The 70315-nt window shown below is 47.2% G+C and overlaps 2 protein-coding genes across 8 annotated transcripts in view; one reads left to right on the top strand and one right to left on the bottom strand.

Annotated features, from left to right (window-relative positions):
* The window catches only part of PRKAR1A (protein kinase cAMP-dependent type I regulatory subunit alpha), a 22387-nt gene extending 14638 nt beyond the window's left edge, over positions 1 to 7749 (top strand). For all 4 annotated transcript variants that reach the window (XM_035026181.1, XM_035026179.1, XM_035026178.1 and 1 more), the window contains exons 7-11: positions 522 to 680; positions 1958 to 2018; positions 3153 to 3274; positions 4778 to 4859; positions 5210 to 7749. In XM_035026181.1, the coding sequence (XP_034882072.1) occupies positions 522 to 680; positions 1958 to 2018; positions 3153 to 3274; positions 4778 to 4859; positions 5210 to 5382 (597 nt within the window). In that variant the 3' untranslated portion in view covers positions 5383 to 7749. The remainder of the gene's footprint in view (positions 1 to 521; positions 681 to 1957; positions 2019 to 3152; positions 3275 to 4777; positions 4860 to 5209) is intronic.
* Positions 7750 to 11593: 3844 nt separating this feature from the next.
* On the bottom strand, positions 11594 to 59948 carry FAM20A (FAM20A golgi associated secretory pathway pseudokinase). 4 transcript variants are annotated; one of them, XM_035026176.1, is made up of 11 exons: positions 58987 to 59948; positions 21272 to 21456; positions 20517 to 20567; positions 19430 to 19508; positions 17089 to 17181; positions 16178 to 16293; positions 15440 to 15620; positions 14841 to 14974; positions 14362 to 14443; positions 13841 to 13900; positions 11594 to 12405 (listed from the first exon to the last, which is right to left on the bottom strand). In XM_035026176.1, the coding sequence occupies exons 1-11, from the start codon at positions 59376 to 59378 to the stop codon at positions 12369 to 12371; spliced, it is 1410 nt and encodes a 469-aa protein (XP_034882067.1). In that variant the 5' UTR covers positions 59379 to 59948; the 3' UTR covers positions 11594 to 12368. The 4 variants fall into 4 exon arrangements, with proteins under 4 accessions (XP_034882067.1, XP_034882065.1, XP_034882066.1 ...); XM_035026174.1 differs by having other exon boundaries at positions 11594 to 12436; positions 58987 to 59941; XM_035026175.1 differs by having other exon boundaries at positions 11594 to 12436; positions 14841 to 14950; positions 58987 to 59937.
* Between the last annotated feature and the right edge of the window lie 10367 nt (positions 59949 to 70315).

Below are 70315 nucleotides of genomic sequence, written 5' to 3'. Positions count from 1 at the left end.
TTGGTTTAAATCTTGCTGGAGTCACGGTTGAGGCATGTGTGTGTGTGTGCTGTGTGTTAAGACAGATGGAAGGGAGAGGCTCAGTCCTACGTGGTCATTAGCTCTGAGACTTGGTGTAGCTTTCTTGATTCTGTGAGTCTTGTTTACAAGTGAAATGCGGATAATAACAGCATTGCTGTCCCAGGATTATTAGACAGTTCAGTGTCTTCTGCAGGGGAGATGCTTAGCATAGTACATGACACGACACTCTGTGAATGTACATGGTTGTTAATGCTGTTTACCTTTTTGCCCTGATCATCCCTATGGGAACATTTTTCTTATAATTAAATCGGGTAAATCACAGACACTGGGTTTTTTTAACTCATGTCAGACAGCAACTGTTTTGCTCTGCTTTGTAAAAACATACTCTATTTTTTGAAACAAAATTCAGGATTCTGCCCCCTTAGAAAGGTTGGTGGGTTTTTAATAGTTGTATGTTTGTGTATGTGGAAAAAACTGATTCTTTGTCATTTGTGTTTTAGGTCTACGTCAACAGTGAATGGGCAACCAGTGTTGGGGAAGGAGGGAGCTTTGGGGAACTTGCTTTGATCTATGGGACACCTAGAGCAGCCACTGTCAAGGCAAAGACGAACGTGAAATTGTGGGGTATTGACCGAGACAGCTATAGAAGAATCCTCATGGTGAGACAGCATGGCTTTTGGAGTGCAATTTAGAATTTCAGTCTGTGTAACTGATGTTTGAGTAGTATCACCAGATCTTGTAGAACAAACATCCGGCCAGAGAAAGCATGGGAGACAAATGTGGTGTGTATATAACGGTTAGCTCATGTTTGGAAGTCTGTCCACTTGCTGATCTTCACTTACTTTATCTTTACACTTGAGGTAGCTTGATAGATGCTACACGTAAGTGCACTAAGTGACTTAAAGCCATTCAGGAGTAATCCACGTCCCTAAACTGCAAGTGGGTTAAATAGTGCAAATGTCCACTTTCACTGAAGGAATAAACAAAATAATAAAACCATTGGAACGTTCTGCTGATATAGTGAGACTTTTTGAGAACTTTGTGACAGATTTATAGAGTAGCTTTAGATGTTTAAGTGCCAGCTAATGGCATTAGTCATCTTGAATGATTTCCATAAATTTGTACAGTGCCTGTCTGGCTATTTGACAATATACAGTTGGATGTACTTTGAATATTTTCTGTATTTGGGGGATGTGTATGTATAGATAAGTATATATGTGCGTGCAAGGGTATTATAGAGGACTGTGTTTCCCTCTCGCCTTCCCTCAGATATATTTAACCTTACAGATAAGACAGCTTGGTTAGGTTTGGGGCTAATGGTACTGTTTTTGGTGGGAGGTCTAGAAGTGGTAGCAGCTTTATTTCCTTCCTTCTGTGGAGAATTGGGGTTGTGGGGAAGAACCCTGGGCTGGAAGTGTATTCAGCTATAGTCACACATGTAACTTGGCTGTTTTTTTTTTTTTTTTTTTTTGAGAACTGAGTATTTATATAGCATTTCAGTAATTGGTGGTATTAGGCACCTTCTTTGCCCTATGCCTGGTGTTATACTTTGTTTTTTTTTTGAGGAGGGGTGGGAAGGGGAAGGGAGAAGCAGAGGGAGAATCCCAAGCAGGCTGCATGCCCAGCACACAGAGCCTGACCTGGGGCTCGTTCTCACAACCCCAACATCATGACCTGAACCAAAATCAGGAGTCGGACTCTTAAGTGAGACACCCAGGTCCCCCAGCTTGGTGTTACTTTTAAGAATGAGTTACACAGCTTTTTATTGAGCTGAACAGAGGGTTTACCATCGCCGACCTGAAGAAAAATGATCATGTATCAAGAAGCAACAGCAAGCGTTGACTTTTTGTTTACTTAACACTTAGTATTTTTTATTCCACAGCATTATGGGATAATTACACATTTTTGAGATGACTTTTATTTTTTTCATTTATAGGGAAGCACTCTGAGAAAGCGGAAGATGTATGAGGAGTTTCTTAGTAAAGTCTCTATTTTAGGTGAGTTTTAGAAGATTGCACAGAGAATCATTAAATTGAAGTGTTGGTGATAGTTAAGGAAAACCTGTTGCATTTCATAAAAACTGCTCTGATTATTAACTCGCTTTTTTTTTTTGCTAATAGTAATTAAAAACATGTGGGATACAAAGTTGAAGTTTGACTAAGTTAGAAGTAATTTTACAGTGTATTTAATTTGCTAGTATGTGACAGACCTCTTAACTAGAAATGGTTGACCTGAGAAAAGCTTCCTGGAACTATGTGTTCCTCATTCCTCTGGGGGAAACAGAAAGGCTGAAAGTGTCCTCCTTTGACAGTGGACATTGGTAGTCATCCCCCTGTGATGTCTGTCTCTGTTGCTCTGTTGGTGAGTTTATTGGTTCAGGACAGTGAGTGTTGCCAAGAATGCCTTTTCTCTGTAGAAAGATTAGGTGTCATTTTCTGGCTTTCTCTGAAAAAGTGCTAGAAGTTTGGTAAAGTTTAGAGTAAAGCAGAGATAGTCGTGTGTATTTTGTTTTGTGGCCTTACAATATTGTTACAACCTGTTCTTCCCTGGGAGGAAGGGTGTGGTGATTCTTAAGTAATAGTCTTCTGCCATTGTTAGAGCGAATGGACTTTTTCCCTCATTTTTCCTTTCTCTGGAAGGATTACATTTACTTAGTGACTTGGGTTTTAGTTTGGCCTTTGGGAACTAATATTATTGTCTGGTTCTCCTTGTTGGTTTTGTAAATAAATTCAACTTAGGATTTAAATAGATAAGTTATTTCTATGAACCTTTGGAATAGTACGGTTGGTAACACTATGACTTTTGGGTCTTGTAAGTTTGATTTGCATTAATGGTGTTCATTAGGAAGACTTAATGATTACATTTTTTTACTCCTTTACCATTGAGTGCAGTTGATAATTAACGTGGCCACTGGACTACTGAAGGGTTATCTGTAAATAATAGGAAGGGTTATCTGTAAATAATAGGAAGATCTTGCTGAGACTTGAGGTAATTGAAGAGAGGTGCTATGTTTAATCTGTAACACTAGAATATTGAATGGGCATGGCTATTTGATTCTCTTTATAGTTTGTTTTGACATTTTTAGCACTGATAGTTAATGTAGAGAAATTCTTTTGATTCTTGCCTTTCAGAATCTCTGGACAAGTGGGAACGTCTCACGGTAGCTGATGCATTGGAACCCGTTCAGTTTGAAGATGGGCAGAAGATTGTGGTGCAGGGAGAGCCAGGAGATGAGTTCTTCATTATTTTAGAGGTAAAGGCAACTGTGTTTGATGCTATTAAAAAAAAAATTGTATAGCATAAGAGAGAAAAAAGGGCCTAATTCTGATTCATAGTTTGATTTTTTTTAAGAATACCTGACCGTTTTATTTGAAAATTATCTTTCACTTTGAAATGGTGCCATTTGGTTTTCTGCCAGGTCACCACATTTTATTTATTTTTTAATTTTTTAAAAGATTTTATTGATTTTTTTGAGAGAGTGAGAGAGAGAATGAGCAGGGGGGAGGGGCGGAGGGAGAGGGAGAAGCAGACTCCCCGCTGAGCAGGGAGCCCGATGTGGGGCTCCATCCCAGGACCCTGGGATCATGACCCGAGCCGAAGGCAGATGCTTTATGACTGAGCCACCCAGGTGCCCAGGCCAGCACATTTTAAATGAGTTTGAGTCAGAATTCTGGAAGGGCTATTCATGAAGTAATAGCCAGATTCTGGCCTACTCAGTCCTTATGCAAGCCGAATGAAACTCAATCATTTAGCATAACTTAATGGTTCTGTACCATCCTTGTTAAAATCATATCTGGACTATTTGGCAAACAAGGATTAAAAGCAAGTACTAAATTCTAACCATTACTATGTTTCTTTGTTTTTATATTTGCCAAATTTTAGTTTCTGAAACTAAAAGTTTTCCATAATCTTTTTTTTCTTTTTTTTTTTAAACATATAATGTATTATTTGTTTCAGAGGTACAGGTCTGTGATTCAACACTCTTACGCAATTCACAGTGCTCACCATAGCACATACCCTCCCCAATGTCTATCATCCAGCCACCCCATCCCTCCCACCCCACCCCCCACTCCAGCAACCCTCAGTTTGTTTCCTGAGATTAAGAATTCTTCATATCAGTGAGGTCATATGATAGATGTCTTTCTCTGATTGACTTATTTTGCTCAGCATAACACTGTTACTATGGTTTATATCTTCACAATTCATGGAAGTGTAGAACATACTCTTGCCTGCCAAGCAGAGCCAAAGAGCAGATTTTCTATGAAAGTGGCTCAGTAGATGCTAATTGGATAGTTCAGGAGTCGAGGGACTCTTTCTCTGAAGGGCCAGTTGGTAAGTCATCGAGGCTTTTGTGAACCATAGGGTTCCTGTTGCAAAGACTCAGCTCTTGCCATAGTGCAAAAGCGACATAGTGTATAAGTGAATGGGTGTGTTGTTCCTGTAACGTTCTATTTATAAAAACCGCCAGTGAGCTTGGGTCTGGCCCTCTGGCTGCAGTTTGCTCACCTGAGTATGAGCCCTCTAGGTTCCTCGGTGCGATGAGGAGACCCTCCCAGCGGGGGCTGCTGGGTAGATGGGGCTTGATGCTCATGCTGTGACTCTTCTCAGTCATCTTTTATATGGACGGGAGGATTGAAATCACTGCTAAATCCTTTTTTTTTTTTTTTTTAACAAAGTAGTCCAAATTGTGTTGGATGTTTAAAATGTCACCTGGATTTGAAAGTATTTGTTTTGCCGTTTGGTGATTCTGTTACAGGGTTCAGCTGCTGTGCTACAGCGTCGGTCAGAAAATGAAGAGTTTGTTGAAGTGGGAAGACTGGGGCCTTCTGATTATTTTGGTATGTGGATTTCCTTGAAATAAATACGTAGCTTAAGTCGCCTTTCAGTGAGATAGCATAGTTGTTCTTAATTTTTGTCTTTCTCCCGAAGTTTATTTTTTAATTGTAGTCTTTTTGGCTCTCAGAGAGTGAGATTTTGGAGTGCCTGCCTTTACCCTGTTAATAATCAAGTTACTGGTTGTCTTCTGTCAGTTGTTTTTTTTTTTTTTAATGCACATGTGTGGCCTGTCCTAAGTTACTGAGTTATTAAGACAAATAAGTCTTGTTTTCTCGTTGCTGTCAGAAGTGCGCCCCCGTGCGTGCGTTTCCCATCGATGCTCACCCCGCCTCGTGTGTCCTCCCCTCCCTAGGTGAAATCGCACTCCTGATGAACCGCCCTCGCGCCGCCACGGTGGTGGCTCGTGGCCCTCTGAAGTGCGTGAAGCTGGACCGGCCCAGATTCGAACGCGTTCTCGGCCCGTGCTCAGATATCCTCAAACGGAACATCCAGCAGTACAACAGTTTTGTGTCGCTGTCCGTCTGAGATCTGCCTCCTGTGCCTCCCTTTTCTCCTCCCCCCCGTCCGGGCTTCCCCCCTGCAGACTGCTTTCTCTTCCTGTTCGCAGCGCCACGTGGCCGCTGGTACCGCAGCTTCTCGTCTGTTTATATTAAAAGTTGCTTTCATTGCACCGTTTTTAATTTGGAGCATTGACCGAATGCTCATACACAGTTAAATAAATAGAAAGAGTTCTGTGGAGACTTTGCTGTTACTGCTTCTCTGTGTGCAGTGTTAGTGTTCAACCTAGGCAGTGCGTGCCCTGCTTCCTGGTGAGGGCGCAGCCCTGCGCCACGTGAATTTCCGTAGAGCAACGGTGTAACAGTGCAAGATTTGTTTTTCTAAGTGACATAATTTTCCAGTTACCATAAGCATATTTTAGACTGTGGCCGTATATGCTGTGTTTCTTTATAGAATAAATGATTTCTCATTAAGCTCTGAGGATTAGGAAAAACAGATCTAGAAAAATCTTAGTATAGTAGAAAGACATCTGCCTGTGTTTAAACTAGTTTAAGGGTGGAAAAATGCCCATTTTTGCTAGTTCTTGGATGGATAATGATCTGTTGAGTTGTTTTTTTTTTTTTTCTTCCCTCTTAACCAGAATTTTTGTCAAGCTCATCCGCCTGGTTTTGTTTGTATCTTGTTTAGTAGTGTTTCCTCCAATTCTGAAACGTGTGGGTGTGGCTACCTGTACCCACCTTTGGAGTTTGAAACCAAATCATAGACTGCGAATACTGAGTTATGATTTAACTACATCTGCCTCAGCTCAGAAGTTCTGATTAGACCTTTATTTATCCAGCTAGTGCCAAATATTGATCACCAGATGCTGAATTGGGAATTAGAATTTGAGGTCTACACTCTTGGTAGTTCACTTAGAGCTTTTGGCTAAATGTACGACGTCCTTCACTTGGCTCCAGGATTCTCTCCTGTGCTGCAACGCTGCCTGCAGGAGGTTGGGTTTGCTGGGAGTAGACAGGATAGATGGAACAGACGTCCCCAGTAGAAGAGTGGAGGCGATGTTGGTGAAGGAGAGATACCAGGGGGACAAAGCTCAGTGTTGGGGACTCTGTCCCACTGACTTCCTTGGGACATGAGATTTGGGAAGAAGTGTTTACTTTGGTTTCACCTTTTTCCCTTCTTTTTACGTCAGCTAGAATTGGGGGTGGGGTGGGGGCGGGGTCGGGCTTGTCTGTGCTGTTTCAGTGGCCTAAAAGGCTGTCCTGCTGAAAAGGTCTGCTTTTCTGTTGAGCATTTATTTTCTCTGGCAAACTTTTTTGTTTTTTTTTAAAGTAAACTTGTGTTTTGAGTCTTAATTGTTTTTCAGTATTTTCCAGCCTTATCCTTCTATGTTACATTATTCCATGTGCACCAATGATACCCAACAGTTTATTTGTATTATGGTTGATTTTTTTTTTTTTTAAACGAAATTTCACAGTTCTGTAACGTTAGGCACTTTTATTTTCATTGTGATTTATATATAATGTAGGGTTCTATTTGGGAGTGACTGCAAGCATTTTTCCATCTGTGTGCAACTGGCTCTGATTATTAATCCCCTCTCCTACCCTTTCCCAGGTAATTTAAATTGGTCACGGTAGATTTGTTAGATTTGTGTCATAGATTTGAACAGTTTTTAGGTTGTTACTAAGTTTGGAGTTTAGATCTGGGAAAGAGGTTTTATTTACATTTTAGTGTGAGATAGCCACCTTATTACAAATTTTTTTTTATTTTTCAAAATAATCTATATTAAATGAGGGTTTTCTGATCTGTATTTTGTGTTTAGCTACCTTTTTCTATTTAAAAAATTAAAAATAAAAGTTATGTTCTTATTAGCTTAAAGCTGATTTGATCTTTGTTTAAATGCCAAAACTGTACTTAAATGAATTATTTAGAATGCCACAAATTTGCACAGTTTTCATATATGTATATAATCACGTTCATGTATATTTAGATACATATAACGCTTTCTAAATGAGTTTTGCTCTTAAGTCATTTGGCTTGCTGTTTACTCCCTTTTGTAGTTTTTAATCTAAGGAATTTTAAGTCTCAATTTAAAAATTATCACATTTAAAGCTTTTTCTTTGTGCAATCTGAGTATATGTGAGAAATCATAATTGGCATAATTTGTCTTAGTTGATATTCAGGGCTTTGGAAGTCATTATTTCTGGGCGTGGTAAGTGAATTTAAGAGATCTACTGCTCTAGAAAGTATAGATGGCCAAAGGACCATTTTGTATCGTTTCCTGGTTACTAGTCTAATTATACTGTGTGTGCTAATATACTCTATTCTTTTTGTTATAGATTGTCTTAACAGTAGGTCAAGTAATAAAAAAAAGATTAAATAATTTAAATCCTTAAATGAATCAGTTTTTCTTCCCCTTCTCCTTTCCTTGTCTTCTTCCCCCTCTCCCCCAGAAGCTTTTAATCTGGTGGGCAAGAATGAAAATCGAGAGTGAATTATGGGATTAGTGTTTTGAAAGAATAATGTTTGTTTTCAGTGTTTTCCAATCCATTCCAAAGAATGAATCTCAAATCCTTACTTGAAGCATGATTGAGTTGAAGCAGATCTGTTTACTGAGTAGTGGAAGGAAAAGATTCAATCAAAAGCCAAAAGAGTTCCTTTTTATTCAAGACGGACTGGATCTCTGGTCTTAGAACTTTCCCAGACTTCATGGGAAATGTCATTTCTGGATCAGCATACTCTGGTTTAAATTTAATACATGCCTTTGGGTATTTAGGTGTGCTTACTTCTGTGTATTTTACATTCATAAAGTCTTATTTCTGATATTCCTCAGATTTCGGAGATGATTAAGTTGTACTCATTAGTTTATTGGTATTAATTCCTTCATATCCAGTGAAGTTGGAGATGTGTTGTATTCTGGAACATTCTTTAATTTGTGCTGCTTTGTAACCGATGCACTTTGTCCGGATTCAGTAGCCCCTTCCCTCAGCCCGCTGAAGGGGAACGTTCAGAGTCACCACAGAATGTAACATAGGAGAACTTCCTTGGACTGACTGTACTGGTTCTAGTTTCGTTCTCCTTCTAGAACTCCGGCTCATGTGGAATTGTCTTTTGTTTTTTAATGACTTAAATATTGACATTTTATTATTTATTTATTTTTAAATATTGACATTTTAAAATTGAAGTAGCATGATGTTCATTTTCTTAATACTGCTTTATCTGCACAATCACAAATTAATAACTGAACCTTTTTGTATTTTTGTTCGGCCCCGGCAGCGTGTTTCTAGATGGGCTAGAACAACATCGAGAGGCAGTGGCCAGATCACCAGTTAATGTGTCCCCCAAAGTAGCCATCATACTGCTGTCAGGAAAGGCTGCAGATAGGAGATTCTAAAAGGGCGAGTCTTAAACCTCTCCCTTTAGCCCTGTGGCGCTTTCACTTAGAAATCAGTATTGTTGTATACATTTAATGTTAAAATTTGTTAACATTAACTTCAGAGCTGTGACTTCATCCTGAGTCGACCTAGAACTCAAACCAATGAGCCGTAATTTTTTCGTTGTGTGCAAAGTTCTGCCAATTTAACTTAAGTAGCTTTGTGATTCTCAAAGTCACCACTAGATGGAGAGCTTTTGTTTTATCATCTTGGTGAATGTCCAAGGCGTTAACAGTCGGTCCTCGTTATTCGTGGTGTTGTATTTGCGAATTTTGTGAATTTGCCTACCTGCTAAAATTTATGAGTAACCCCCAAGTCAGTACTCGGAGCACTTTCCCTGTCCTTCCCGGACGTGAGCAGAGTGGCAAAGGCTTCGATTGTCCCGACGTGCGCGTGCCCCGCGGGGCTTGAACGAAGCGCCGCTCTGCCTTGTGGTCCCGGCTGTCCGGCTGCCCTCCCGTGTCCGTGTCCGCCTCGCGGTCTCTCCGGTGCTGCTCCGGCATTTTTGTGCTTTCTCTGGGTGATTTCAGTACTTAAAATGGCCCCCAAGTGTAGTGCTAAAGTGCTGGTGAGTGTTCCTAAGGTCGGGGAGGCTGTGATGTGTGTCTTGTAGAGAAAATAAGTGTATTAAGTAGCTTCTTTAAGGCGCATGAGTTATGTTGGCCACATGAGTTCAGTGTTCTTAACAGTGCCTACTCTGGTGTCTACACCATAACACGTAAGACAAGATTACGTATTGATTTATTTACAAAAATGTTGCAACTAGAGGCTCCCGGGAACCTCAACCCTGTATTTCCTCCGGGCGCAAATGGTTCCGTCTCCACTGATTTGGTGTCCGTGGTGACTTTATAAAACTACCACGAGTGAGAGAGAGAACCAGCTGCACCTTTTACAGTCTTCAGACTCAGATTGTCCTCCTGGCTTTTGGGCAGGCAAAACCGAATTCTTCAAACCCCTTTCCCTACCAGTTTTTGTACTGACAGTTCCCTTTCCTTTTTTTCATTTTTCATTCCATTGTCAGTAGTAACGTGAAACATTTTTATAAAGAGAATTTTTATGTGATGGGAAGATGAACGGTGGTCCAAAATGGACATGTTGGAAGAACCTGACGGTTAAAGGAGTCTTTTGTTCTCTGGTATTTTTGACAAATGATAGAGTTTTAGTCTTTGCATTAGTGAAAAAATAATGGGGTGTTTTAAGTAAAAAATTAGGTAACTTGGTACTTTACGTATTGTGGTCAGACTCCGTTCTATTACTCTTGGTAAAATACACCACAGCGTTTAGTCCATTTGAAAACCAGCGCATTGTCCTAGAAGTGGCCGGTTTGAGACGGAGCTGTGGCTTACCTTCCTCAGGCTCAGGGCTTTGACACCCAGACCATTCTGTGCTGTTCCTTGAACATCTTTGCCTGAGTATTTTTCTGCCACTCTTCTGTGTGCAATTACCAAAGACAGTAGTGTCTCGAAGTAGGAGACTGTTCATGAGGTGGGAAGCCCTGAGCAGCGGTAGAGCCTGCGGGTGATGAAGTCTCTGGGGGAATTCGGTTCTACTAAAGGGTCGAGTTTTTCTAAACCAACTTAACTTCACAGACTGATTGAAGTACTGTTGGGTTTTTGTATGACAGTGGAGAGAACACTTGGGAGTAGGTTTAAATCATTAAGTTGTGTGATTTTGTGAGACCATTTTTTTCTGTGTACCTTGGAGGTTAGGGATTCTCTGTGTGTGTTTGGGAGGCTGAGAAACCTGTCTGCTGACTGTCACCTGGGAAGAGCTTTGTGAGTGGCCCTGATGTTATTGTCCCGGAGACTGAGGCTAAGGGGTACGTAATGCGCCAGGGATGTGGGGTACCAGGTGGGTCAGAAAGACCTGTGTCACTTGTCAGGGCTTGGACGACCTCTCTGCTGTCTGACCTGGCAGCCGACAACTTCTTTCGAACCCCCCCTCCCACTTCTAGAATGTGAGCCTCTGGCCCCTATCGGGGAAGTGGATGTGCTGAGATCGGTCATTTGTACTTGTTGACTGGCTCATCACTCCATAGTATGAATACATTCCTATGATTTGTGTTTTCAGACACGAATTACAGAATAAGAAACAAAGCCTCCCATGAAAGGTGTCTCTGATGTTGGCAGTCAGTAGAGAGAAGGCTGAGGGGATGGGATCCCTGATGCATCCATTTTTAAGGGAGGCTTCATCAACTTGAGGGGACCCCTGGGTGGCTCAGTGGGTTAAGCGGCTGCCTTCGGCTCAGGTCGTGACCCCAGGGTCCTGGGATGGAGCCCCACATCTGGCTCCCTGCTCAGCGGGGAGCCTGCTTCTCTCTTTCCCTCTGCCCCTCCCCGCCCCTGCTCGTGTGCTCTCTCTCTCTCTCGCTCTCAAATAAATCTTAAAAGTCAACTTGATTTAAGTCCTTTTTTGATAAAGCAGTAAGGGGAGGGGCATCTAGAGTGTCAGGCCTCTTCAGAGAGCCTCCTGCTTTTGGGGGCGGGTGGGCGACAGTCCTGGGCCCTTATGGGAAAGAGGATTGTGGTGGATGGGCAGTGGGAGGCCCTGGCTTTTCTCCTGCCCAAGTCCAGGTTCACGCACCTGCTAGGCCCATTCCCCTGCTGTTCCACCTTCAAGACTACACTGGTTTTCCCTGCAGTACAATTCCTTCTCTTGTTGCTGGGGGCTAAATCTGACATACTTGATGTTATTTTGGTCGGTATTTAAATACTCTTCAGATTGAAAACATCCCTTTTCAGATATTTTGAGCAAATTCCTCTGTTATTTTTACCCTTTGTCATAACGTTTCCAAGAAATTACTTTTGGAATGGTCAATAAGGGATTGCTGTATTCAGTTGAGCCACAGTGACTGGGACAGAAATAGAAAGTGTGAAGTCTACTTTGAACCAGTTTGGGGGCTACCATGTTTAGACTTTTTTCTTCTTTTTTTTTGGTCTGCTCCCGAGATGCCAGATGTTTTATCTGGATCAGAAGTGATCCTTGTAGATATAATAAGGATCTGGAGGTCAGCTAGGTGTCCATTGGTGTCCTTTAATTTTATTTGTTCTACTCTTTCCTGGGACAAGGCTCCCAAACCTTCCAAGCCCGACGCCTAATCCAGATTTCCCAGTGGGCTCAGGAGATGGTCTGTGGCCTTGCTGAAGCAGTGCTTTCTGGGAAGGGCGGGGCCAAGGAGGTCCACTGGAGAAGCCGTGCACCAAGGAAGAAAGTTCAGTGGATCCCTCCTCTCTTGCTCTTGTGGAATCATCCCACTGCCCTACCTCTTTCAGAGCTCATGACCCAGCCCCTCCAGCCTTGACGGGGATGCGAGGAAGCAGTGGTCCGCTCCCAAGTCCACCTCTGGCTCCAGGGGTAGTTCCTGAAATCTGGCTTCATCCAGCCCTTAGCTTGTCAAGTTAGCCTGGCTAGAGTCTGGGGCGGACTGTTCTGCTGGGTCGGTGGCTATGACACTCTGCTCTCCGTGGGCCTCCACGCACCCCTCCACTGTCTGTAGGATGATTTGGAGTCTCCGGTCCAGGGCCAGGAGGTGGGGCTCGGTGAGGATGGGGCTGAGCTGGTCTTCTAGCAAAGACTCCCGCATCACGTCACTGAGTCTGTAGTCGGCCTGGGCCAGCAGCTGCAGGTGCAAAAGCGTTTTCTTTTTTATTCTGGAAGGACAGAATATAGGAGGCAAATAGGTAAATGCGAGGAGAAAAGTTTGCCTGAACCTCTTTCCCCACAAACAGCTGTCGTAGGTGATGTTCTGGGAGCCTTCTCCCCCAGTGTCTTCTCAAGCACGTGTTAATGAAAACCAGGGAAAAGGAGAACTAAGTGACCGTTAACGACATCCGAAGGAGATTTAAAGCCACCAAGAGAAGTTTTTGGTAGGTGAAATGATGAAGAGTTTTGCCATCTCAAAAGCCACAGGTACCCTCAGCCTCTAAGTTGTTTCTTGCCAACTTTGTATTTCTCTGGGTCAGACTCTTAGAGGGATGGAAATGGGGTGGATTTTGATTGCTTTTTATGTGAGAATCTGACTTGCACTCAGATGTATAAGCAGCTTAATTGTCTGACTTGTCATCAACAGCCCCTGCCTCCCCTACTCGGGGAGAGGGAGGGCTGGAGGGGAGGCATGTTTAAATGAACCTAAGAAGCGGATAAAGAACATGCTTTGCTCAGTTTTCCAGCTGGAAATGAATGAGGTGGTTTTGCTAGGCGTGCATCCTGCGTTTCTAGTTAGCTCTGGAAACTGCAGCTGAGCAGGCGGACCATTTCACCAGCCTGACTTCGACACCAGAGAGGTATGGAAGTGGGTTAGACATTCTCTAGAGCTTGGTGGCCACGCAAAGTCCAAGTACTTCCTTTCAATCTGACATGAGTTTATAGGACTTTTTAAGGATTTTATTTCTATTTTTTTTAAAGATTTGTTTATTTTTGAGCGAGGAGGGGCAGAGGGAGAGAGAGTCTTAAGCAGACTGTGCACGGAGCCCGACCTGGGACTTGATCCCACGACCCCGAGATCACGACGTGAGCCAAAACCAAGAGTCGGACGTTCGGCTGGCTGTGCCACCCAGGTACCCTAGGGATTTTATTTTTAAGGAATCTCTACACCCAACGTGGGGCTCGGACCCACGACCCTGAGATCAAGAGTCGCGTGTTCTGCTGACTGAGCCAGCCAGGCGCCCCCAGTTTATGGGACTTTAATCAGGATTTTACTTAGATGGTGAGCAAGTCATATTTATGAGCTTCTCTGAGTGCTGAGCGAAGCAGAGATCTGATTAGCCGTGTCCAAGACTGTCAGACTCTGCAAGGATGAGCTCTTCTCTGAGTGGGTTAAAGATCAAAGTTAGTGAGTGATCGGTTTAAAAGATGAGGTCCTCACTCATCCTGTGCGGACAGATGCAAAAGGGAGGCATTGCTGGGGAAAATTCTGTCAGTGGACAAGAAATGAGGTCATTCCTGTCTCCCTACGCACCGGGGTCCTAGACCAGTGAACACTAGGACCTTCTGAGCTTGGTTGCAAGTGGGATGAAGGGTCACAATTGCCACCTGCCCTGGAGCTGGGAGCTCACCTGCAACACTGGGACAGCGGCGACAGGATGGAGAGTTCGTCCTGGGAGTGTCGTCCAAACCTGGAAGGGGGGACGGGCTTTCAGGGAGACCCCCCCCCCCACACCTCGCTCCTAATGGTTTCCACTCTCCTCTACCTCAGCCTTGTTCTGACAGCCCGGGGTAAAATGCCCGGGATCAGCCCCCAAAAGCCTCTGTGCAAAGGGGTTACGACCAAGCATCATTCATTCGTTCGTTCGTTCGTTCATTTGTTCATTCATTCATTCATTCCCTAACTATAGAGGGCCAGACACTGAGGATGAGCCATGCACTCTGCCTCCAGGACTGAACCGCTTAGTAAAAACCTGTCAGAGGAGAATCCAGCGTTACTTAGCAAAGATTGGGAGAAAAAGGAAATGGAACAAGGAGGGCAGGGCGACCGGGAACGTGACCGTGGAAGGGCCTCATTCTCAGGGGGCCTCTGGTTGGCCCTGAGCGGCCGCACCCGGGGCCACGGCGGGAACAGCGATGTTGGGACACTTACCCTCTGGCATTGTCAAGGTGAATGAGGAACCCATCGTCCCCAAATTTGGTGAACATCTCATAATGATGCCGGTCCATATTTCCTGCAAAGGAGGGCAGGTGCTTCTGACCTCTGCGTCCTCCCCGGACCTGGGGGGCCTGATCGCAGCTGAGTCAGGAGTCTGAACCCAGGGCCCCACACTGTTTCCCATGGTTATTAGTGATGGTGCAGGGGGAGAGGGGTGCTAAGTGAGCACACAAACCCTCATGTGGGTGGGTTGCACACCGTGTGCCCGCCTTCTGAGTGAGTCCTCTAAAGAGGGGAGCATGTGTCAACCTCTGTTCTCTGGGACCTCCGCCACTTCCGAGGCTCTGGGCCGTGTGAGGTTCCTCAGGCCTCACGGGCCAGGCTCCAGCTCATTGCCCAAGGTCATGGCGAATCCCAGCCCCACAGCAGAGGCCGCTGCCACCAAGCGCCCGAGCGCGGGGACGGGGACCCACCTATCAGGAAGTCGAAGATGGCCATGTCGATGATGTTGAGGAGACGGCTGCTACTGTTGTATGGGTAGATCTGCTTCACGGTGTCGCAGTAAAGCGGATTGACCTCCCACCTGAGGGGAGAAGAAATCCTGGGGCTGGAAAAGCCAAGATGGCAAGGTGTTGGGGGCCCTCTCCCACCTCCCCGCATCCCCCTCCCCAAGATCCCTGCCTCCCGATCCCAGCTCTGGGGCCTTGGCTTCCCGGGGTTTACTCGGGTGGGGCAAGTGTTGCTCTTGCGGGCTCCTCATGTGCTTCTCTGGATGACAGCGAGTGCACCGCGGTGTTTTCATAATCTGCCTACTCGTCTGACTGCCCCCAGGCCGGGAGAGCCTGTCCCGTACCCCTAGCACATAGGACGCTCTTTGTAACTGAATACATGAACCAAAGCGGGGAGAACGGGCACAGCTGGCCCCAGGATCGATCTGAGATCAGGAAATAATTGGGGTTTGGGGGTCCAAGAGCCAGGCTGGTGGCAAGGCCTCGGTGCGGGGAGGCAGCCACTCCCAGGAACCAGACGGCAGGGCCGTGGGCATGGCATCGTGGCCAGGGGGCCAACTCACTCCTCTTTTCCTGCCAGCGAGTAGGAGCGGATCCAGGGGTTCGGCACCGACAGCCTGGGGGCCAGGTTGAGAGAAGGCAGGAACGCGGAGAGGGAGCCTTCCAGCAGGTGCGGGTTGCCACACACGGCGTATTCGGTCTTGCACATGTATGGGCACTTGGCAAAGAAACACACGTTGCTGGCTGGAGGGCACGGGAGGAGAGAGAGAAGGAATAAGGAGGCAGTGCCCTGTTCCTGATCCCCCTTCCTCCCTCCCCCCCCCCCCCCCCCGGAAAATCCCCCAGGAGGGAAGGGAAAGCCTCAACTCACAGCCTGGGCAGAGGCAGCAAGAAGACGAAAATATTGCTTTCCCAGATGTCGGGCCTTGTGAGTGCTCTTACACTGAGCATCCTGGGCACTGATTTTTCAAATGTCTCAGAGCAGAGAAAGTGGGCCCCAACCTCGCTGCCTCCCACCCAGATGATGAGAATGCTCTTTGCTCGCATGGGTAACATCTGAGTCCAGGGAGGCTGGCATTGTCGTTCACGCCCACCCAGGCTACTTGGCATTTCGCCTACGACCCTTTCCCATCTCCAGTTCATCTGGTGTGATGCTTGGGTGGGCCGGGATGGGAGAGTCCGACGGCAGCATATACCCCTCCCAATGGGGGCCGGCAGGCGCTCAGACCACTGGGAGCGCATCGGCGGCCACAGGGGCCGACCCTCCTACACCCAAAACATAGCTCGGGCCAGTACTCTACCTGGAGAGACGAAGAAAACACTCTGCAGGATTTCATTCTTGGTGACCTCTAGGATTTCCTTGGTGACATTGACTAGCCTCCCCACTGTGGGTGGCACCCGTCGGAAGTCCAGAATCCTGGAGGAGAGAAAGCCCTGTTCACGTCTGGGGGATTGTCGGGGGGTCAGATGGTCGCCCCCTAGAAACGGGCGGGCGTTCCTGACCACGTGCAGCCCAGGGCACTCTGCAGTACCGAGCTGACCACAACCAGGGCAAACCTGTGTCTAAGGGGGTGGGAGAAGGCTTGGCAGAAGACTCCTGAGTCCCGCAAGCCTCCTGGGCAAGCCTTCCCACAGTCCACGCTGTGTTCTAGGTCGGAGCTTTTCATAGGTTACTGGGCATGTGAGTGACCTGGGCTCTCGTTCACATGCAGGCTCTCTTTCAGCGGGTCCAGGGTGAGCCCGAGCTTCCGGATTTCTGAAGAGCTCCCGGGGTGGGGCCCCGGCTGCCAGTCCGTAGAACACACCTTGAGTAGCCACGACGGGCCAATGGGAGAGGAGGAAGTTTAGGCATGTGCTTTCACCTTTGGGTGAAATGGGATACATGGGAGTGGATGCATTCTCCCCGTTTCCAATCAGGAAACTAGAGTGAAGGGCAAGGTCAGGTCCAAGGTGGCAGCCTGAGCAACCTGGCAGGGTGCTTAGTTTTCTTTCTAGGTCATTCTTTTCACTACATTAGAGGCCTTGTGTTTTTCAAATGTGGGGTTGAACAGGAGATGTGTTGAGTTCAAAGGCATCACTGAGGTTCGTGAGGAAGACAGGATGCCGGAAGGAAGAAATGCCAGGGAGGTCCCACCTGAGGGTCTGCCCAGCACCCCTTGGCCCATCGGCCCTTGCGGTCAATGCCATGTCCCTGGGGCCCAACCCTACCTACCTGTCCAGGTGGAAAGCTGCGATCTCGGCATTGTGTCTCTGAAAGTCGATGAAGTAGAAGAAGTCCGCGGGTGTCTCTTCATCTCGCTGCTGTCTGGAAGGAAGGGGGGAGTCCCGCCCTGGACTCAGACTTCGTCAGGAGCCTGAGCAGAGAGCTGAGAAACATGACCGGAGGGAGGGGAAAACAGGCTTCATGCTTTTAATGTACGTGTGCCCAATGGAACGACACGCCAGGGACAGCCCGCAACTCCCACGGCTCCCGCGGCCGGGAGAAGACTCTCGGGCTTCTTGCAAGACCTTGTCCTGCAGGCAGTCCCCGGACCACATCCCTTGTTTGAGCCACTTTGGTGGCAGCGGCTGATCCTTTTAAAAGGTAGTTGAGTCGGGAAGATACACAGACATTCTTGGGCAGGTATAAACAGAAGAGAGGGACCTGCTGGTCAACCAGAGGTGCCACAGACCCAGGTGTCAAGAGTTACAGGTGGGGGAGGAGGCGGGGGCTTTTATAAAAGGAAAAGTGTCCTAGGGATGCCGTTTAATACAACTGATATTTGAAGACCAGAAAAGTCCAGGTCTTAGGGTGACCGGGGTGAATAAATGAGCCTGTCCCCTCAGAGAAACCTCAGCTGGGTCCTGACAGTGAGCCCAGCCAGAGGCTTGAGGGAGGCCGGTGCAGAGGATATTGATTTGCACACATTTTAAAATCGCTAATGGATTCCTGAAAAGCACCAGGCCTGCCCGAGTGTGAAGGGCCGGCTGGGTATGAATGTTCTGAAAGGTGCCTCCCAGGCCTTCAGGGCAGCGTGGCCTCCGGCCCCGAGCTTGACTTGCCTTGCTGCGCATACACATGGAAGAATGATGATCTAACTTCATAATCCACCATGGGGGACTGCGTGAGGGCTGCAGAAGCAATTCAAATGTAAATACCCATAATGTTGCAAAAAGCTATAAATACACAGCTCCGGCAATTGAACTAGCGATGTGCACTTTGCCAAAAAACACAAGTCCTGGAAACCACGGCGAGGGGCTGACAAAAGCAGGCGTTCTGTTTTAAAAGGTGCGGCCACATGGAAAGGACAGGCCTCTGTGTCCAGGGGTGCCCCTATTCTCCTCCCGAGCGCCGCCGCCGGATGCCTGGGCAGCAAGGAGCGTGTCCACGGGTCCCCATCTCCACATTTTAATTCGTGAATTCCATCCATAAGAATCCACAGTCTCTCCGACACCTTTTAGAATTTTCTAAAACATCATTTCCCCGTTTCTGTATGGCCTACCTAGATGTGACTTTAAATTTGAAAATCATTTTTAAATCAGTGCTTCTCAGACTTGGACAAGAGCTGACGTGTTTTTCAGTGTGTATATTCTATAGATTTCATGAAAGATATGATCTTTAATTATGGTCATAATTTATATTATCCAAAGATAAACTCCTACTTTCCTTTTTTAATAAGGGACACTTTTTTGTTTGCTTGTTTGTTTGTTTTACATTAAATGACATATAGAAAAAAACGCATGCTTTTCCAAGAAGTACGTTTTAAAATGATGCTCTTTGGCTTTGGATGAAATTTTATACAAATGCTGATTAAAGTTTGTGTTATGGCCTAAGAATAGACAAAATGGCTTTTATGACCCAATGTTGGAAATTTTTGCGTTCTATTCAGCAAGAAAACTGGTTCCTTTGGACAGTTTTTGTACGTTGTTTGTAAGTGACGGGGCAGAGAAGCGGCGGGAGGCTGGGACTTCCGGGCCTTTCCTGCATTGAAAACGTGGCCAGTGTGAGTGGTTTTCCTCCCCACACGTGAAAAGTGAAAGTAAAGCTCCCCCGCTGTGTAATTAGCTTTAAGTTCATAAAAAAATCACAGCCATCTTAAGGTGCCAGATAAGATTGCTGCTCAGAGAATGGAACTCATGGATCTGATGAGGGGTGGTCAATGTGCAGATTTATCATTGTTTTTCTGCTTCCCTTTAAGGTCTCGTGTTTCCGCATCGGTGTTTGCGCCTTCTGCTTCCTCTCTTTAACCAGGGCTCACTTCTGAGTCTACATTAACCCTGCATGACTAAGCGTCACAATGACTTAAAACAACGTAATGCCTCAAACACGGCGGCTCTGTGTCCAGGGGAGTGGTGCGCGCCCAAGAATCACCTGGCTGCTTCTGGAGCCTTGGCTAAACCAGCCAGGTGGGCTCACTGAGATCGCTCCCTTTCCGAAGGACCACAACTCTTTCTTCCCAGGATTTGAGATGCCTGAATATAAGACGAGATCCCCTCCCCAAACTGTCCACATCTACTGATTTTTGGACGAAACTCCCTCACGGCTGCCACAGCTGAGGAAGGCGGTCACTTACCTCATGGGTTTGAACATGGCCTTCCCGAAGTCTGAGAACCTCAGAACCAGCTTGAGGTGGACCCCGCTGGGTTTCACAACTGTGAGGGGGGGACAAGGGAGAGTGAACACTGTTTCCGGGCCTACCCTCGGGGCTGCGACCTTTTGTTCATTCAAAAAACCCAGCCGATTTCTTCTTTTTGTTCTTACATAATAAGACCCCGAAGACTAGCATTTGCTTTCGAAGCCTGCAGTGTAAATTCTAGTATTTTGGGACACGGAGAACGTGTTTGGGGGCTCAAGACAATCCTCAAGTCTGCTCTTATGGGAAAAGGGTAAATGATGCAGGTTTTCCAAGATAAACACTGAAAACCCCAAAGGATGTTTTCCTAGGAACTGGTATCTTCCCCTCTGTGCTTCCGAGGGACCCCTATGGGTTCCGATTATGCCACCTGCTACATCGCGTTGGACTAGTTACCTGCATCTCTTTCTTTTTCAGACTGCACACCCGGGCCGGGACAGGGTTTGGTGACTGGAACACCCGTGACACTCCTACCTCACCCCGCGCTCAGCACTGCCTCCTGACACGTTCTGGCTACTTCACTCGCTTTGCCCCGTCCAGGCCTTGCTATGAGCCCCGTGAGGGTTGGGACAATGTCTTACTCACCTTTGTGTTCTGTAAAATGGCAAATGGCGGGCAGGTGCTAAACCAAAGCAAAGGGAAGCCTCGGGCCCTACAAACTCTCTTTTGAACCTTTAACACCTCATGGCACATATGGGAGTCTCTATGCGTGTTCAGTGTCTTAAAGTAAACGGATGAGGTTTACTTCAGATGCTGATGATGCAGGGGACCACACGCTCTCCAGCAGGGCCCTAGGAATAGCCCCTCCCAAATGCCTTTTCTTTTGTGTGGGTGGGTACGTGGGTGGGCGGGTGGAGAGAAATGTCGAGTTCTTAGAGATTGGGCAGAGAGAGTCATGTTCTTTCAACTTCCAACCAGGACCCCCTCATGGAGTGGACGGTGGGCCCCTCATGTTGCTGCCAGGTCCCGGGGTTCACAGCACTCTGGCAGTGAGGGGGCTGGACAGAGGTGGGGCCGGGCCACTTACTCTGGGTGCAGTCACATGCCCCAAGCAAGGCCTTCTCGTCCTGACTGTAATCTGAAAAGGAGGAGAAGGGCAGTGAGAACGTCCAGCCTTGCTCCTAGAAGAGCTCACCACGCAGGACCCTTCATTCTGGTTCAGACCACAGAGGGGGAGATGGTGAGGCAGCCTGGGGCCCTTGTCCATTCAACAGGGGATGGCTCCAGGCCTCAGCTGGATGCAGCCTTCACCCTGCTTCATCCCAGGCCCCATGCCCTCCAGCCCTTCAGTGGATGCTCCAGCAGCACCTGGCAAATGATCGAGGCTAGTTTGGTCCCTGTTAGTGATGAGACTGTTGGAGTGCTTGAGAGCACAGACCTGGGACAGCAGGACTGGGTTTGAATCCTGGCACCACCACTGGGTCTCTGGCCAAGTTGCTTAACCTCTCTGAGCCTCAGTTTCCCCACCTGTAAAATGGCCAGGATAATATCTATGTCATATAGTCACTGTATAAAAGAGAGTGATCAGGTTCCTGAGAAGCACTCAATAAACGGTAGGAGCCACCATTCTTTTATGTGTGCAGAAACACTTTCTTAGGGCTCTCTGATGGGGTCGTGATGAGAGTAGAATGATAAGATCTCATTCAAAGGGAAAAAGATCAGTGTCTGTTTTTCTTATTATCCTACCAGGTGTCAGAGCCAACCCTCAGCCCAGGCTGAGATGTTCTATGCAGCCTCTCTGGGAGAAAGTCAGTGCATCCTGCCTGACCCTGTGAATCTCACCAGCACTGATGGTGGGAAAGCGCCTCATGTCCTGGAGGAGTTGGCTGACGACAGGACTGGACCGGGAGTACAGCCCATGGCGGCTGATCCCCAGGTGGAACTGGACCCAGCTGGCCTCGAGTCGGAGCTGCAGTGGAGTGTCCAGGGAGGTGAGGTTGAGCTGCTCTTTGTATATCTTGTGTCGTCTGAAAGAGCAGGGAGAGTTTTGCTTTGTTTCAGTTGGGGCTATAAGAAATGCGAAGACTTGCCAAAGCACCTTGTCTGGACTCTATTCACTCTTTTGTTCATTCAACAACAGGAGTCAGCACCTACTTTGTACCCAGCTTTATGCTGAGCTCAGGATACCATGGAGGGGGCAAAAGAGGTACATGCCTTCCTTGCCCTCAGAGGGCTTATAATCTGGTGGGTGCAATGGGCACCTGGTTGCACATTGCCATACACAAATACACAAATACCTAACCTACAAGCCATGATCAATATGGCAGAGGAAAAGGGCAGATGGTTAAGAGTAAAATTAGGGACCTCATATAATCTGGGATCTCGGGGAGAATTTGAGATCTTTCTTGTTTCTTGAGACAGGCTTGTATTGCTATATACTTTCCTCTTAGGACTGCCTTTACTGCATCCCAAAGATTTTGAACAGTTGTGTTTTCATTTTCATTGGTTTCCATGAATTTTTTAAAATTCTTCTTTAATTTCCTGGTTGACCCATTCATTCTTTAGTAGGATGCTCTTTAGCCTCCATGTATTTGAGTTCTTTCCGACTTTCCTCTTGTGATTGAGTTCTAGTTTCAAAGCATTGTGGTCTGAAAATATGCAGGGAATGATCCCAGTCTTTTGGTACCAGTTGAGACCTGATTTGTGACCTAGGATGTGATCGATTCTGGAGAATGTTCCATGGGCACTAGAGAAGAATGTGTATTCTGCTGTTTTGGGATGGAATGTTCTGAATGTATATGTGAAGTCCATTTGGTCCAGTGTGTCATTTAAAGCCTTTATTTCCTTGTTGATCTTTTGCTTAGATGATCTGTCCATTTCCATGAGGGGGCTGTTGAAGTTCCCCGCTATTATTGTATTGTTGTAGATGTGTTTCTTTAATTTTGTTATTAATTGGCTTATATAATTGGCTGCTCCCATGTTAGGGGCATAGATATTTATAATTGTTAGATCTTCTTGTTGGATAGACCCTTTAAGTAGGATATAGTGTCCTTCCTCATCTCTTAGTACAGTCCTTGGTTTAAAATCTAATTTGATATAAGGATTGCCACCCCAGCTTTCTTTTGGTGTCCATTAGCATGGTAAATGGTTTTCCACCCCCTCACTTGCAATCTGGAGGTGTCTTTGGGTCTAAAATGAGTCTCTTGCAGACAGCATATCGATGGGTCTTGTTTTTTTTATCCAATCTGATAGCCTGTGTCTTTTGATTGGGGCATTTAGCCCATTTACATTCAGGGTAACTATTGAAAGATGTGAATTTAGTGCCATTGTATTGCCTGTAAGGTAACTGTTACTGTATATTGTCTGTGTTCCTTTCTGGTCTATGTTGCTTTTAGGCTCTCTCTTTGCTTAGAGGACCCCTTTCAATATTTCTTGTAGGGCTGGTTTGGTGTTTGCTAATTCTTTCAGTTTTTGTTTGTCCTGGAAGCTTTTCATCTCTCCTTCTATTTTCAATGACAGCCTAGCTGGATATGGTATTTTTGGCTGCATATTTTTCTTGTTTAGTGCTCTGAATATATCATGCCAGTCCTTTCTGGCTTGGGATCTCAGGGAGGTTTCCAGGGTCTCTTTGTGCGCTTTCCATGAAAAAGTCTGTATGTTCATATTTCCCACTATTTTCTGACCTACGGAGTGAGGAGATGGGGGACAGAAAGAAGGTACCTGGTGAGAAGAAAATGGAGGGTGAGGATCCCTTCAGCAGAGCTGGAAGCCAAGTAGATTAACAATAAGTCATATAGGAAAAGAAGAATCCATTAGCCACTTACTGTTTGTCCCGCTCCAGAGCCTTTTCTGCCAGGGTACAAAGAAAAAAGTAACAGAACAATGCTAGTGCTATATAGAGGCTAAGAGTCTAGTTTGGGAGACAAGTTGTAGGTCTATGAAATCATCAGAGAAAAAACAGAAAGCAGTTGTAAATTGACTGCTAAATAGGTGGTTCAGACTAAAACACCCCAATATTTTGGAGAAGGCAAAGATGCTTACATGATGAAGTGGTCAGATGAAGACAACTGTGGAGGAAGGTGGGCTTCAGCTGGGTCCTACAGAATGGGTGGTGTTGGGATCGAATGGGGCATTACGAGGGCGCTCCTGGGTTGGGGATGATATGAGGGCTAGGAGAGGTTGGCAGGGGACAGGTGTATGTGAGGATCAGAGAGTCAGGTTGAGTAAATGGATGGTTGGATAAAAAGATGGAGGCCTCCAGCTGGAAGGCAGAGCAAGTGAGCATGATGTCATCTGGTGAGGTAAAGCTGACTGTGGGGGCAGGGAATGGGTGGGTGTTCCTACATATCCATATTTCTCCAACTGATAGCATACCTCTGAGGTCTGTGATGGGACTGAGGTGTCTCTTTCTCTCTCTTTTTTTTTTTTGCTATAACTTTTGAATTCTGAATGCTATCACTTCGAATTCTGTTAAGAATAAAGTATCTTGTAATACCACTGAATCAACATTGGCTCCTTGTTTTGTAAACATTTAATTATATATGAGTTCGTTTTGATTTTGGAGTTTTCATTTTTGAGCCAATACCTTTTCTTTGCTCAGGGCTTGGAGCATTTGAAAAGCTTTTGTAATTTGGGCACTGTGTCCACATTGCTAATGGATAAAGACCCCTGACCTACCGTCTTGGTCAGCTCAGGATGCCCAAACCAAACACCACTGACCAGGGAGCTTCAACACCAGCCACTTATTTTCTCACACTTCTGGAGGCTGGCAGTCCAAGATCAAGGTGTGGTCAGGTTTGGTTTCTCCTGTGACCTCCTTCTCGGGCTTGCAGACGGCTGTCTTCTTTCTTGTCTCCTCATGTGACCTTTTCTCTGGTGTCTCTTCCTCTTCTTATAAGGACGCCAGTCCTATTGGATTCAGGCCCACTCTATATAGGAATCTTGGGGGGACACAAATCAGTCCATAGCCCTTGCTCACCCACAAGGTTTGCTGCTAATCCCAGAAAGATCCACCCCAGAAGACTGTCCTCAACTCAGTTCAGGGGGTCAGGAGAGAGAAGGGGTGGGATGACAAGGTAACTGTCCATCACGGAGACCTGCGACCTGAACACATTTCCACCCATCTACAGAATTTGATTAGACTCATTGCTGTCAGGCAAGGCTACGTACTTCCATTCTTTCTTTAATCAGCTTCTCTGGGGGTTAAGAGAAGTACTTGGTATTAGTCTGCTCTGGCTGCCATAAGAAAATACTGCAGACCCAGTGGCTTAAACAACAGACATTGATTTCTTGCAGTTCTGTGGGCTGGGAGGTCCAAGATCAAGTTGTGGGCAGATTCGGTTCTTGATGAGGGTTTACTTCCTGGCTTGTGGATGGTCACCTTCTCACTGGGTCCTCATATGGAGAGAGAGGAAGCGCTTTTCCTTTCCTTATAAGGATACTAATCCCATCGTGGATCCCTACCCTCATGACCTCATCTAAACCTAATTATTTTCCAAAGGCCCCACCTCCAAATATCATCGCATTGGAGATTAGGGTTTTGACGTATGAATTTGGTGGTGGGAGCGGGGGAAGGGAGGACTCATAAATATTCAGTCCATAAAAAGATGAGCCTATTTTTCCACCCTTAACTCATCTGCAGAGAACACTTACTTAACATGCAAGGGAGAACATACTCCCCATCTAAAGGGGACAGCTGCTATTAAGTTTCAGTTAACAGGAGTCATGCCTTGTCATTGCTCATTCATTTATTCATTCATCAAATATTTGTTGACTGTTTAGACACTGATCTACATCCTGGAGCTAGGGCTGTGTACAAAACAAAGTCTATGTTGTCATGAAACTTTCATTTCCTGGGAAATCATTTATTCTGAGTTTTCAAGAGAAGCTAGAAATCCAGATTTTGGTCAGAATGTAGCATCTCCTTTTTAAAGCACGTTGACTTAAATCTAAAAACATCCTGTATCGGCTGCAGATACACACAAAGGAAATGAAACCAGTCTCTTGAAGAGATACCTGCACTCCCATGTTCATTGCAGTATAATTCACAACAGACACGGAAGGGACCTACATGTCTGCCAGTGGATGAGTGGGTAAAGAAGATGTGGTATATATACAATAGAATAGTATTCAGCCTTAACGAAGAAGAGAATCCTGCCATTTGCAACATCGTGGATGAACCTGGAGGACATTATGCTAAGTGAAATAAGCCAGACACAGAAAGACAGATACTGCATGATCGCCTTCCATATGGAATCTAAAATAGTCCAGCTCGTAGCAGCAGAGAAGAGAATGGTGGTTGCCAGGGGCTGAGAGGAAGGGGAAATGGGGAGCTATTGGTCAAAGGGTACGAAGTTTCAGTTACACAGGATGAATATGTTCTGGAGATCTAACATACAGTAGTCACTCTAGTTAACAAGACAGTATTGTATGCTCGAAATATGCTGAGACAGTAGATTTTTAGTGTTCTCACTGCACCCACACGGTAACTGTGGAAGGTGGTGGATACGTTAATTAGCCTGATAGTGGTGAATTATTTCACAACGTATCAAAATATTATGTATATCGGGCGCCTGGGTGGCTCAGTTGGTTAAGCGACTGCCTTCGGCTCAGGTCATGATCCTGGAGTCCCTGGATCGAGTCCCGCATCGGGCTCCCTGCTCAGCGGGGAGTCTGCTTCTCCCTCTGACCCTCCCCCGTCTCATGTGCTTGCTCTCTCATTCTCTCTCTCTCAAATAAATAAATAAAATCTTAAAAAAAATATATTATGTATATCAAAATATTAAGTTGTACACCTTACAAACGTACATCTTTTGTCAACTGTACCCTATAAAGCTGGAACAACAACAAAATAGCCACCCATTCATGTTCAGTGCCCTCTGCTGTTAACGGCAGATGCAGATGTGATCTGAGTCAACGCAGGGGAATATTGAGACACACATAGCTCTGGGGAAGTCCATGCACAGAGGAGACAGGGCAAGGCAAGGGAACTCTATCATTTTAAGACTTTGATCTCCAAGAGCAGAAGAGAGAAAGATGGCTGAGACCTCTCTCTCCCAAGTCAGCGAGGCTGTGGCCGCCATCCAGCTTGCGGTGGGGGAAGATTTGACCTACTGGTATCATTCTTTAAAACGACACACGTTGAACTGCTTTTATGAAAATCAGGGGAAAGGACAAATTGTGGACCAGGTCTGTGGGCCTCCCGCTAACTGTTCCTTGCGTTATTAACAATTATTTTTATTTTAACAACTAGTCGGGCCAGGGTCTCGGTCCCAAACCTACTTTGAGGCTAAAGCTAAGTGACTGCTAAACTTTCTTGGGAGTCTGGTGGAAAAACTGCACAGTCCCGAGCCAAGCCAGTCACCCTGAACTAGAGCAGGACCCAACGCAAGTTAGGAGGAGAAAGAGACATTCCGGCTGAGCCGGCTTTTGGCAGAAAGGGTGGGCTGGGGGTGGGGCTCTCTTAAGTGGCGCTCTGAGCTGATGAATTCCAGCCACGGCAGCCGGGCATACAGCATCCAAAGGAAAAAAACACATGTGGCAAATTGAGTGTCACTTCTGGACGAGGACAAATTGCTCTTTAAAGCATTCACATTTACCGCAAGGCGGGGACACAAGGCTCTTTGGCTTGTTATTCTGCCCTTGCCGGATCCAACATGACAACCTTGGGGAGAGGGTGGGGAGCGTAAAGAAAGGGTATTGGGTACCCTTCCTACTGTTTTTTTTTTTTTTTTTTTTTTTTTTTAGTGATTAAGGTAGAGTTGTCAAGACTAATTTGTTTCTGGTCAGAAACTTCGGGTGCCCTTGGTTCCTTGGGGACAACCAGCAGGGTGTGCTGGAGCTGGCTTGGACAGGTAGCTTAGAATTGGCAGTGGTAGGAGATTTGAACCATGGCAATTGGCAGATGTGACATATCAGGGTTTAAAGGTATAAAAGTGGTGAACACAGAGAGAATTTACCTGCTTTCTTTCCTGTTTGCTATACTTTAAAAAAAAAAAAGTAGTTTTCTAGAAGAGCAGCTCAATATGGCAATGGTACATACCACTATGTTGGGGGATGCCTGGGTGGCTCAGTCAGTGAAATGTCTGCCTTCGGCTCAGGTCATGATCCCCGCATCCTGGGATCGAGTCCCGCATCGGGCTCCCTGCTCAGTGGGGAACCTGCTTCTCCCTCTACCTCCGCCCCTCCTCCCTGCTTGTGTTCTCTCTCTCAAATAAATAAATAAAATCTTAAAAAAAAAACCCACTATGTTGTTAAACAGGTATGCGTATGTGTGTGTGTGTATACATACATACATTGTTTGAGAGCCTGGGTGCAGCCGCCACGTTTGGACTTTGTGATCATCTGATTGGAACAAGTCCCCTTCCCCTAGCTGGTGGGGGTTGGGTTTCCACCACTTGCCCTTTGAAAGCTGCAGATCCTGTTCCTAGGTGTCGCACGTTTGCTCTGGCTTTGGGAGATGGGGTCAGGTCCCCTCTGTGTCGCCCACACACACTATGGAGGGATAGAGCCTGGCCACCTAACTCCCAGTCCGGACTCTGGAATTCATTCCCCATGCCCACAATTATTAGGGACTTTTTTTTTTTTTTTTTTTTTTTTACTGTAAACAAAACCACTTCCCCAATCCCATTTAATATGTGGACGATCTGTAAGTGCTTTTTTCAAGAACCTTTATTACTCAATGCCTAATTAAGCCCTTGCTTCATTTCCAGACTCAGTTATTGGTTTGGTTGGTTGGGTGTTTTCTCGATAACCTTAAATCTTTTCCGTACGATGCTTCCCAGACTTTCAGCGCACTGGGACGGAAACCCTCAGCCTCAGAATTCCCACAAGCGCCATCTCCAATGCCCCCATCTCCAGTGTGAACATTTCCTGAACTTTCCCAAATAAACAATAAACACAAAAGCCACACACGAGGCCCCGTCTGGGCTGACAGTAATGACAAAGGCCAAGTTTTCCCCCTGTGGAATGAGATCAGTGTGTCACGACGCAGACAGAAGCACAGTGAAGCAGACCAGCAGCTCATCAGCAGTGTGACAACAGAAAAGGACACAGACTTTTGTGTCACGGAGACCTGTCCTGCCTCTTACCAGCACAGGGAGTGACCTTGAGGATTGGGTTATACACGCAGTCCCTCCTGGGAGCCTACGACCCCTGCATGAGATACATATTCTCATCCCCAATTCGAAAATGAGAAGACTGAGAACAGGGCATGGCCTTAAAAAAAAAAAAAAAAAAAAAAAAAGGTAGTTTAAGCCCTCTGAGCCTCAGTTTACCTATTGTGGAAAATGGGCATGCTGACATCTAGCCTCATTGTGTTGTAAAAATGTAGTAATATCCAACCACAGAAAAGGCATCAAAGAATGGTTCTTTTTAAAAAATTATTATTATTGGGCGCCTGGGTGGCTCAGTTGGTTAAGCGACTGCCTTCAGCTCAGGTCATGATCCTGGAGTCCCGGGATCGAGTCCCCACATCGGGCTCCCCGCTCTGTAGGGAGTCTGCTCCTCCCTCTGACCCTCCCCCCTCTCATGTGCTCTCTCTCTCTCTCTCTCTCAAATAAATAAATAAAAATCTTAAAAAAAAAAAAAGTTAAAAAAAATTATTATTATTATTGCTGTTTATAAAGACTGGAGATCAGGAGAGTACGTTTTCAAAAATACAGTTGTAGTGGGTAAGTAGAAACAGCCGGCTTTGCAAGCCAGAGCGAAGTCCTTGAAACAACCCACAAGGAAGGGAAGGACATCTAGGTCATCTGTTGCATTAGACACCGCCAGGTGCATGCTCTGGCACATCTTCGAGGTCAGGGATCATCCACAGGACCTCAGAATTCCTCTGTAGCTTGTCTGCGGTCTCGGGGTGCAAACAGAGCACCAGTCTAGGTACCTTCGAGGCATTAGGGTGAGACGCTGTGTTCTACCTTTTGAGTGTTCAGGCAGGTCTGGCCTTGGGACATTGAGCTCATTGGGAGCCTGGATCCTCATTTGCTTCCTGGCAGGTGGGGAGACGCGAGCATGTGGAGGGTGCTAACCTCCCCTGTTCCTCCTGAGACCCTGAGGGTGCGGTATTAATTAGCCAGGTGCTATGGGTGTGCCGGGCCAGGAGGGGAGACAGCTGTGACTCAGAGAGCTAAGGGAGGATCTGGAAGGTTCTCAGCGGCTTGGGTGAACTCCCCAAGCTCCCAGTCCCTGACCGCATGGCTTCAGGTCTGAAAAACCTCCCTGGTGCCTGAAGCTCCTTGTCTGGAGGAAATAGAAGAAATAGAATTCACCACCTCCATTCCCAAACAAGGCACAGATGCCTCAATTATATTTACAGAGTCCCTGTGCGTTGGGGTCAGGTGCTTCTGGGATAATTTTGGCACCAGGCCGTGCAAATGTGTACACGATACTTTGGGTTGGCCGCTGAGGTGGGGACGCCAGGGCAACACCAGAAGGGGAAGGTGAGGACGTTGTTTGTTCTCCAAAAGCAAGGAGCAAGCTATTTGTCCCCAAAGTTACCAGGGGCAAAGCCCAGACTTCTGACTCCTTTCCCCTCCAGTTCATTTCTAATTACCTCCACGACCTCTAAAATTTCCCTTTTCCTCCTGTGGCCTGTGTTGGCTCAGCCCTCATAGCTCTTCCCTAGACCCTGGGATGTCCTCTTCCCTGATACTCGTTAACGCAGTCTCCCGCTCTGCCCTCGGGGCCTCCCTCACAGCCAGACAGACAGTACAACACAGCTCCAAGTGTGCGTCTCCCTGCGAAATCCTAGGGTTCACATCCCTCGGTGTCTCAAGAAATCCTTCCCAGCCTTCTGGGGCCAAAGTCTCATGGAACTTCCTCTTTGAAGCTTTTCCAGTCCAACCACCGGATATGATCTCTCTTTCTTGTGCCCACAAATTTCCATGCAACTACCATTTCTTCTGTTGCTCCTGCCCCATTCTGAGTCATAGTGATTTAGACTCATTTCTTGTTCCTTCTGGCACATCGTGGGCAGGGGCAATGTCTTCTTTGTCTTTGGTCCCCTTCCAAAACCCAACACAGCCCCTTGCCCATGGAAGGCACTTAACATTTATCCCTGAAAGAAGTCGGAAGCTCTCAGCTAGCACCAACACATGCCATGGTTCAAGTATCTTTCTGTTTTAGCATGCTGCAAAATATTTCAGGGATCGCATGGCCTATAATTCGAAACGAATCTGGTCTTGCCCAGATTATTTTACCCCAGTTGTCCACAAATAAAACTTTCTAACTAAGGGAACTCCAGAGGAGTGGGGCGATGACACACTGAGTCAGAGGGTAACTCGCAGAAAGGTGAGTGAGGATGGGACGTCTCTGAGTTTAAACATCACAGCATCATTTATAACCAAGACCTGACATACGGATATTTATGTTTTTAGCTGCACTGGGCCTAACTAACTTCCAAATAATTTTTAAAAAATTTTTATTTATTTTAGAGAGAGTGGAGGGAGGGGCAGAAGGAGACAGAGGGAGAAAATCTCAAGCAGACTCCATGCTGAGCGCGGAGCCCCATGTGGGGTTCCATCCCAGGACCCCAAGATCATGACCTGAGCCCAAATCAAGAGTCGGATGCTCCTTTCAAATAATTTACTGCAACATCATTTTGAAAGTCCTGGAGACAGCCCATTTCTTTTGCTGGTTGCTTTAAAAGGCTGATTCTCCAGAAGAAAATTAAAAAAAAAAAAAATTCAATATCCCAAGACATAAAAATGAATGGGCAGCACAAATGATGTTTTTCTGGTCTTTGGAATTTTAGGGAGCTCTCTGGGTTTTGCTCCGACCTTTCTGGTCTCTTGGTCTGGTTCCCGTTCAGCCTTTCTTGATCCACCATGAAGTGCTGGAACTCCTGAAGGCTCTGTTCTGGCTCTCTCCCTCTAGGCCCACCTTTGATATGATCACACCCACACCCATAGCTTCACCTGCCACTTGTATGCAGAGGGCTCCCAAATTCATACGTCCAGCCCTTTGAGCTGTAGACCCCTACATACAGCTGCTTATTTCTATGAAGGACCAGAGAGCAAATATTTTAGCCTTGGCAGCCCATCCAGTGTGCGTCTCAACTACATAGTTCTGCCACTGTAGTGTGAAAGGAGCCTCGGACAAAACACAGATGAATGGGGGGAGCCGCATTCCTGTACGTACTCTATTGACATGAACAGGCGGCCACGGGCCAGATCCGGTCTGCAGGGTGTCGTTTGCCAAGCCTTGTTTTTAAAAGCATCTGCAGTCAACAAGTTCAAATCAAACTCAGGCTCTTCCCTCCAACCCGGGGCCTCAGCTGTGGTTTCTGCCCACTGAAGGCCACCTGTCTTGGATCAGCTGACCTAAAGCTGACCCTGGGCTTTGGGTTTAGGAGCAGACAATGTGCTAAGAAGGTGCTCCCTGGAGAAGCCGGAGAAGGTGTGTGGGAAGCAGGACGGGGGGAGGGAGAACCCAGACAAAGGTGTGATTTTAGGTGAAGGCCCCTCAATCAGTCTGATCCTTTGGGGAGGGTGGGGTGGGTGGGCTCTGCAGCTTGTTACATCTAGAAGTTTGTCCTACAGTGAGGCGAGGGAGCCAGGCTTTTGTGCTCTTACCCCGGTCTCTCTCTCTCTCTTTCTTTCTAAAGTAAATCTTTAAAAAATATATTGGCAGGATTGCATTCCCTTTGAAGGCTCAAGGGATGAGGGCTTCCTGTTTCTTCCAGGTGTTCCTTGGCCTGTGGCTACATCACTCCAATCTCTGTGGTCACATGGCCTCCTCCTCTTCTCTCCTCTAGGGACACTTGTGACCGCACATTGGGCTCATCCAGATAATCCAGGATTATCTCCTCATCTCAGAATCCTTAATCACATCTTCGCAAAGAACTTTTTTCCAAATAAGATAGCATTCAAAGATTACAGGGATTTGGTGTGGATATCTTTTGGGAAGTTTTTTTTTTTTTTTTTTTACCTAATGTAAAGGGTAAAACTCCCAGGGACTCCTGGCCCCTCCTAAGGGTGAGGCTGGTAGCAAAGCGTGCAGAAGCTGGAGGATGGGTGCAAAGCTGGAAGGGAACCAGCCGTGTGGATTACACCGCTGTCTTCCTGGATGAGCCAGAATCCTAGCAGCCATTCTAGAAATTTCCCTCTCCCTCCCCGAAATGTCCACTCCATCGACTAAGTCATATAGATTAGGGGCAAAATGGATTTTAGTTATTTATTGAGAGAGAACAAGAGAGCAGGGGAGGGGCAGAGGGAGAGAGAAAGAATCCCCAGCGGACTCCACGCCCAATGCGGGGCTCGATCTCACAACCCTGAGATCATGACCTGAGCTGAAATCAAGAGTCAGACACTTAACCGACTGAGCTCCCCAGGCACCCCATGGTTTACTTTTTCGTTGTTAATAAATTATCCTGAATTCTTTATAATTAAAAAGAAAAAAAAGTCAATAGCTCTTGAAATCAAAATGATTGTTTTTTCAAAATGCAAACTCATCCCGTCAGCCTCCTGCCCAGAAGCTTTCCGCGTCTCCCCGTTGCTGTTCGATGAGCTTCTTTACTGTTGCTACAAGCCTGTGTTGGCCAATGTGATAGCTATGAGCCACATGAGGCTATTTAAATTTAAACTATCTAAAATGAACTAAAATTAAACATTTGGTTCCTTGGTCACATTTCAGTTGCTCAGTAGCCACACGTGACTAGCGGCTACTCTTGCGGATGGTGCAGATCATAGAACGTTTTCAACATCATGGAAAGTCTGATCGGATGACATTGGTCTAAAGCCATGCTTCTCTACTCCAATCACGAGGGTATTGATCTGTCCCAATGCAGGGACTTGGAACATGCTATCTGCTCTGTCCGGGGCACTGGTTCATTCCCTCTTTGCCTAAATCCTTCTCATCTGGCCGCCAGCTTCCTTCCTTGAAGGTCTGCATTGACCCTAGACGGGTGCCATGTCCCTACCTCTGTGTTCCATTGTATTATGTCTTCTCCTTCGTTCATGTCACTCTTACAATTTCACACTTGCTTGTGTTTATCAGCCCCAAGTGCTACGAAGGTAGAGTCTTTTTCTGTTTTCTTCTTGACACTGGGTCCTCAGCATTTGGCGCATAAGAGGTGCTTAAGAAATCTTTGTGGAGTGTGTGGAAGTGCTCCTTAGCTCACACATAGCGGATGCACAGCTCTGTAAGCACTACCTACTGTATTTTTCTGGAAGGACTGTTAATAGAAATCATATGCTTACTCAAGAGAAGGTGATCTGCATGCTTTTTGGATATCACATGTTTGCTATAATATTAAAATCTCCAGACATTCTACCTGCCATCCTTCCTTCTTAATAACTGTGTCATCTTTTAAATTTCCTGCTTCTCCTGCATCAGGGCAGACTGAGCTGGTCTTGGGAAATAACCTCTGTCCTTTCTGCTGAAATAACAAGTCTCCTTTTGGCATCTGGACACAAATTCCCTTCCAAAAGCGGTGCCGTGATGCCAAGCCCTCTCAAGCATAGTGATTTCAATTGTGCACCACAGAATTTATATTTTGCTAAATTTGGTGGTTATGAAGCTGTAATGAGAAATGACACTCTCTTTTCTGCTGTGAAAGCTCACACTGAGGTCCCCTGCAGAGGAATTTGGTGATAATCCATTAATTATTTTCTAACTACTTGAATTCCTGTTCATTTCCTGGAGCTGTTCATTCCTGAGCAATTCTAGAAGGTGCTGTGCCAGGCGCAGAGGCATGACGGGGCTCCCCCTCCTGCTCCATCACCTGAGCTAGGACAGATGATCTTTGGAAGTTCGCGGAGCCCTGGCCATCTGCACCCAGGATCCCAAACAGAGGGAGGGAGGTGGGAATGGGGTTGTCAGGCACCCAGGCAAAATCCTCTCTGTTGGAAACTCAGTGTGGTGGTCCTCATGCCACGGCATCAGCAGAGAGAAAGAGCGAGAGTGAAATATTTCAGAGTCACGTTATTATCTTCCCAACTAAGAAGCTCTACATTTCTCAAGGGGAAGGATCTGCCTTGGATTGCTTTTGCTTCCGCCTCAGTATTTGGCAAAGTGCTGTACACACAGTAAATGCTCTATAAATAACGATTCCAAGATGTCTGAACAAGTTTCCTGCTGCAAAGATGCCATCAGGCTCCAAAATACTAGTATGAAAACTTGGTAGGGGGATTTCTTGAACACGGGAACTGCACTAGATTTTGATCTCTGTTAGAGCGGAACTTAGAAGGTTGGTTTTCCTCGTTTTATAAATTTCCAAAAGCACTCTGTGGGGAAGAAAATTTAAAAAGCATTATAGTGAGCCTTATGGGACTTGGCTTTCCATTTAAATCTGTGCACCTGCTTGATCCGTATGTCTGTTTCGGTATTCTTATCCTTGACATTGGTCTTAGAAAGAACGTTTATTCAGAGTTGTTTATTGTGGTGGTAATGAGTTTGGAAAATGCTTCTTTGGATTTTTCTATATCTCCTGTGACCAAGAAGGATCCAGGTTGAGTGGGGCCTGACACACATTTGGAGGACCATTTTTTAAGAAAGAGAGTACAGGGGCGCCTGGGTGGCTCAGTTGGTTAAGCGACTGCCTTCGGCTCAGGTCATGATCCTGGAGTCCCGGGATCGAGTCCCGCATCGGGCTCCCTGCTCGGCGGGGAGTCTGCTTCTCCCTCTGATCCTCCCCCTCTCATGCTCTCTGTCTCCCATTCTCTCTCTCAGATAAATAAATAAAAAATCTTTAAAAAAAAAAAGAGAGTACAAAATTATGAATACAAAATTAGGCACGAGAGTGGCTATTTATTTAAAATAAGAGATATCAACAAATTAAGAGTGCCTTGAGGATTTAGATCCCTTTCTTCTGAGATTCCATGTTTACCTAGAAATACGTCTTGACTGCGACCTGGCTCCCTCCCTAGCTAGCTTTCCTCCACACCCTAAGGCTCCCAGCACCCACCGGGTAAGTCGGGGACCCCGGCTGACGCTTTATCGTCATCATGGTAAATCTGCCTCAGACAGGCAAGTATGCAATTCACAACCCAGAAATATTTACTTAGCACCTAGCATGTCACTTTCAAGCACGTTATCTTAGGGCAGTCTTTAGGGGCTTTATCTACTGGATCTTCTCGGTTCGCTTGGCCAGTAGCTGAGTGTGAGAACATCAGAACAATAGCATCGAGCAGAAGTGACTGAGGCCAAGAAGGGCGTGGGCTTTTGGAAATGGCTTTTTCTGTTCACCATTCGAATGGACTTGATTTCTGAGACCCAAGCCTTGAGCTCCTGCTGGCGGCATGAGCTCACTATAGAATTATGTAGAATGACCAGCCTTCAGCAGACTGCTTGACTCACCATCAAAACCCTGTGGCTCATCATATACACGGGTCACGGGCTGCTGACTGATGTCTCCCTGCCGCTTGGTCCCATGGGTTCAACGAGCCTATTTCCCATTTTGTTCCTCTCTACTCATCTGCCCCCTCATCCGTTCATCTCTGTGCCCTGGAGGCCAAGGGAAGCCCACGGGAGCTGTAATAGTGGTGACCCGGAGCCGCAGACCCCAAAGTGACCTCCCCACTGCTCCTCATTTCCTCGTTTCACTTCCCAAGACAGAAATGCACTCACCCCCAGAGTCTGTCCTTCAGCTCGGAAGGAATATCTGCTTCCATTAGCTCGTGGATCAAAGCTTGATTTTTAGGGGTAGGTGACAGGTGGTGAGGCTGCTGTGTCTGTAAGTTAATGATGAGTTTGCAAATCCAGAGAGAGGGGAGGGTGGAGAGGCAGGTCCCTAGTCCTGAGTTCTGGCTCTGCCACTCACAGCTGTGTGACCTGCGGCAAGTTACCTGACCTCTCTGTGCCTCACTCCACCTGAAAAGTAGGGATGGTAAATGTACCCAGCTTATGTGATTTGGGTGAAGATTAAATAAATTCATCGTTATCTATGTGAGTTATTATTACTATGATTTCTGGGAGTCCATTTTCAGTGGGGTCTGTATGCCTCACATTGGTGGGGGAAGGAGGACTGTGAAAAATTTTACACAAGAGCTGCTTAATTTCCCAGTTACCTGAGTTCTGCTCACGTGGGCAAAAGCAAGAGCTCTGGTCTACCTTCCCTAGGATGGCTCCTGTGGTAGGCTAACCAATGACTCCCCCAGAGATACCCACATCCTAATTCTGGAAACTGTGAGCATTTCCCTATATGACCAAAGGTACTTGCAGGAGTGATTAAGTTGGGGATCCGGAGAGGCGGCGATGAACCTGGATTGCCAGCATATCATCACAAGAATCCTTGTAAGAGGGACACACAGCGGAGGAGACAGAGAGAGGAGGAGGAAGCAATGTGACCACAGGGGCAGAACCCAGAGTGAAGGGACCTGGAGTCACCAAAGCTGGAAGTGGCAAGAAATGAGTTCTCCCCTAGAGCCTTACGCGAGAACCTGACCTTGCCCACACCTTGACTTTGGACTTCTGGCCTCCAGAAAAGTAAGAAAATAAGTTTCTGATGTTTTAAACCACCCAGGTTGTGGTTGTTTTTTTTTCTCGCAGTGCTAATACCAGCAGCCCCGGGCAGGCACAGCCGATGATCCACCAACGGAAACCACCGGCCCTGGAGGGGTTCTCGGCACTGCGGTTCCTGAGAGCGAGTCCAGGGGGCGTCCCCTCAGGAAGCACCATTCCCGTGCCCAGGAGCTCGCACTGGGGGAGGTGGCTGCTAATCGGTTGGAGAAAGGTACCACTTGTCCATTCCATCCCGAATTCTGAAAGCTGGTTGCGTAGTAGACTCTTGTTTTTTTTTTTTTTTTTAAGATTTTATTTATTTATTTGCGAGAGAGAATGAGAGACAGAGAGAACGAGAGGGAGGAGGGTCAGAGGGAGAAGCAGACTCCCTGTTGAGCAGGGAGCCCGATGTGGGACTCGATCCCGGGACTCCAGGATCGTGACCTGAGCCGAAGGCAGTCGCTTAACCGACTGAGCCACCCAGGTGCCCCTCAAGTCAGATTTCCTTTTTTTTAAAAAGATTTTATTTATTTATTTGAGACAGAATGAGAGAGAGAGAGCACATGAGAGGGGGGAGGGTCAGAGGGAGAAGCAGACTCCCTGCCGAGCAGGGAGCCCGATGCGGGACTCGATCCCGGGACTCCAGGATCATGACCTGAGCCAAAGGCAGTCGCTTAACCGACTGGGCCACCCAGGCGCCCGCGTAGTAGACTCTTTAACCAGCTCTGGCCAGACAATGAAACAAGCCCCCACAAAGACACGACAGCCCAGCGACAGGCAACAAGGGGGCGCCCAGCCAGATCCAAATCCGGGCTGCTGTGACCTTGCCCTGTGGCTCCTGAGAGCCAGCCCCTCACACCTGTGGCCAGCGCCCTTCGCCACCCCCCGCCCCCTGGTGCTCTTGCATATGGTGGTCAACGGTCAACAGGAGGGAGCTCTCGCTCTGTGCCCGCCGCTTCACAAGCCCTAGCTCATTCCTTGTCACAACCACCCAATTACCCAACGAGGCAGGTCCATGTTAGCCCCATTTCATGGGTGAGGAGTCCGACCTGAGTTAGGGACCTGTGTGGAGCTGCCTCAGGGTCACCAGGCTGGTGAGGGGCAGCTGCAGAGCAGGGACACACATCTCACCGACTGCCTTCTGAGGGCATCTCCTCGTCACCACTCTGGATGCCTGTCGCCTCCCGGGCCATTTACCACCCTCTGGCTCCTCGTAGCGGGGCTCTGAGCGAGGCTCGCTGATCACTCCGCAGGCTCCTTCCCGGGGAGAGGGATGCATAGGCCCACAGATGCATCCAGGAGGCCCATCCAGGTAGGGAGGGCATCACTGCACACATCCTTCACACCTGGTGGCAGGTACCACAGAAGACGTTAGCTACGTGCAGTTGGGAACTTAGGCATGAAAGGACTTGCCTAACTGATGTGGGAATCTGAGATAAAATAAGAAACCCTTGGTCCTCATGCTCTAAAGTGTGAAAAAAAATACAGATCTTATCAAAGTGGCTAGACTTATCCATTTTGGGCAGACCTTGTTGATTTTGGATGGCTAGACATCCGTGGCAATGAGGAGGGACATTCCAGGAGCTGAGACAGTGACCTCAGTGGGAAACCCACTTCTCTATCTTCATAACAACCTGAAGACCGATCGCCGAAGATGTGAGTAGACTGGACACTCTAGAGAGGAAGGCAAGAGCAATCCCTGGTCTCTGGGATCCCCAGACTCAAGTCAGGGAACCTGCAGATACCTTCCATCTGGGCTACGTTTCCCAGATTCTAGGCCTGGGTGTAGAGCTAAGCACCAGGACGACTCACAAACATCACTGGTTGCACACAAAAAAATTTGGAAAGAGTGGCACGCTGAAACCTCTCTGGGCGAGTCACAGTGGTGGGAAGACAGTAAAGGCTCTGGGAAGTCCTGCAGCCAGCCCTCCTGTCCCAAGATCCCTTCCTGTTCACAGCACATGTCGGCACCCCCTGGACTCCATGGCGCACATGACACATTTGGGAAACATTAAAGATTAATACTGGACCAAGGAACCCCTCCACCCAAACATGATGTGATGATTCATAGAGCAGGGGCCCCATAGCTGTCGCCCATTTTTTCCATAGGACTGTTGCCTCTGGCGAAGACCAGATCTTCTCAATGAGAGGCCATTTCACCCCTCAGAGGTGGCCATACTTAGAGACCTTTTTGCAATCGAGTTGGCGGGGGGAGGGGAGCGTTCAGGGACGCTGCTAAAACACCTTACGGTACATAGGAGAGCTGAGCACAACAGAAAATCGTCCCCAAACGTCAGTAGTGATGATGTGGAGCGACCCTGGGCTGGAACCACAGAATCACGAGCAAATAAAGCACTTAATCCTCTGATGATGACCTGAAAATTGCTGCGATGGGTTCTGGACTCTGTGCAATTTAGTATTTTCCATAGACAGCGCACAAGTCTTCCTCGGGGCCTCCCACACTCCTCCTATATCTTCTGCGCAGCAAAAGTTAAAAATGTTACTTAATGGTTTAAAAAAAAGAAAACCCCAAATGTGAGTCAGCATTCACTGAGCTGTCAGACTTCTCCCAGCCTCACAAGCACGTGTCTAAAATGCTAACACACCTGTTACCTGCAAGAGATGCAGTACGGATCCATTGAAATGTCATAATTTTGGTTCTTTTCATCCTCCGATTGTGCCGTCCCCAGATAAACAGACAGATGCCTCACATACACGCACATACTATGCATTCATACACGTCTCTCTCTCACACACACACACACACACACACACACACACGCTGTTAGCAAATGATACTGACGTTGGGTGGTCGTGGGTCTTCTCTTTCTTGGACTGTTTTCCTGACTGCAGAAGACAGAAATGTGGTCTAAATGCAGTCTTTGGAGGGGACCCAGAAAAAGGAGGAACCTTAAAAATCCACACCCGGGGTCCTCTGATAATCAAAGGTCGATCAGAACATACTTATTTTCAAAAACGTTTGAGCTCTGCCTTATTTCCTATCACACAGGTGCGAGCATTTGAAGGATAAAAAGGTCTGAATGTGGGAAGATCTAACTGCAAGGGGTTGCAATCGGGGTTTAGGCTGGGGGCACATATTTTCATGGTTTGCAGGCCGGTTTCCTTGTGGCTCAGCCACAGATGAAATTCTTTCAAGTCCTTGGCCTGTGAGCTAGGGCTAACTTGCATGGCATTCTTTTTTTCCATCTGATTTACAAACTGAGAGAGTGATTGCAGATCTTGGCTTATTTTCCTCCTCGGCACGAGCAATGACCCATGTGGTAGGATAATTTATTGAGATATTAATGTGTTTTTTGTTCTTGTGGAATTTTCCCCACCCCTGTCCTGAGCAGGTAGGTGGGCTTCTGAGTTTCCTTGTCTCAGAAGGGGTGTTTATGATTGAGGAAGAAGGAGACATTTAGACAGGCTACCCCACTCCTTCTCTGGCTTTTTTGATTTTTGATTTTTTGGAAAGCCTAAACTCAGTGAAGGGATACGCTGAACAGGGGAGTTTGACAGACTGTAGGACGTGCCTACCGAAGCACAAACTTTTGAGGGAAGTAGGCAGAGTCCGTAAGCTGCTTAGGAAAGGAAAGTTGGCTTGGGGTCATGAGTCTGGTCTGTTTCCTGGGGGTGACCCAGGGTGGTGGAAAGTGACTGTGTGTTGTGCCTTAGGAAGGTGCGTTTCAGGTACCAGGAACCCACCTCAGCAAATAATCCTACGCTTGTGCTTGAGCTTGGCACAGATGAAACAGAGCCTCCCTGCCTCTCCCCTGCCCCCCCCCCCAACGTGGGGCACCTGCACAAGCCCAGGTGATGAACAAGGACTAGCAGGTCCTCCTTACCTGTTCCACCACCTGCGACCTTAAGCACGTTCCCCCAACCCTGAGAGCCTTTTGGGAAAAAGGGCTCCCATGATGACTTAGATTAAATGTCCAGCCGACCTAACAGGAAAGGGGGCTTAGAGTTTCATTTGATTTGGATTTCTCAGAAAAAGAAATCCATGTCACATTCCTTTCCCACTTGCGTCGGTGGAGTAAAAGCAGGTTCTGCTAGAGTAACAATGCAATCCTGAGATCTCAGTGGCTTCCCAAAACACAGGCTTCTTTCTCACTCATGCTATTTGTTTAGTGAAGGTCACAGCGTGATTCAGGGACCTGGCGTTAGGGATACGCCAAGATCCCAGCGCGTGGCCTTCCGAGGTCATCAGGGTCGGGAGAGGCCCTGGAGAGTTAACTGCTGGCCAGGAGGTGATGTAGGTCACGTCCACTCTCCTACCACTGGCTAGAACCGGTCAGATGTTCCCCCCCAGGCTGCCAGGGGGCTGGGACACAAGGGGAACATGTGGATTTGGGTGGCTCTGCCACAGTCTGGTGGTATTTAATCCACATAGGATGCGTCTTTTTATTTAATGTTACTAACTTGCATTTGTGTAGAGCTTATTACACATGTATTTTTGGGGGTTCTTTGCATGTATTATCTTATTCTAGTTCCCCCAAGCCCTGTGAATGGGTCACCCCTCCCTCCAGTCTCTGGAGGGAGAAATTAAGGTCCACAAAGGGGCAGTAACAAAGTGGTAAATGGAAAGGAGGAAGGAACAGCTCGGGTGTCTGACCCGGACCTTTTCGGCTCTTCCACAGAGGCAGCAGAGAAAGTGATGCTTTGTCAAGGATTTATTTAGACTATTGGTGGGGCCTCCCTAAAGATCAGGGAGGGGGTGGTGAGAACACCAAACGTGCTTATCTGTTCACTGTTGGGAAAGCAATGACACGGTATCAAGATTTTAGTGAGATTTTGCCGAACAGGCTGATTTCTCGACACAAACTCATTTCTATCTGGTTGAAACACGATCACTTCCTCCTCTCCGAGCTGGTTTCATGCTATGTTGCAACAGACCACTTGTTTTCACTCGGGGCTAACTGGGTCCCCAACCCCATCCTGACCTCCCGGGGTCAGTGCTCTGGCTCAGCGGTTGAGTAAGACCTACCCAGCGTGACAGGGGTGTCTGAGCTGGAGGGGACACAAAGCAGAGGAGACCTGAATCAGAAGGGGCAGATCGGGGACCGTCCCAGGTGCGGGAACCACGTGGACCTCTGTTCTCACGAGCAAAAATCAGACTCAGGAGGAACCAGTGACCCCAAATGGGTCTCTAGGTCTGAATAATAATAAGGAAAGTAGCTAACCTTTACACAGCACCTACCCTGTGCCCGGCACTGTTTTTAAGTGCTTTGCAATTTTAACCTATGGAATCCTCACGGAAATTCCATATGAAGTCAGTATTATTAGTAGTACTTCCTTAAAGACACGGGGACTGGTTTCAGGCAGCGAAGGTGACTTGTCCAAGGTCTTACCGCTAGGGAGTGGAGGTGCTGCGATTAAACCCAAGCCTGGAATCAGAATATGGGGGAGAGATTCTACCATCACTGATTTTCCCCCTGATTATAAAAGCAACATTTTTGTGGTGTAAAAATAAAACAAACAGCTCTACGGTGCATCACGATTGACGAGCTGAGCTATTTTTACAGCTTTTGGCGCTTACTGCCAGCTTGCCCTCGGGGAAGACCACACGATTCTGTGTGTCTGTAGCAGAGGGCTGGGAGCATTTCTGCCTCGCCCACCTCGGGCCGTGATGCAAGGGGTCACTCTGAGAGCACAGCCCCCAGGCCTCCTGCACTCGAATCTCATTTCCGCTGTGCTGCCGGGACCCGATCTCAGATAGGAGGCAAAGTTAAAGTCAACGTTGAATTTCTGCCTTGGAAATCCAGTTTCTCTCGTAACCTCGCCTGCCTGAGCCTTTCTCCTCCACCGAAGATGGGTGCAATATGGTACCTCTCTTACGGGGTTGTTGTGAGGATTAAGTGAGATAGTTTGTGAAGGAGGCAGCGTGGGGCCCCGAGGAGTAAGTGCTCTTCGGGGGTCATCTATTGGCAATGTCACCGACTCACCGGAGGCTCGGTTGCAAGGGAAGGGTCTGCAATGAGCAGACAGCAGCCTGTTTAAGGGGCTTAAGAAACGCTTTGTGAAAAGAAGAGAAGAAAAGTCATTCCTGCAATCTGCAGGATTCTTGTCATTTCAAGTCATGTCACTGAGCAAACATTAGCCGACCGGTTTTTACTCAGAAGCGTGCGTGCGCGTGGGGTGGGAAGTGATGTGATTTCTGATCGAGGTAGGCTAATTGCACACTGACCCAGTTCCGTGTTTTGTCCGTCCGCAAGCACTAGGTATCTGACATCTGGGTGACTGTGGGCACATCAGTACATGTATTTTCTGTCTCTGGAGCCCCAGATGTGGCTAAGGCAAGCCAAGGTGCTGGCCGGCCTGGAGGCCCTGGTTTCCCTGGCAGGGAGTGGGAGCTGACCAAAGCTGCTGTTTCATCATCAACCACGAATCCCGCGTAAATGGATAAGGCTGGAGACGGACGGGGGGGGCGGCGGGGGGGGCAAGTCACCCATAAGGAACATGAAAGAATAACCCACGAGTGGTTCTTCCCTATTGGTGACTCAATGCTGTATGGCCCAAGCACCCTGCTCAGGGTGTTACATAAGTGACCTCACTCTGCCCTCCTGACACCCCTCGGGGTGGGTATTCCTGCCCATATTGCCGACCAGCACACCAGGTCTCCAGAAGATGAGCCTCGGGCCTCTTGGCGGCTCGTGGCAGAGCCGAGATTTAAACCCAGAACGGCCTGCCCACAGAGCCTCTGAAGTGCTCTTTTTCTCATTCATGCACCAAACATTTATTAAGCACCTACTATGTACAAGCCAGCCTTTTAGATACCTGCTTACATTGTCAAAGAGGCAAGCAAGCCTCCATCCTTCCATTAGGCTTCTGGGGCTGCCGTAACAGTGACCATACGTTTGGTGGCTTTCCAGAAATTTAGTGCTCTCACAGTTCTGGAGTCCAGGAGTTTGACATCGAGGTATCAGCAAGGCTGTGCTCCTTTGGGGGGGGCGGGGAGGGGGCCGCATGCGGGGGAGAGTCCGTTCTCTGCTTCTTCCAGCTTCCGGTGGCTGTTGGCATTCCTTGCCTGGTGGCCCCATCACCCTGCTCTCTGCTTTCTTGCTCACACTGTCTCCCCTTCTGTGTCTAATCTCCCTCTGTTTTTCCTTATAAGGACACTTGTTTTAGGATTTAAGACCCACCCAGATTACCCAGGATGGTCTCCTCATCTCAAGATTCTTCACTTAATTACATCTACAAAGACTTTTTTCCTTTTCCAAATAAGATAACAGTGACAGATTCAGGGGATTAGGATGCGAATATATCCGTTCAATTCAGTACAATCCTTAAAAAGCTTGTGATCTAGTGAGGTTATATGCTGAGCATATCAATAAACAAGAAGGTGTTAAGTCCTGTTAAGAGTCCTGATGAAAATAAGGCAGGAGCTGGCAAATGAGGCCCTGGGACCCCTTTAGGTCGCTGAGACAGGAAAGCTCCCTGTGGGGGGGCAGATTTGAAAGGAGACCCGAAGGGCAAGAAGGAGCCAGCTGGTTATCTGGGGCCTAACGATTCTGGCCCATCTGCTTGTTTTTTTTTTTTTTTTTTTTTTTATACTTAATGAGTAACTGATGTTTTTGGATGAGTTGGACACAGCACCCCTGCCAGGAAGTCAGGAAGAAGCGCTTTCATGTATGCAGATAAAATAGTTTTCCTATCACAGATTACAAGTAACCTTAACAGATCACTAGCTCCGTTATTGCCAGAAAGAAGGGCTGCAGCTTGATTGTCATAAATCCAAGCTCATCATTTCTGGCTGACCTCCTCAGACCTTTTAATGGATTCACAGCTCATAACAGGACAGAAAGCCACCTCATTCAGTTACATTTTGCACTGAGTTTAACCCGCAGGGGCCATTACTAAATTCTGCTGCTCAAATTAGGCATTCAATGGTTGCTTTGTTGATGGTTTCTTAATATCAAAGGTAGGCATTTGATTATAATCTCTTTTAATATTTTTCCAGCCCCAAATTTTCAGTCACATGCTGTGGCATATGGCTTGGCAGTATTGATTACCCTTTGGCCCATCTGTCATTGTGGATCCAAAAGTATTGTGTGAGGCGGATCCAGACTGCCCTTGGACCTTTGGCTCCTCGCTGGACGGAGGTCGGTGGCTTTGAATTCACTCGCCCATCCCGTTGGACCACGACCTTCACATAGAGCCTTCTGTTCCTACTTCCAAGTTTAGCCAACTGCCAAGTCTCCTTCTCTGTGCTGAATGATAACCTTGAGAAGCGGCCCTCCAGGTGCTTCCAGGCATTTTATCCTAAATACAATGCCACTCAACATCGATCTGCTATGGGGCGTGTGGCTGGCTCAGTCGGTGAAGCGTCTGCCTTTGATTCAGGTCATGATCTCAGGGTCCCAGTATTAGGCTCCCTGCTCAGCAGGCAGTCTGCTCCTCCCTCTCCCTCTGTCCCCCACCCCCCGCTCGTGCTCTCTCTTGCTCACTCTCTCAAATAAATAAATAAAATATTAAAAAAAAGAAGAAGGTTTGCTAAAAAAGTGAGATTGGTGGAGACCTGCCCAAAGGAGGTGCCTCCTACCCGTTCCTCTGGAACCTCAATGCTGTCAATTTTCTCCTTAGAAAAGACAGGCCAGCAGGCCTACCTGCCAGGACTGGGCCACGTGGGGCCCGCGGGGACATAATTGTATGGACTTGCTGTGGGCCACAGTGCTGCTTATGCTGAGGAAGTCTTCCAAGGTGGAGGACCCTGGTCCTTATATACCATATCGTGTCCTCTGAGGTGCAGGATGTGAAGGAGGAGGAGAACAGGAAATTTCCAGGAATCCCTGTGCCCTTCCTGGGCCATCGGCTAGCTCTCGCCCTATAGACATGACTGGTGGTTCTCCTGAGCACAGCTCACTCTGGGGTGGGTGGGTTTTCACAGAGGTATATGAGAAGTTGTTCATTCTAGGGCCCGTGGGTCTTATTTTCCCTTTGACTTGTTTTTCTCACTATTTTACATTTTTTTACAATGAGACATATCATAATTATCTTTATGATATATTTAAAAGATTATCTACTAGATAATATGTTATCTTTAAAATTTTTTTTACAATAAAACAATGATCACTGACAGCCTGTGTAGTCATAATGGAACGTGACTGCAATGGGCTGCAGGGTGGTCTTGAAAAAGACCTAATGTCCATGACCTAATCCTTGGGACCTGTGAATGTGACCTTGGCTGGAAATAGAGTCTATGCAGATGTAACAAAGTTAAGGAATTTTGAGATGAGATGGTCTTGGATTCTCCATGTGCGCCCCAGATCCAATGCCACGTGTCCTCATAGGAGAGGGACATAGGTGGCGGAGAAGACCCATATGCACAGAGACAGAAGAAGACGAGGTGATGGGACCATGGAGGCAGGGCTGGGAGTGATGCGGCCCCAGGTCAGAGGATGCTGGCAGCCACGACGAGTTGGAAGAGGCAAAGAACCGGTTCTCCCCCAGAGCCTCTGGACAGAGTGCTGTGCCCTCTGCCACGTGACCCCTGGGTTTCAGAGTCAGCCTCCAGAATCGCGAAAGAATAAATTTGTTACAGGAGCCCTAGGAAACATGCCAGTGACCGGATTCCCTTCTCAGAACTTGCTCAGGAAATGCTAACATCCAATGGCTCAGGGGCATGTCTTCTGACTTCTGAGAACTGGGACATCTTGGGTGTGCCGCGCATCTGGTCAAGCGTTCTCTGCCGAGGGGTCCAGGCCACTGAGCGACATAGTGTGTGGCATTAAAATCCATCCTTGATGGTCTATTTCATTTTCTGGCAGCAAATTATCCTGGACGACCTCCGGTTCTCGCTGTGACATTATAATGACACAATGATTGTGATTATAATAAACATGGCACACGCAGTTTTCCCTGTGTTGCTTTGATGCCATTTCACGGAGGGAGTTTTTGCGAATTTCAACGGAGGGTGTTCCAAGAGGCGTGGTCTCTGAGGGTCTCAGCAGAAGACAGCGCTTTTCTTCCCAGGGGTCCTACACAGGGTCTGCTGCCCAAGGCTGAAGCCAAAGATGCTGCTTTATATCCAAACACATATTGACTGGATGTCTTTCCATGGGAATACTCGGGTCAACCTCTCACTGGCTTTAAAGACCTGTCCTTTTCTACGGTGAACTAATTACAGACTGTTTAGAAGAGCTTCAGGAAGTAGAAAGGACTCTACATATTCATGTCGTTAATCATATTAAGTTATTATCACAAATGCCCTGGAGATAAATGAACAGATAATGGTCCTTGGCAATTTGCTTATAAAATACAGGCTCTTAATACACCTGAGAAGTGAAAACAAATTTTCATCATTGTTCTATTATGTTGGTTCATAGGAAAGGAAGTGTTTAAAAATTTACAGAACAAGGGATCCCTGGGTTGCTCAGTCGGTTAAGTGTCTGCCTTCGGCTCAGTTCATGATCCCAGGGTCCTGGGATCGAGCCCCACATCGGGCTTCTTGCTCTGCTAGGAGACTACTTCTCCCTCTCCCTGCCGTTCCCCCTGCTTGTGCTCTCAATCTCTCTCTGACAAATAAATAAATAAATAAAATCTTTAAAAAAAATTTACAAAACAAGTTTTAAACACCTGGTGAGATGATGCTGTGTCCTGGACCCATTCAATCAGACTGTCTGTGGCCCTGGGGAAGATTAGGACCATCGTGGAAGGGATGCAAGGAGACAGAAAGCCCAGTGTCAGCTTCGGACCTCAAAAATGATCTCCAGAACAAGGCGGAGCTTCAAGTCTGTCCATAACCAGGTAGAGTAGGAAGAGTCTGAAGGAAGAGCTAAACAAACACTTGGCCCTAAGGAGGGGATTGAGGCTGTCTCGTCTGGGAGTGAGGGAGTTTTCAAGGGCTTGAACAGGGAGGCCCAGAGGCTTCATGAAGCTGGAAGAACCACAGTGGGAGGAGGGGACAATTTCAGAGATGACTTTGCCTGTGCCCCAGGAGCTGAGGGGGAGCCAGGCCCAAGCCAGCAGATCAGCCATGACTCTTCCCCATCAGTTACCTCTGTATCAGTCTGCTCAGGCCGCTGTACCAAAATACAGCAGACTGGTGCTGCTTAAACAACAGAAATTTATTTCTCATGGTTCTGGAGGCTAGAAGTCCAAGATCAAGGTGTCAGCAGACTTGGTTTCTCCCAAGGCCTGTCTCCATGGCTTGAGGGTGGCCGCCTTCTCTGTGTCGTCACATGGCCGTCTCTCCGTGCATAGGTATCCCTCATGTTTCTCCCTCTTCTTTCAAGGACACCAGTCATAGTGGATTAAGACCCCACCCTTGTGACCTCATTTAACCTTAATCTGAATTATCCAGTCTCCAAAAACAGTCACATTCTGAGGTGTACTGCAGGTTAGAACTTGAACGTATGACTTTTGTGGGAACATGACTCAGTCCATAGTGGCTTCTTTTGATTTTTGAAGTGTGATTTTTGAAGGGTTATGTTAGACTTCTTTCTCACTGACACATGGGGCTGGCTCTTGCCACTTATCTGCCTGACAATTCACCAGCAAAAGGGACGTCCTCTGAGCCTTTGCTCAGTGGAACACTACTAAGTTATTAGACCATCTCCTCTCCAATGGCCAGGGGACCTGAATCTCCCCAGATGGCCTTTGATCTATCTTGGCCAATGAAATGTAGCAGAAGTGACACTTAGCAGGTTCTGGCCAGGACCCCCAGGGGCTGTGCACACGTCTCCTCTCTCTTGGTAACTTGCTACCACCATGTGATGAAGCCCAGATTAGCTGACTGGGGGATGACAGGCCATGGAGAGCCACGGTCATCATCTCAGCCAGGGTCCCAGATAAGGGACCCCAGGGGAGAGGGCGCATCCCAGATCAGCAGAACTTATGCAGCAGCAGAAGTCTCAGTGAGCCCAGCAGAGGCCAGAAGAATACTCAGCTGAGCCCAGCCCAAACTGCTCACTTGCAGAATCATGAGCTAATAAATTGTTCTTGTTTTTCCTTTTTTTTTTAATGGTTCTTGTTTTAAGTCCGTATATTTTGGAATGATTTGTTGTGCAGCAAAAGCAAACACTATATTAGCCCTAAAAGATGCTCTCTTATGCTCAAGGAGCCAGAAGCACTGGCAAAGCCATGGTGGGGGGCGTGGTCATTAGCAGGTGCCATGCTCTCATTACTGATAACAGCTGGGGGGTGGGGCGGGGGCACATCAATTTGAGAGAAAAGAAGAAAAGACGTTTACTCTATTTCCACATATTCCAAATCAGTGGTTTTCACAATTTTTCTAGAAGTGGAACCTTCCTTACAAAAGAAATCTTACACAGAATCCCCAATGTATAAAACAAACAAAATGTATAATTTATCATTATAAATCTAAGTTATAGGGTGAAATATGTAAACTTTTTTTTTTGTAAACTTATTTTTAAAAGCTAATCAACAAGAATGAGAGGGGTAACAGGATTATGAACTCAAGCATTCAGACTTGGGGGTAATGGAAGACAGAAATAGTCTTATTTCAGTACCTGATTAATTTCCACACACTGTGTTGGTAGTAGAGCACAAAAAATCCTGATCAATACACATAAGTAGTGGGGGTGGGAGACAGTTTTTAACAGCTCACCTCGCAATCTCAGAATACTCCTCAATTAAACAAAGATAGGAGGAGAGGGCATCTGTCCGCATAAATTACCAATGTGCTGTCACGTGCATAACACAATCAGGTGTGAGTTTTCTCATCTTAAGATCATCTTAAAGTACACTCTTTCAAGACGAAAATTAATCAATCATTTGCAGAACCTGAGAAGCACCTCCTGAAACCCAAAAGTTCATGGAGTGCACCTGGAAAATGACTGCCCCGTATTTTCACTCTGATAGACTTTGAAGAAGAAATCTTGGTCAAAGATGTGCCATGCTTGGAAAACAGAGCAGCCAGGAGCCTTCAGGGATCACAACTCACCCTCTTCGTTTCCAAAGGGAGGCAGGCCTGAAGAAGGCAAGCGATTTCTTCAGGATTGACACACAGACGTCTTGGCTCCAGGTAGAATCTCTTTTCAGGAGACAGACATGAGCCCATGAATGAGCTGGGTCCACATCAGTTTCTTCTTTGGGCTCCCATGAAGGGAGTAAGGTTGATTTAAGCCCAAGCACATAAAGATGCCTAGCTTCTTGGGAGGATTTTTTTTTTTTTTCATTTTTTTATTCTTATGTTAATCCCCATACATTACAACATTAGTTTTAGATGAAGTGTTCCATGATTCATTGTTTGTGCATAACACCCAGTGCTCCACGCAGAATGTGCCCTCCTCAATACCCACCACCAGGCTAACCCATCCTCCCACCCCCCTCCCCTCTAGAACCCTGTTTGTTTTTCAGAGTCCATCGTCTCTCATGGTTCGTCTACCCCTCCTATTTCCCCCGCTTCATTCTTCCCCTCCCGCTACCTTCTTCTTCTTCTTTTTTTTTTCCTTAACATATATTGCATTATTTGTTTCAGAGGTACAGATCTGAGATTCAACAGTCTTGCACAATTCACAGCGCTTACCAGAGCACATACCCTCCCCAGTGTCTATCACCCAGTCCCCCCATCCCTCCCACCCCAACCCCCACTCCAACAACACTCAGTTTGTTTCCTGCTTCTTGGGAGGATTTTAATGGTTGGTATAAAAAGTCTGCACGTTAGGAATTTGTTATAAATGAATTTGGTTTTATTTTTATATTTTTATTTTTTAAGATTTATTTATTTGAGTGAGAGAGAGCAGAGCGCAAGAGAGCACACACGAGCTGGGGTAGTGGGGTGAGGAGCAGAGCGAGAGGGAGAAGCAGACTCCCCCCTGAGCAGGGTGCCGGAGGTGGGTCTCCATCCCAGGACCCTGGGATCACGACCTGAGCCGAAGGCAGTTGTTTGACCGACTGAGCCACCCAGGCAGCCCCGAATTTGGTTTTAAAAAGCCTTAATTATGGGGAGACTGGGTGGCTCAGTCGTTAAGCGTCTGCCTCGGCTCAGGTCATGATCCCGGGGTCCTGGGATCGAGTCCCGCATCGGGCTCCCTGCTCAGCGGGAAGCCTGCTTCTCCCTCTCTCACTCCCCCTGCTTGTGTTGCCTCTCTCGCTGTGTCTCTCTCTGTCAAATAAATAAAATCTTTTTAAAAAAAACCCAAAAAACCTTAATTAAAACTCCAGAACAGTGTCTCCAGGAGTCAGAAAGTGCCTTGCGTTTAAGCTGAGAAACTTTCCAGCATCCCTGGTCAGGACTGTTCCTCCAGGACCCCTGCCCACCCAGTGTCACTTTCGGGGATTGCTCCCCCCCCCCCCCCCCACTGAGCCACCTGGCTGAAAGGAGAGTTTCCAAGGCTCCGCCTCCCTGACGCCAGTGATTGGTTGAGGGGTGGGCAGCCGCCTCAAAGGTGGGCCAATCATAGCTCTCTACAGCCCGGCTGTTTTCTCAGACCCGGCCAATCAGCATCTCTCAGAATCTTTCCTTTTGGAAATCGGAGAAACCCTTTTCTCTCCAGTCCTAGGACTGTTGGGACGCGAAGCGGCAGGAGGGGATTCAAACTAGGGAGACAGAAAGGACACCTGCCCCTGCTCAGTTTTGGTTACTGGAGCCTCTACATTTCCTTTTCCAGCTTGCATTACTTTGAGTTGGGTCTCTGTCACTTGAAACCAGTACACTTTTCAAAAATCTTAAACTATTTCTTAGGGAAATAAACATATGCACAGAATGCAAACTTGGCATAAAATGTAAGGGAAACAGACCTCCTCACTTGAACTCAGTGGGGTCCAAAGACCCCGTTAAAAATCCCCTGCAAAGGAACAGTACTCAATAAGGGGCTTGATTTGATTGTGGTTGGTCTTTCTCTAGCGTCTCTGACTGCTCAGAGGGGCACAGAATGCATAAAAAAGCGGCTACTGGTTGTGCATCATTCTTAATTCAGAGCGAAAAACACGAGCTGAGCTGCTAAGTGCAGACAAATACACGATTCCTACAGAATTTGCAACTGTTCAGCCACGGAAGAAAATGAGTCAGAAATAGAAAACTCCCATTTGAACTGATGAAACGGATACCCGTGGGACACTTGAATTGGCCAGGAAAGACCATTTGTCCCCGCATCTAGACTCCCCTTTTTGGCAGCATCATCAGACATATTTCCCTCCGACCCAGGAAGCTTGCCCAGGGATTGACAGCACGTTTGCTATCTGCGTGCTGGCTTTGACTTCCCAGGGCCAGACACCGCTGATTTGCTTTTGCCAGCAGAGATCTTCTCTAAGCCCCCAACCTCTTCCAAGTTTTCTAAAATTCCACCTCTCCCACGGCCAGCTTTTTTTTTTTTTTTTTTTTTAACAGCCCAGCTTCTTGGTCCATGGGCCACGTGCCAACGCTCCTTAAGTTTCTTTTACTCTCCATCTTTTGCTGAATTTTATTACACGTTCTTGGCTGCTTATCCCCTCTTCTCTATTCCCTGCGGCTTCCCAAATGGAACTGGTCTGTTACTAGGGGATCCAATAAATTAGACCTTTTTCTGACTCTTAACTTTGCCTCTTGCCCAAGCCAAATTCTACTGGCTGCCCCCCGTGCTTGGCCTCCGAAGTCCTGGATGCCAGCATCTTTCCGGCTCTCAAACTCAGTCTGTCCTGATTTCACATTTCAACCCTAGGACATTCTGCCAAGTGACAGGGCACAAAAAGAGGGAAGCGTTTTTGTTGTTGTTGTTTCCTCCTCGCTGTGGCTTCCATTAGGCATATATCTGTGTGAGCCTCTAACAACAGGCTCACAGATGCTCCTTTGCCTGGTAACTTCTGTTCCACTCAAGTGGCAGCTATTGAGAATGGCATCCCCCCTCGGCTTTCGGCCACATGCAAGCCTCCTTCAGCGGAACCCACAGGCTCTTGTCAGCCTCCCGCTTAATGAATAATCACAAGAAAAACAGGTCGGCCTCTGCCAAGGGGCAGCGCAGGGATTGCTTTGGCTAAGTGGGGGTCTCCGTGCTTCCCACGTGCTTTCATGCAACACTTCTTGGCTGCTCTTCTTCAGAGAGGACAGGAAACTAAGGAAGTTCCCTCCTCCTGGCACCTGACACCTTCTCAACTCTGCTTCAGGGCTTTTTTTTTTTTTAATTGACTTTATTTAGGCTATTGCAATAAAGAGAACACCCACCCCAGATCCAAATTTTAGGATGTCTCTGTAGGGTGGTTTTGTCTTAGAACTTTATAGGGAGGAGTTGGAAGTTATAGGTGGGGTGATTTTATGGTTGGCGTTGTTTGGTTTGAAGCTTTTTTTCATATGACGTAACAGGCCATTTACTAACAGCCCCCAAATCCTGATGTTGTCTGTTCCCAATTATTTGCTCCACTGGCTCCCCCTGGGCGCCCCCCACCCCCATGAGAAACCATGAAACAGATGTATTAGCGAGACCACGTGCAAGCCGGGGGCTTTTCATGCCGGGAGCGAAGGGCTATTCATTCTCACGGGAAGTTCCAGACAGCCGCCCTGAAGCTGGATGGGGCCCCGTCATAAAAAAATAATATGGTGTGATATGGGGGGGAACCGTATAGTGAGAGAGGGACCAGAGTGGGTTGAGGCAGTCAGAAAAGCCTTTCCAGAAGAGGGGAAGTGAGGGCCTGTGGACATCAAAGGATGCACAGCGGAGATGCTGATGGTTAGGCACGCATCCCAGAGCCAGACCCTCTGGGTCCAAAGCCTGCCTGTGGTTTGCTGGCTGCCTGACTTTGGAAAGCAAGTTATGCAACCTTCTTGTCCCCAGTTTCTTCTACGAAAGGAAACCAAGAGCAGTACTGTATTTGTTTGCTATTGCTGTGTAACAAACTACAACAGACCTCCTGGCTTAAAGTCGCACCCGTCCGTCAGCTCGCAGAGTTAGAGGTCAGCTGTGTTCTCTGCGCAGGCTTTGCAAGGCTGATGTTCAGCTGTTGACCAGGTTGAGTTCTTGTCTGGAGGCTCTGGGGGGAAAATCTGCTTCTGCTGTTGGCAGAATTGATTTCCTTGTGGTTGTGGGACTGATGGCCCTGATTCCCTGCTGGCCATCACCTGAGGGCCAATCTTAAGTCCTAAGTGTCCCTTGCCACGTGGTCCCCTCCACCTTCAAGTCGGCAATGGTCCATCAGATCCGTATCATACTTTGAATCCCTGACTTCCTTTTCTTCCATCAGCTGGAGAAAACCCCCTGTTTTTTTTTTCTTTTTTAAAGATTTATTTATTTATTTGAGAGAGAGAGTGTGTGCACCAGTGAGGGGAGGGGCAGAGGGAAAGGGAGAGAGAATCCTCAAGCAGACTCCCCGCTGAGCATGGAGCCCGATGCGGCTCCATCCCAGGACCTTGAGGTCATGACCTGAGTCAAGCACTCAACTGACTGAGCCACCCAGGTGCTCCCAAACTCCCTCCTTTTAAAGGGCTCCTGTGATTAGGTCAGGCATGCCTGGATAATCTATCTCAAGGTCAACTCATCTGGGACTTTAATTACATCCATAAAATCCCTTTAGAGCAGGAACTAGATTAGCATTTGGTTGAATAATGAGGAGAATGTGTGTGTACACCAGAGCTGGGAATCTAATGGGGCCATCTTGGATTTTGTCCACCGTATGCACCTCCTTCTAAGGAAACTGTAAAGCCCAAGTTAGCAAGTTTATGTGACGTACCTGGGCCAGACCAAGCATGTTTCAGGTAGGGGGTTTGCATGCAAATAATTAGCCAGTTGAGTTCCCAGGATTGATGAGAACTTCACGTGGTGAAAGGAGAGTGTTGGGGGTTGGGAACAAGGGAACAGCTGACTGACGTCCTCTGGTGCTTGGCCGAGGGACTTGATTTTGATATACTTGGACATAGGAAATGCCTGTCCTCCTTGGACGAACACCCCTGAGATCCTCCCTGATTTCAGTCTTTGCTGCGGTAATGGCAGCAAAGACCGGGCTCTGGAATGAGGGAGAAGGGACCCGAAAATGGCCTCTGGATCAACCCTCTCAGAAACCATCTGTTTGGAGTTTGTGGCCCTGAGAAGACAGGAGAGATTTCCTCCAGCTACAAGCCCAGGGACGCAGAAACTGCTAAGATAATAGGTCTTCCCAAATCAGTCAAGCAAAGCTCTAATTGGAAAAGAGAAATGGAAGTCAAGATTCCTACTCCCTCTGCTAACCACACACAGGTCTGGTCGAGGTCCATTTGCAGACCGAAGGAAGCCATTTCCTTTCTTAGCCTGGCATCACTGGCAGAAGAATCAGACAAGGGGCCGAGGGCCTGGTGACTCTGGGAGAAAGGCAAGTGGCCACCATCCAGAAGGAAGAATCTGGACATTTAGCTGCTTGGCGAGTTGAACCGCCTGCTCCGGATCAATGCATGCTCCACATGGTCTGGGGCCGGCTGGAGACCAGCAAGAAGGAGACAAAGAGGTGCAAGTGAGGGGAGAGACAGAGGGGGTGAGAATAAAGAGAATGTATTTTTCATTCCCAGATGCCATGGTGGGAAGAAGCCTTGCCTTCAAAACCCCCTAGACCAGACAGTTCTCATTTCCAGCTGACTTCTCTTTCACCTCTCCTGGCTCCTTCTCCCCTCCCCTCCCCCACCCTACCCCCCCTCCTCTATCTGCCTCGCCTGCTGGATCTTCTCAAAGCTTCCCTGGAAAAACTTGAGCCAATTTACTCCCCTTAAACAACTGTCATCTTTGAAAAGCTGCCCAGGCTCTTTGCTGTGATTTTCAAAGGGAAACTCGGGGCTAGGCTTGCTTTCAGTGACAGCAAGTAGGTAGGAGGAGAAGGAAAGACAGGTGCTTCCTGTGTCTGGGCTGGTGGGAAAAACACAGATACACACATCCACGCCTCTGAGAAATGCTGACGTTGTAATTGTAGGAAAATACAACCTTCCCGATACCTGAGGGAACATCAAGAAGGAAAAGCAGAGAGTAGGGAACTTGGATTTGCGTGGTGGCTGCTGGAATTTCGACACCAGGGGGGATGGCCCTGTTTGACCTTGCCTGCGAAGACTAGAGGGTTACAGAGGAGCCAACCAAAGCTATGTGGGCAAAGGGCCAGGCCAAGCTGGCCACTTCTGACATGTCAAAGGACAGATGTTGTCTGGCTTGGGCAGCTTGTGGGCAGAGAAGAAACCCAGCCCACAAACCCAGGAAGCCCAGCCTCTAGGAGGTAGATAGCAACAAGGTGAGCAGCTACCTGTGTGCCAGGTAAGCCCTGCCTTCCGCTGTTACTTTGAAAAAGGAGAAGGCGTCATCTGGCTGGTTGGTTTATGGCCTTGAAGTCGTGCAGACTACATCCCCTTGCTCCTTGCCCTCTCTCTGCTTTTCACTATTCAAGACAGGTGCCAAATCCGTCATCATGCCTGATGGAGCCTGGCGTTGGCTCGCTCGCTGTGATCAGCGACCAACGACCTGACAGAAACACTTTCCATGATTGCATTTTTAACTTGGATTGTGCCACACTTAGTTACATTTTGAGGGAGGAAGGAGAGGACAGGAGGGAAAAACAGTGGGTTGAGGAAGTTTGCAGAATGCCTGAGCTTCAGATAGCACGAGGGAGTCCACGCGGCACACGATATATCCTTTGCACTTCAACTTCACCAAATATTGACATCAAATTAACAAAGATTGATTGAAAACCTAAAACATTCAAAATGATGTATAAGCTCCATCTTCCACTAAAATCGAAAAGGAATGTGCTGGGGGGAAAAACAGGTCATTACCTACCTTTTACTGGTAATGAGCTCACGTTGTAGAAAGATAACTTCCAACTTCATACCATCACTTATTAGCGTGGTGGTTAAAAAAAAAATTACTCAGACTAATGGTCTCTTCCGGGCAAGGGGTGAAGAATGCTGATTTGGCTTTGGCTTATCTCACTACCTGAAACTCTCCTGGTGTGGCAGATGGCTTGCTGCTACTATTATTTTGGATAGCAGTTAATGTTAGGTAATTAATGGCATGGTGGCATCCATATAGGTCTATAAATCTCTAGTTTTTAAATATTGGCTGGGTTGTGGCTGTAAACAAGGAGGCTTGTCCGTGCAATAGATACACAATTTGTAAGGTCATTCACTGTTTCTTCCTTTGCTGTCTGTTCTAATTATTTGCTTGCACAGAACTCTGGAGCCTTCCCTGGCCCAGAGTAGCCACAGAAGCCCATAACAGCCGGTGTGCGGGCTTCCTCAACACTCCCATGTGCTTCGTATTTGTCAGGGCACTAGCTGGCTTCAGGTAATGAATGACTCTCTCTGACAACAGAACTCTGAGCGTGATTCAAATTCACACTGGCTACTGAGTCTTCCACGTTCCATTTTTAACCTGACATAAGTAATAGCACATAGGCTTATTAGTATCATCCCACTGATGTTTACCATACAGGCCGGGGGAAGGTAGGTGTTCTCTGTGTCTGAGGTCAAGTTTCAACCCTCGAGAGTGCAGCTTCCTCTCCTGTTACAGCCCACAAACCTCACTTGAGATCTCAAGGCACTAAAAGGAAGAGGAAAATAAATATCACAACTGTCACACTCAACCAACCACACAAAACTACCCTGTTAGCTCCGAATACAGCAAGGTCAGCAGCCCCCATTGGTCGATCCTCTGTTAAATGACCAAAATCATTTCTGGCCAGGAAATGTGTTTTTGTGACACATGATGGTGTGGAGATCAAGCTCAAAATCGGTTGTGGGACACGTTGGTGAGAAAGATTTTTTGCTTTTCTGCCAAAATATTCCCCTGGACTTTCCTTCAAAATCCGAAGGAACATAAAGTGCAAGGTCACAGAAATATGAATACATGAATGCTGATCTACGATTACAAAAGCAAGCAACTTTGCTCACAGTCCCCTCGTTCTCGAATCTTCTACAAATGTGTAGACAATTTTTCTAAGGGTAAAATTTCCTAGTCCATTGATCCCGATGCCCGCATTATTGATGAAATCAAGGTAATGTTGAACATGACAGTGTCTGAGAAGCAATCTCAAACTGCCTTTTTATTACACACAATTAACAGTGAAATGGAGAACCACCTCCTTTCTAATATAAAGTCATCAGCCACAGAGCTGCAATCAAAATTCACCACAGCGATTTCAGCCAATTGCTCTCCATTTCGTCCCTTTCTGCTTTCTGAATGTCCTCCCTCCTTCCCTCCCTCCCTCAAGCCACAGCCGGTCTTAGCACTACAGAATAATGAGCAAACAGTTAAATTGGGCTAGCACTGAGCTTCTACCGAGATTTACGGCCTACCCATCCTCCGCAGGGACTATAAAACCCTCCGATGACATCTCACTTTGAAATCTCTTGTATTAAGAAAAGTAATGGGTGTGGTGCAAAAATGAACTCTAGATGTGAGTGATATTTAGACAAGTCTGTACTTCAAAACAGAGTTCTAGCTCATGTGAAGGTCTCTGTCATTAGCTGGGGATCTCAGTATTGACCATTTCTCCCTCTCCAAACCACCCCCCTTCCCGCCCTTTTAACAAATACATCTTCTTAATTGAATCAATCCTAAATAGGTTTGGGCTCCCCACCCCCAACATTTTGCTTTGGATTTTTAAAAATTCCCAGGCAGATTTGTATCTCCTCTGTGAAAGCATCAGGCCACAGATCCAAGTCAGCCCAAATTACCCCAACGCTAAAACCACCTTCAAGTTAGAGCACTAGCCAGAGGGACGAGCCACGTTTCAAATAGAACGGGTCGGTGACCAGGTCAGGGAACGAAATCGTTTACTTTCTGCCCCAGCTGACCTCTTGTGATCTCTGACCTGGGCAGAGGAATAAGTTAAGAGAATGAGCTGAGTTTTCAGGGAGTAACGTTGCTTTCTGGAAGGCGCCCAGGTCTAAAGCTAAGCGCGGAATGCGAAGCAGCTCCGGAGTCGCTCTGTTTGGGAACCTATTCCGGAACACCCAAGCCCTGCAGCGGCTTCCCACATCAGGACAAGGAGAAAGAGGGGGCCCAGGGGACAGAAGTGGGGCTCCGGAGTGAACAAAGCTCAAGGCGAGAGAGGCCGAGAGCCTTTCTTGGCTGTGCCGCTGAAGCACAGAAACTTTTTCTCGCGCTGAGATGCCCTCGCGGCGGCACTCTGCCGCCCGCCCGCGGCTGGGGGGGTCCGGGCAGGGAACCCCCGCCGCGCGGGGCGGGGGCGGCGGGGCGGAGCGCGCGCGGTGGGCGCCTGGCGCCCGGGGTCCTCACCTGTTCCAGCGGGCCACCTTCCTCCGGTAGTACCGCAGCGCCTCCTGGCCGGCCAGGAGCGAGTCCTCGGGCCCGAGGAGCGGCGGCTCCTCCGGGACGCGGTACAGCGGGTGGGCGAAGAGGGCCTGCAGCCTGGAGCCGCGGCCGCCGTGCCGCTCAGTCCCGGGCCCGGCTCGGGAGAAGTTGCGCGCGGCCGCGCGGGGGCCCGGGGAGGCGGCGGCGGGGTCCGGCGCGGGGGACGAGGCGCGGCGGGCGCACGGGCAGCCCCGCGCGTGCTCCCGGGGCCGCAGCTGGCGCCGCACCTGGGGCCAGAGGTGGAAGTAGAGGTCGGCGGAGAGCAGCGCGCCCAGCAGCAGCAGGGTCAGCAGGCGGTCCCGGCGCAGCCCCGGCATGGCCCCGCCGGGGCGCGCGGGCGTCTCCGGGGGCCCGGGGCGGGCGCTGGGCGCCGAGGGCGGGCCGGGGTGCGCACCGCGCGGGATCGCCCCCCCTCCCCTTGGAGGGGTGTCGCCCCTGAACTTGGGGACCCGCGGCGCGGGGGCTCGCGGTGCTGGCGGGCGTCCCTAGTCGTCGCGGAGTGGAGACCAGGGGATGGTGCCTCCGGGCCCCTGTCTGCGGCACCTTCTCTCCCCGCGCCGTCCGCCCGGAGCCCGCGGCAGGGAAGGGCCGGGGTGAGGCCGGTGGGGGGAGGGGCGCGGGTGCCCGCTGCCCCCCGCGGGCGGAAGGGCGGCGGGGCTGGGGGCGACCGCGAGCGGGAGCGCGGGGTGCGGGCGGCGGCGCTTGCCTCCGGGCGGAGGAGGGCGGCTGCGGAGCCTGGGGCGTCTCTCCAGAGGATGCTGCCGCTGGGCGGGCTGCGGCGACTGTTCCCCGCCGCTCCGTCTGCGGGTGGCGGGGACGCCCGCGCCCCCGGCTGCTCGGGGCGAGCTCGTCTGCGCGCCCGACTCCTAGAGGCAGAGGTGACGCCGGGCCTCCCCCCCCTGGCCGCGCGCCCGCCCCTCCGCCCCCTCGCAGCTGGCACCTACCTCTGGCGCAAGCTCGCCAGCCAACTCCCGGTGCCTCTGCCGGCTCTGCCCTTGCACCTTGTCACCCAGCCGCCTCTCGCGCCCATCCCCCTCGCCCCGGGCCTCCCCCTGTCCCTGCTCGGGGCTCAGTCCGGGCACTTTCGGGGACTCGGGGTGTGTGTGTGTGTGTGTGTGTGTGCGCGCGCGCGCAACATTTTATTTTCATTTTCCTTTTTCAGAAAAAAGACAGTCCCCCGAAAGTCTTTAAGATTTCTCAGGTGTGTGTGTGCGTGTGTGTGTGCGTGTGTATGTTGTCTTTTCCCTCTTCCTATCTTCCCCCAGGGCACACACTAGGTCCACAACAACTGCATGTCCCCCCGTGCCTGGCAGCTAGTAGGCACTCAGGAAACACCCACTTAAGGAATAAAAAAGTTTGTTCTTTAAAAATAAGGCACCAATTTTACCTAGAATCTTGGCGATTTCCTGTTTGGATGGGGTTTGATTCCAACTGTGCCTGCCCTTTACAAAGAGGAAATTTCTCCTGTACTCAAGGAGGGAGGGGCCGCCCGATGACCCCACTCTGAACTTTTGCATTTAGCTTGGTGTGAAAGTGGTCCACCCAAATGAATCACTGGAGGACACATGTTAGACTTTCTCCTGATAGCTTGTGAAGTAATTTATACTCCCCCACCTCATTTCCCTTTTGAGGAAGAGGGAGGGGAGAGGGCAGGCCAGGCCTGGATTCCTGGCTCCTCTATTTAGGGGGGGAGGGCGGGATTGAAGTGCAAGTCTGACCAGAGAGGCAGCCCCACTGTGCTGAACGTTCAGGAAAATGCATCTTTGCCATGAGCTGCCTGTCCAGACATGGAAGCTTCCTATGTATGTTAATCCTACTCTTTAACCGCCTCCTTCCCTTGCTGGAGTCAGGAATCCTCAGACACACTTGGGCTTGTGGGTTCAGATCAGAGTTTTTTCCCCTGTGGTTCAGCGGGAGATTCTTGTGCTCTTTGCCATCCCCTCATCTATAACTGAAGATAATAATAGGACCTACCCAGTAGGGTTATTGTGTGCTTGGAACAGCCCCCAGCACGTGGTAAAGTAAGTATGCTACATGTGTTTGCTAGAAATATTATGACTTCTCGGTTCCTGTGGCACACTGGGTTAGGTTAGATACTATTTATGAGCGGGACAAGAGTGATAAAGTATGGGAAAGGAGGATGTCGGACAGGGACTACTTTCAGGAGCACATCATGGCCTAAAAGTGAGAAATCCCAAGATGATATTCTTGCCACCTTGCTTCCCTCTGCTGGGTATGGTGGTGGGCATTTGTCGGTCTTGTTGAATGATCTCCTTCGTTTTATCTGGAATGAACTTTTAACTGGTCCCCAGTTTCTGAGAAACGTTGCAACTCCTGATGCATCCGGTTAGGCATCATGGCCAGGGGATGAAGAAATCAGGCACTGACCGGGGCCACATCTGCACTCTGTGGCAAGTTGGTGTGCATTTTTCTGGGTTGGCAAAGCACATGGGCATGAGGCCATTCCCCACCCTATGACTCCAGTTCTCCCCTACTCATGGGGTCATGTTCCCTTAGTAGACTCTTGTCTGGCATCAGTTCAGGGAACAGTATTTCTAACTTGATTAGAGATTGTCTAAGCACGTTTCCCCTGCCCTATCAAGGTCAAGGGCAAAACTCCCCGTGGAAGTCAGATGTTAAGTGTGAATGCGGTTGGGGTGGGAGAGGGGATATCCTCGGGGCAGGATTGGCCAGTCAGATGCAGGTGTCCTCAACGTCCTCTTCCGCCTCTCAGAAATGGGCTTTGCCCTTCTGCTCCTGCTCTCACTCTCCCCATCTTGGCCCCTGGCTTCCTCATCTACATCCCTTCAATCCACATCCAAGTTATCCCCAACTGATGTTTACCAGAGCCTGACATTCTGGGTCAAGGCCTCCCATTGTAAATCCTTCCCCGCCTTTCCGTTCCCACGGGTCTTGAATGCAGTCAGGGTCTCCTCATTTCTTGCTTAGACTCTTGCAAATAGGCTCCTAACTGGTCTCTCAGCTTCCAGTATGGCCCTATTGCAGTGTCCACCTGTGTGATAATAGAATCAAAACTTTTGCCAGAGTGAGCTCTCTAGATGCAGGTACAACCATGATGTCCTATTGAAAAGCCCGCATGGCTTCTCACAGCGTCTGGATCAGGCTACTCACTGTGATGTGGCTCTTCATGGTTTGGCGTCTGTCTCCCCTTCCTGCTTCATCTCTCAGCTCTCCTATGCCCTTCAGGTTTCACCCCATAATACTTTTTGCAGTTCCCCAAGTGCTTCATGCTCTGGTAGACATGCCTTTTTATTCAAGAGCTCTTTTGCTTTCCCCATCTGGAGAATGTCTATTGTCTGCCCAAGCTTTGGCCCCTTGTCCCACTTTCTCAGATGCTTTTCTTCATGCCTGTGAAGCTCAGTGCCGTGTGCTTTCATCTACCCACATAGCTTTTTGCATACACTCCGATTAAAGCATTGACCAGGTTGTGTTTAGCTGTTTGTATGAGTTAGAGATTGAGTTATACCCCCCACCCCACCCCTGCCAATTTATATGTTGAAATCCTAACCCTTAATACCTCAGAATGTGATCTTATGTGGAAATAGGGTCATTGCAGATGTCGGTAGTTAAGATGAGGTCATACTGGAACAGAGTGGCCCCTTAATCCAATATAACTGGTGTCCCTATAAAGAAGGGAAATTTGGACACGGAGCTATGCACATCAGGGGATCTCCATGTGAAGATGAGGGCAGAGATCAGAATCATGCTTCTACCAGCCAAGGAACCCTAGACATGGCCAGCAAACCACCAGAAACTAGTGTAAGAGACAAGCAGCTGATTCTCCCTCAGAGTGCTTGGTAGAGATTATCCCCGTCAACATCTTGATCTCAGACTTGTGGCCTCCAGAACCATGAGACAATGCACTCCTGTTTTTTAAACCCCCAGTTTGTGATCCTTTGTGACAGGAGCTCTAGACACTAACACAGTACTCATGTCTGTCTTCCTCACTCAAGTGCAGAGGGAGAGTGTTACTTATCTCTGGGCCCGAAGCTCTGAGGGCAGGGCCTATCACTTGCAGGAGAAGTATGAGCTCAGTGAATGCGGGGAAATCTTTGAGGGCAGGGATCTCAGGCTGTCTCTGAAACTGTAGGGTATCACAAAAAGCGAACATGGGAGGGGCTTCACTATGGGTGACATTAAAATGACATAGTTTCAGGCCCTGTAGGAGACACAGAAGAAGTATCAGACATGGCTCCTGCTTTCAAGCATCTTTTATGATTATTAGAGAAAAGAGATCTGTCCATACCTACAAGACAATAGAGAAAAAGTCTGAGGCAGTATGCTGGCCAGATCAGGGAATCCGTGCCTCTGCATGCATTAAGGGATCAAATGCAAAGCGCACTTGTGTTTCCTTTCAGTCTAGCTAAACATCAAGCTCTTTACTTCCAGGAATTAAACCATAAGAACAACAGAGTCAATATTTAAACATAAGGGTTCCTTAATCTGTGAAGGTTATACTCTGTTTTTATCTTGCACACGTCTGCATGTTGCTTAAAACACAACTTGTTGTTTCTTGTTTGTGTGGTTGGTTTTCCATGCTGGGCTCTAACTCTTGAGTACAGGGCCAGCACGCTTTCTTCTTTTTCCTGCTTCTATAGGATCTCGTGCATAGCAAGGCATCCAGCTGAGAATGAACACATTCCTATGGGATCAGTGCTGTTTGTGTGTGTGGGTCTAGGTGTGTTCGTGTATGGGGGGATGATTACGAAGTGTATTTAAAGTAAAAATCTGGACTTATAAAATCTCGCCCTAGATAAAGGTTAGCTGTTATATTTAATTGGAATATCTAAGTTTTAGGAATCTTAATGGACCTATTGAAAGGGCAATAGGTAAGAGACATATAATAAACTCTGTGTTAACTGTAGTTATCTGTGTCTTTAAGAGTTGTTGTTACCATACAGATGTGTGAGGGCTGTGTTACTGTTAACTTCCAGCTGTCTCAGCTATCCCTGAAAGAGGAGGAAGGCAGCTCGATTACTGTGAATGGTGGATCCCGAATCCAGTGAGATTAAGAAATGCTTTGGTGTCATACCCAGTCTCTTCTTCTGTTCTGAGCTAGAAAGAACAGAACTTTCTTTTCATGACCAAGACATAAGGCTTCAGTCTAGGCCAGACATGTCTCCCAGTGCAGCCTGTGCATCAGAATCACCTGGGGTGTTTACAAAAATGCAAATTCTCAGGGTCACACTCTAGATCTAGTGAATCAGAATCTTTGGAAGTAGGCCCAGGAATGTGCAATTTTGATTAGCTGATTTTTAACAGCTTATAAGTTTCTGTGCACCCTGAAGTCCAATTCTGGTAGACACTGAAGTTGGGGAAACATTGGTTGAGAGGATAGTGCTAATGATAACAGTCATAGATTTGATTCCAAATGACCTAGCTAGGATCCACTGTGCAGTGTTGGCCATCCAATTTGTGTCATAAGGTCATGAGGGAACTTCTAGAGAGAGTGTGTTTGGCCCAACACGATCTATCTTGGCTATTGTTGTTGGAGAAAAGAAACAGGCAACCCAGATGCCAAATGGTGGGTATGTAATGTGATCTTGCTATAAATGTCATGTCTTTGCTTATTAGTACATTTCCTTTGGGAAACTGAATTACCTTCTCTGGCCTTGGTTTTCTCATCTGAAACATGAAACACAGAAATGAATGATCTCTGAGGCCCCATTCAGCTCTAAAAAAATAACTTTACCACCTTTCTTTTTCTTTTTAGTTTTTTTATTGTTATGTTAATCCCCATACATTACATCATTAGTTTTAGATGTAGTGTTCCATGATTCATTGTTTGTGCATAACACCCAGTGCTCCATGCAGAACGTGCCCTCTTTAATACCCATCACCAGGTTAACCCATCCTCCCACCCCCCTCCCCTCTAGAACCCTCAGTTTGTTTTTCAGAGTCCATCATCTCTCATGGTTCGTCTCCCCCTCTGATTTCCCCCCCTTCATTCTTCCCCTCCTGCTATCTTCTTCTTTTTTTTTTCTTAACATATATTGCATTATTTGTTTCATAGGTACAGATCTGAGATTCAACAGTCTTGCACATTTCACAGCGCTTACCAGAGCACATACCCTCCCCAGTGTCCATCACCCAGTCACCCCATCCCTCCCACCCCACCCCCCACTCCAGCAACCCTCAGTTTGTTTCCTGAGATTAAGAATTCCTCATATCAGTGAGGTCATATGATACATGTCTTTCTCTGTTTGACTTATTTCGCTCAGCATAATACCCTCCAGTTCCATCCACGTCGTTGCAAATGGCAAGATCTCATTCCTTTTGATGGCTGCATAATATTCCATTGTATATATATACCACATCTTCTTTATCCATTCATCTGTCAATGGACATCTTGGCTCTTTCCACAGTTTGGCTATTGTGGACATTGCTGCTATAAACATCGGGGTGCATGTACCCCTTCGGATCCCTACTTTTGTATCTCTGGGGTAAATACCCAGTAGTGCAGTTGCTGGATCATATGGTAGCTCTCTTTTCAACTTTTTAAGGAACTTCCATACTGTTTTCCAGAGTGGCTGCACCAGCTTGCATTCCCAACAGTGTAGGAGGGTTCCCCTTTCTCCGCATCCCCACCAACATCTGTCGTTTCCTGACTTGTTAATTTTAGCCATTCTGACTGGTGTGAGGTGGTATCTCATTGAGGTTTTGATTTGGATTTCCCTGATGCCAAGTGATGTTGAGCACTTTTTCATATGTCAGTTGGCCATTTGGATGTCTTCTTTGGAAAAATGTCTGTTCATGTCTTCTGCCCATTTCTTGATTGGATTCTTTATTCTTTGGGTGTTGAGTTTGATAAGTTCTTTATACATTTTGGATACTGGCCCTTTATCTGATGTGTCATTTGCAAATATCTTCTCCCATTCTGTCAGTTGTCTTTTGGTTTTGTTGACTGTTTCTTTTGCTGTGCAAAGCTTTTTATCTTGATGAAGTCCCAATAGTTCATTTTTGCCCTTGCTTCCCTTGCCTTTGGCGATGTTTCTAGGAAGAAGTTGCTGCGGCTGAGGTCGAAGAGGTTGCTGCCTGTGTTCTCCTTTAGGATTTGGATGGACTCCTGTCTCACATTGAGGTCTTTCAACCATTTGGAGTCTATTTTTGTGTGTGGTGTAAGGAAATGGTCCAGTTTCATTCTTCTGCATGTGGCTACCCAGTTTTCCCAACACCATTTGTTGAAGAGACTGTCTTTTTTCCATTGGACATTCTTTCCTGCTTTGTCAAAGATGAGTTGACCATAGAGTTGAGGGTCCATTTCTGGGCTCTCTGTTCTGTTCCATTGATCTATGTGTCTGTTTTGTGCCAGTACCATACTGTCTTGATGATGACAGCTTTGTAATAGAGCTGGAAGTCCGGAATTGTGATGTCGTCAGCTTTGCTTTTCTTTTTCAAGATTCCTCTGGCTATTCGGGGTCTTTTCTGGTTCCATACAAATTTTAGGATTATTTGTTCCATTTCTTTGAAAAAAGTAGATGGTATTTTGATGGGGATTGCACTGAATGTGTAGATTGCTCTAGGTAGCATTGACATCTTCACAATATTTGTTCTTCCAATCCATGAGCATGGAATGTTTTTCCATTTCTTTGTGTCTTCCTCAATTTCTTTCATGAGTATTTTATAGTTTTCTGAGTACAGATCCTTTGCCTCTTTGGTTAGATTTCTTCCTAGGTATCTTATGGTTTGGGTGCAATTGTAAATGGGATCGACTCCTTAATTTCTCTTTCTTCTGTCTTGTTGGTGGTGTATAGGAATGCCACTGACTTCTGTGCATTGATTTTATATCCTGCCACTTTACTGAATTCCTGTATGAGTTCTAGCAGTTTTGGGGTGGAGTCTTTTGGGTTTTCCACATAAAGTATCATATCATCTGCAAAGAGTGAGAGTTTGACTTCTTCTTTGCCGATTTGGATGCCTTTGATTTCTTTTTGTTGTCTGATTGCTGTGGCTAGGACTTCCAGTACTATGTTGAATAGCAGTGGTGATAGAGGACATCCCTGCTGCGTTCCTGACCTTAGGGGGAAAGCTCTGTTTTTCCCCATTGAGAATGATATTCGCTGTAGGTTTTTCATAGATGGCTTTTATGATATTGAGGTATGTACCCTCTATGCCTATACTCTGAAGAGTTTTGATCAAGAAAGGATGCTGTACTTTGTCAAATGCTTTTTCTGCATCTATTGAGAGGATCATATGGTTCTTGTTCTTTCTTTTGTTAATGTATTGTATCACGTTGATTGATTTGCGGATGTTGAACCAACCTTGCAGCCCAGGGATAAATCCCACTTGGTCGTGGTGAATAATCCTTTTAATTACTGTTGGATCCTATTGGCTAGTATTTTGGTGAGAATTTTTGCATCCATGTTAATCAGGGATATTGGTCTGTAATTCTCCTTTTGGATGGGGTCTTTGTCTGGTTTTGGGATCAAGGTAATGCTGGCCTCATAAAATGAGTTTGGAAGTTTTCCTTCCATTTCTATTTTTTGGAACAGTTTCAGAAGAATAGGTATTAATTCTTCCTTAAACGTTTGGTAGAATTCCTCTGGGAAGCCATCTCGCCCTGGGCTTTTGTTTTTTGGGAGATTTTTGATGACTGCTTCAATTTCCTTAGTGGTTATAGGTCTGTTCAGGTTTTCTGTTTCTTCCTGGTTCAGTTTTGGTAGTTGATACATCTCTAGGAATGCATCCATTTCTTCCAGGTTATCGAATTTGCTGGCATAGAGTTGCTCATAATACGTTCTTATAACTGTTTGTATTTCTTTGGTGTTGGTTGTGATCTCTCCTCTTTCATTCATGATTTTGTTGATTTGGGTCATTTCTCTTTTCTTTTTGATAAGTCTGGCCAGGGGTTTATCAATCTTGTTAATTCTTTCAAAGAACCAACTCCTAGTTTCGTTGATCTGTTCTACTGTTCTTTTGGTTTCTATTTCATTGATTTCTGCTCTGATCTTTATTATTTCTCTTCTCCTGCTGGGTTTAGGTTTTATTTGCTGTTTTTTCTCCAGCTCCTTTAGGTGTAGGGTTAGGTTGTGTACTTGAGACCTTTCTTGTTTCTTGAGAAAGGCTTGTATTGCTATATACTTTCCTCTTAGGACTGCCTTTGCTGCATCCCAAAGATTTTGAACAGTTGTGTTTTCATTTTCATTGGTTTCCATGAATTTTTTAAATTCTTCTTTAATTTCCTGGTTGACCCATTCATTCTTTAGTAGGATGCTCTTTAGCCTCCATGTATTTGAGTTCTTTCCGACTTTCCTCTTGTGATTGAGTTCTAGTTTCAAAGCATTGTGGTCTGAAAATAGGCAGGGAATGATCCCAATCTTTTGGTACCGGTTGAGACCTGATTTATGACCTAGGATGTGATCTATTCTGGAGAATGTTCCATGGGCACTAGAGAAGAATGTGTATTCCGTTGCTTTGGGATGGAATGTTCTAAATATGTCTGTGAAGTCCATTTGGTCCAGTGTGTCATTTAAAGCCTTTATTTCCTTGTTGATCTTTTGCTTAGACGATCTGTCCATTTCATTGAGGGGGTGTTAAAGTCCCCCACTATTATTGTATTGTTGTCAATGTGTTTCTTTGCCTTTGTTATTAATTGCCTTATATAATTGGCTGCTCCCATGTTAGGGGCATAGATATTTACAATTGTTAGATCTTCTTGTTGGATAGACCCTTTAAGTAGGATACAGTGTCCTTCCTCATCTCTTATTACAGTCTTTGGTTTAAAATCTAATTTGTCTGATATAAGGATTGCCACCCCAGCTTTCTTTTGGTGTCCATTAGCATGGTAAATGGTTTTCCACCCCCTCACTTGCAATCTGGAGGTGTCTTTGGGTCTAAAATGAGTCTCTTGCAGACAGCATATCGATGGGTCTTGTTTTTTAATCCAATCTGATAGCCTGTGTCTTTGATTGGGGCATTTAGCCCATTTACATTCAGGGTAACTATTGAAAGATATGAATTTAGTGCCATTGTATTGCCTGTAAGGTGACTGTTACTGTATATTGTCTGTGTTCCTTTCTGGTCTATGTTGCTTTTAGGCTCTCTCTTTGCTTAGAGGACCCCTTTCAATATTTCTTGTAGGGCTCGTTTCGTGTTTGCAAATTCCTTTCGTTTTTGTTTGTCCTGGAAGCTTTTTATCTCTCCTTCTATTTTCAATGACAGCCTACCTGGATATAGTATTCTTGGCTGCATATTTTTCTCATTTAGTGTTCTGAATATATCCTGCCAGTCCTTTCTGGCCTGCCAGGTCTCTGTGGATAGGTCTGTTGCCAATCTAATGTTTCTACCATTGTAGGTTACATATCTCTTCTCCCGAGCTGCTTTCAGGATTTTCTCTTTATCTCTGAGACTTGTAAGTTTTACTATTAGATGTCGGGGTGTTGACCTATTTTTATTGATTTTGAGAGGGGTTCTCTGTGCTTCCTGGATTTTGATGCCTGTTTCCTTCCCCAAATTAGGGAAGTTCTCTGCCATAATTTGCTCCATTATACCTTCTGGCCCTCTCTCTCTTTCTTCTTCTTCTGGGATCCCAATTATTCTAATGTTGTTTCGTCTTATGGTATCGCTTATCTCTCGAATTCTGCCCTTGTGATCCAGTAGTTGTTTATCTCTCTTTTTCTCAGCTTCTTTATTTTCCATCATTTGGTCTTCTATCTCACTGATTCTCTCTTCTGCCTCATTTATCCTAGCAGTTAGCGCCCCCATATTTGATTGCACCTCATTAATAGCCTTTTTGATTTCCACTTGGTTAGATTTTAGTTCTTTTACTTCTCCAGAAAGGGTTTCTCTAATAACTTCCATATTTTTTTCAAGCCCAGCTAGTATCTTTAAAGTGATGATTCTGAACTCTAGATCTGACATCGTACTAATGTCCGTATTGAGTAGGTCCCTGGCAGTCGGTACTACCTCTTGTTCTTTTTGTTGAGGTGATTTCTTTTTTTTTTTTAAAGATTTTATTTATTTGAGAGAGAGAGAGCAAGTGCATGAGCAGGGGGAGGGGCAGAGGGAGAAGCAGGCTTCCCGCAGAGCAGGGAGCCGGATGTGGGGCTCGATCCCAGGACCCTGGGACCATGACCTGAGCCGAAGGCAGACGCTTAACGACTGAGCCACCCAGGCGCCCCTGTTGAGGTGATTTCTTCCATCTTGTCATTTTGCCCAGAGGAGAATAGACTAATGAGAGAACAAAATGCTAACAGGGTAGCAAGGTCCTCAGAAAATATACTCTAAACAAATC

The sequence above is a fragment of the Mirounga leonina genome, unplaced genomic scaffold, assembly GCF_011800145.1.
Source record: "Mirounga leonina isolate KUSES-001 unplaced genomic scaffold, KU_Mleo_1.0 Mir_197, whole genome shotgun sequence".
Lineage (NCBI taxonomy): Eukaryota > Metazoa > Chordata > Mammalia > Carnivora > Phocidae > Mirounga > Mirounga leonina.
Note: the sequence above shows the minus strand (reverse complement) of the source record. Positions and strands in the feature narration are given on the sequence as shown.

What these genes read in the sequence shown, in the direction of transcription:
- FAM20A (XM_035026174.1), bottom strand. Translation starts at nt 59,378, where the DNA reads ATGCCGGGGCTGCGCCGGGACCGCCTGCTGACCCTGCTGCTGCTGGGC. An exon ending in GCAGCTTTCCACCTGGACAG is followed by an intron (nt 16,294 to 17,088) that starts GTAGGTAGGGTT and finishes TCTCTCCTCCAG; the next exon opens with GATTCTGGACTTCCGACGGG. An exon ending in TCGCTGGCAGGAAAAGAGGA is followed by an intron (nt 14,975 to 15,439) that starts GTGAGTTGGCCC and finishes TGGCTTTTCCAG; the next exon opens with CCCCAGGATTTCTTCTCCCC.